The sequence below is a fragment of the Coffea eugenioides genome, chromosome 6, assembly GCF_003713205.1.
Source record: "Coffea eugenioides isolate CCC68of chromosome 6, Ceug_1.0, whole genome shotgun sequence".
Lineage (NCBI taxonomy): Eukaryota > Viridiplantae > Streptophyta > Magnoliopsida > Gentianales > Rubiaceae > Coffea > Coffea eugenioides.
The window spans coordinates 41,153,161-41,225,249 of record NC_040040.1 but is presented as its reverse complement, the minus strand read 5'-3'; the positions used below and the strand labels follow the sequence as shown (position 1 = coordinate 41,225,249).

At 36.0% G+C, this 72,089-nt stretch overlaps 4 protein-coding genes and 1 non-coding gene across 5 annotated transcripts; 2 read left to right on the top strand and 3 right to left on the bottom strand.

Annotated features, from left to right (window-relative positions):
* Positions 1–22,067: 22,067 nt before the first annotated feature.
* On the bottom strand, positions 22,068–23,645 carry LOC113774174 (peroxidase 57-like). Its single transcript, XM_027318741.1, has 2 exons — positions 23,448–23,645; positions 22,068–22,850 (listed from the first exon to the last, which is right to left on the bottom strand). Exons 1-2 carry the CDS (start codon positions 23,643–23,645, stop codon positions 22,068–22,070), a joined length of 981 nt encoding a protein of 326 aa, XP_027174542.1.
* Positions 23,646–38,069: 14,424 nt separating this feature from the next.
* On the bottom strand, positions 38,070–38,714 carry LOC113774173. The gene has a single exon (XM_027318740.1). It carries the CDS (start codon positions 38,712–38,714, stop codon positions 38,070–38,072), a length of 645 nt encoding a protein of 214 aa, XP_027174541.1.
* Positions 38,715–55,675: 16,961 nt separating this feature from the next.
* On the top strand, positions 55,676–56,950 carry LOC113774172. The gene has a single exon (XM_027318739.1). It carries the CDS (start codon positions 55,676–55,678, stop codon positions 56,948–56,950), a length of 1,275 nt encoding a protein of 424 aa, XP_027174540.1.
* A 497-nt stretch (positions 56,951–57,447) lies between these two features.
* On the top strand, positions 57,448–58,815 carry LOC113774171 (ATP-dependent DNA helicase PIF1-like). Its single transcript, XM_027318738.1, has one exon. It carries the CDS (start codon positions 57,448–57,450, stop codon positions 58,813–58,815), a length of 1,368 nt encoding a protein of 455 aa, XP_027174539.1.
* Positions 58,816–63,501: 4,686 nt separating this feature from the next.
* Positions 63,502–63,608, bottom strand: LOC113776613. The gene has a single exon (XR_003469100.1). It is a non-coding gene; the product is annotated as a small nucleolar RNA R71 (small nucleolar RNA).
* Positions 63,609–72,089: the final 8,481 nt, after the last annotated feature.

The window sequence follows — 72,089 nt, the reverse complement described above, 5'->3', positions numbered from 1 at the left end:
ACGTTGTGCGGTACGCCCATAGTGCATCATCCAATCGGGTACTTCAATCCTTACGACTTGGGTTGACCGTTTTCTCCAGGATACTCTTGATCTCTCGGTTAGAGACCTCAGCTTGCCCGTTAGTTTGCGGGTGGTAGGTCGTACTAATTCGATGATGAACTCCATACTTACACATTAGTGGTTCAATGGTGCGATTGCATAAAATGAGTTCCCTGGTCACTGATGATTGCTCTTGGCACACCATAACTACTAAAATTATGGGACTTAAGAAATCCTGCAACAACTAGTGAATCATTAGTCCGGGTAGCTTTGGCTTCTACCCATTTTGACACATAATTGACAGCTAAAAAGATATAAAGAAAGCCAAAAGAACTAGGAAACGGTCCCATGAAATCCATACCCCAAACATAAAAAATTTCACAGAATAACATAGGAACCTGAGGCATTTCATCCCGGCGAGATAAACTCCCATACTTTTGACATTTAACACATGTTTTACAAAACATGTAAGCATCTCGAAACAAGGTTTGCCAATAAAAGCAATAGTCAAGTATTTTCCTAGCAGTTCTCTTAGGACCAAAGTGCCCCCCACAAGCATAACTATGGCAATGAGTAAGTATAGAGGGAATTTCCTCATGTGAAACACATCGCCGAATAATTTGTTAGAGCTTATTTTCCACAAATAAGGCTCATCCAAATATAATGTCGAGAGTCCTGGATAATTTTATCCTTCTTATTCTTACTCATACTACTAGGAAATTTATGACTGACCAAAAAGTTAACAATATTAGCATACCAGGGCTCCTTACCTCTAAGTTGAAACAAGTGTTCATCTGGAAATACCTCCGATATGGGCACCACTTCTTCTTCTCTAATCAAACGACTCAAATGGTCTGCCACTGAGTTATCCACCCCCTTTCGGTTTTTGATCTCCCAATCAAACTCTTGCAGCAAGAGTACCCAACGAATGAGTCTTGGTTTGGACTCTTTCTTTGCCAAAAGGTATTTCAAAGCTGCATGGTCAGAGAAAATCGTCACTTTTGATCCTAACAAATACGATCTAAATTTCTCAAAAGCAAAAACAATGGCTAAAAGCTCCTTCTCAGTGGTGGTGTAGTTATATTTAGCTGGCGACAACGTCTTTGAAGCATAGTAAATGACATGACTACACTTCCCACTTCTCTGACCGAGTACAGCTCTCACCGCATATTGACTGGCATCACACATAAGCTCGAAAGGTAAGCTCCATGTCTGGAGGTTGAATGATCGGTGTTGTGGTCAACATATTCTTTAGTGTATCAAAAGACAGTCTACAAGCTTCCCCAAAATCGAATGTTACTTCCTTTTGAAGTAGTTGAGATAATGGTTGCGCGATTCGTGAAAAGTCCTTTATGAAACGTCTGTAGAACCCTGCATGACTAAGAAAATTATGAATCTCTTTGACATTAGTAGGGTAAGGCAAGCTAGTAATCAAATCAATTTTTGCCTTGTCAACTTCAATACCCCTAGATGAAACAACATGCCCCAAAACAATACCTTCCTTAATCATAAAATGGCACTTTTCATAATTAAGGACTAAATTCGTGTCAATGCACCGCTATAAAACTTTGGTTAAATGATGCAAGCATTGGTCAAAAGAATCACCATAAATTGTGAAGTCATCCATGAATATTTCAATGCAATTTTCAATCATATCAGAGAAAATACTCATCATGCATCTTTGAAATGTTCCTGGAGCATTATACAACCCAAAAGGCATACGACGGTAGGCAAAAATGCCAAAAGGGTAAGTGAGTCATTTTGTATTGGTCCTCTTGAGCAACCGTGATCTGATAATACCCAGAGTAGCCATCTAAAAAGCAAAAGAAACACTTACCTGCCAACCTTTCAAGCATCTCATCTATGAATGGTAATAAGAAATGATCTTTCCTTGTTGCTGTGTTCAACTTCCTGAAGTCTATGCACATTCGTCACCTATTCTGGAGTCTCATAGGTACCAATTCGTTCTTCTCATTCCGCACAAAGGTGATGTCGGTTTTTTTATGGCCGACATGCACTGGACTTACCCACTCACTATCGGAGATAGGAAAAATAATCCCTAACTCCAAAAGCTTGAGAATCTCCTTCATCACCACCTCCTTCATGGCTGGGTTGAGCTTTCTCTGTCGTTCTCTCATTGGTTTTGCTTCTGGCTCAAGGAGAATATGGTGCATGCAAACAGATGGATTTATACCTTTAATATCTATCAACGTCCATCCAATTGCTGGTTTAAACTCCCGCAAAATCCTTAGGAGTTTTTTCTCTTGTACCGCGGTCAGATCATTTGAGATGATGAGCGGTAGGGTGTTGTGATCTCCAAGGTAGGCATACTTCAAATGTTTTGGCAATTCCTTCAATTCTAACTCGGGTGCCTGTTCCACAGAAGGTAAAATTCTCTCATTAGAAGTAGGCAATGATAGGAACGAATCTACTGACCTGTTGGGAAGCTCAGGAAGCGAGTGTAGTGACATAATGGCTTCTATAGTGTCCTCCTCATCCTCACTTTCCACGTCTGCATTCGTCTTGCTTTGTTGTAGCACGAATTCCAGCTTGTCCTCCATAAGATTCTGCTCAAGGCGATGTTGGACAATGGAATTAGTGACATCAACATAGTTAACAGACTCAGTATCATTCGAGTATTTCATTGCATCGAAAATATTAAATGTAATCGTTTCCTCGTCAAACTCTACAGACAAGGTACTTTCATGCACATCTATCTTGGTTCTCGCCGTACTCATGAATGATCTATCCAGAAGGAATACAGCCGAGTTAACTGAGGTTTCATCATTCAAATCAACAATGTAAAAATCAGCAGGGAAGATAAACTCATTAACTTTTATCAAGACATCTTCAACTACACCCTCAAGGTAAACATTGGACCTATCCGCTAGTTGAATTACTACTCTTGTATCTTTTAGAGGCCCTAAGTTCAAAGCTTTAAATATAGACAAGGGCATAACATTAATAGATGCACCTAGATCAAGCATACCCTTCTCTATCCTTTTTTGGCCTATGATACATGGTATCGTGAACATACCTGGATCCTTACATTTTTGTGGCAACTTCCTTTGGAGGACTGCCGACACATTCTCACCTACCCTTACCTTGTCTTGGAGATTCAACTTGTTCCGGCTAGTGCACAACCCTTTCAGAAACCTTGCATACTTCGGTAATTACTTAATCGCCTCTAGCAATGGGATGTTGATTTCCACTTTCCTGAAGGTGTCCAAAATCTCCTTCTCCGACTCCTCTTTCTTTGCCTTAGCAAATCTGCTAGGAAAAGGAGGATTTATGTCAAAGGCCTTAGGAATGGGTGTCGGACTGCTTACCTTTCCTGTCTCAAGTTTCTAGGACATTTGTTCATCTCCATCTCCTGTTGCTTTCGATTTGGATGATTGCACCTCCCTTCTATTTCGTAAAAGCATTGCACTTGCATTCTCCTTTGGGTTGGGGATTACTTGAGATGGTAGCTTCCCTTTACCATTCTTGAAGCTGCTCAATGAAGATGCCAATTGTGACATTTGTGCCTCCAAGGTCCTAATGCTTGCGTTTGTCTCTTGTTGAAATCTCTGTTGGTCCTGTTGCATTCTTTGTTGATCCTGCCGCATTTGACAAGTGCTGTCAGCCAATGATTTAACCATGTCCTCAGGGACATACCCGAATCAGATGTGGGTGGTTGTTGAACAGGTTGTCTTTGCTGGAATGGTTATTGGAAACTTGAAGGTTTCTGAGCATAGCTAAAATTGGGGTGGTTCCGCCACCTTGGGTTGTATGTGGGCGCATAGGGATCATTTCTCCTTTGAGGAGGTCCAGACATACCCCCCATGGCACTAGCTTGCTCGTATGGGTCTTCTTGAAGGGTCGGGTACATGTCGGTCACATGTTCGGAAGTAGTACATATCCCACATGTTTTCACTGCCTGTACTTGCCCTACTGCCATCTGACAAATCAGAGTCGTTAGTTCAGTCAACTTATTTGCCAAGTTAGAATAATTCACCTCATTGACTCTCCTAGTCATGCCCTCAGATCGGACTCCAAACTGTTGAGAATTTTCAGCCATGTTCGATATCAGTAGTTTCGCTTCATCTGTCGTCTTATTCATTAGAGCTCCTCCACTATCTGCATCGACCATGCTCCTATCCATAAGTAGAAGTCCCTCGTAGAAATATTGGATCAACAGTTGGTCAGGAATTTGATGGTGTGGGCAACTGGCACACAGTTGTTTGAACCGCTCCCAATATTCGTAAAGAGTTTCTCTATTTGCTTGCCTAACCCCACAAATCTCCTTCCTGATGTTGGCGGCCCTGGAGGTTGGAAAGAACTTCTCAAGAAATTGTCATTTTAATGATTCCCACGTAGTGATGGACCCCTATGGCAAGTAGAACAACCAGTCCTTAGCCTTATCTGCTAAAGAAAACGGAAAGGCACGCAACTTGATTTGTTCCTCAGTGACTCCCTGAGGTCTCATAGTTGAACACACCACATGGAATTCCTTCAAGTGCTTGTGTGGGTTCTCACCTGCAATACCACGAAAAGTAGGTAATTAGTGAATCAGCCCAGATTTTAGTTCAAATGTCTCCTCAGTGTTAGGATACGTTATGCATAGAGGCTGCTGGTTAACATTCGGGATTGCAAGCTCCCTCAAGGTCCTTTGGGCTGCCATCGTCTCGTTGGGCCCAGGCAAATTTGTTTCCAGTTGGACTGATGGATCACCAAAGTCAAAGTCCCGTTCAACTCCGGAGGGTAAGGCTGCTGAAGTTTGTTGTTTTAGCAACTTAGTCTTCTTCGTTAGCCTCCTTGCTGTTTTCTCAATCTCTGGGTTAAACTCGAGTCTTCCTGTACGGGAAGATCGAGGCATAAAATAAGGCTACACTAGCCTATGCAATAAATCACTTCAAGCACCAGTTCCCCGGCAACGGCGCCAAAATTTGGTGGCTGTCAAACTACCAAAAATAAAATTTATATTAGACCTACTACCAAAACTGAATGAGTATAGCGGTGAGTAAGGTCGTCTCCTCAGGGAACTGGTAGACTTATAACACACAGATAATTGGGGGATTTTTGGAAGAGAAATAAAAGATGTAAGGTCACTAACTAAACAATTGCAAGAAGTGTAATAACTGAAGAATGAAATAAACAATTAATTGACACAACCTAGTCAAGGAGATAATCTCGGCACCGGTTTACACAATTGATCATAGATACCTGAATTGTTTTACACGTTCGCAAATAAATTGGTTCTAGTAATTTAGCAACCGCCAAACTCCCAATCACTCCTTAATTTTATAGTAGTTCAGAGACGCTCATAAACTACCCTCTTGTAAAATAGATAACTCCAGAGACGCTCGAAGGATTTAATCTAATTACAGCTTTAGGAATTAGAGATACCCAATTCTAGTTAACAAACACACATGCGGGTTCATTTAAACTAGATTAATTATCCCTACGACTCAGATTAGACTGCTTGCGAGGCAATGAAATTGGTACCGTTCGCCACTAGTTTAAGACATTCAAGTGATACGCACCCCTATCCTAATTGGCAATATATTATTTAGACAATTGAACAACTGGCTATATTGATCCAATAAATCCAAACAATAATAGGCTATTTAAACAAAGAATAATTAAATACTCACAAACGCGGAATTTAGAATAAACAAAACAATCTCACAATTATTCGTGCTCCGAGCCTGGATTACTCCTCAACTAGATAAACGATTTAGCCTTGCCGCATAGTCATGAAAACAAAGCAATTCCAAGTTTCCATGGAGTTTAAACGATGAAAAGTAAAAGATGTAGCCGCTAGCCTAAAAGCTTGCATTCAGAAGTAAAAGACAAAGACCAAAAGATCCCAAAAAAAAAACCTAATCTATTACAGTCCTCCTATTTATAGTGTTGCCGCCGCCTCTCTTTCCTTGTCGAATTGGAATTCGTTTCTCAAAAAATTGCTTCCTTATTTCTCTCCTCAAATGGTTGCCAAAAGTCTCCTTTGACTCTATTTTCTAATCCCACGCAGGTTCAGACTTTGTCTCTAAAGAATAGCGAAAACTCCAGGGATAGGACCTGCGGTCCGTCTTTTTCACGCAGCTCTGCGTTGTCTGGCATGGGCACGGTAGAGAAGGCCTAGTCTTCTGGAATTTGCCTCCTTTTGTCACTTTTAACACCACTCTCCTGTAAATAACACAAATACCAAATATGGGCAGAAATCTAGTGTCTTGCACACTAAATGACCAAATTAGGACCAAATAATAGTGAATAAAACGCACAATTATCTCCCTATCAAATGCACTAGATTCACACGCTGAAACATGTAACAACCCATAAAATATGCACATACATTCACAAAGTCAAAAACACACTAGTTTCATATTCTATACTACTCAAAACTGCTCAACTTATTCAAAGATTCGAGAGTTTGAGTCTTTACAATTCCAATTCTTCCATTGTGAAAGTCTCCATTGCAACTCTTTTGGCCATTGAAAGCTCATTTCAATAAATTTATTAAGATTTGTGATCTATATTTCGAGTTCATGTTGATTTTGAACTCCAATGGAGAAATTAATCAGGGAAACTTTTTTAGTCAACTTGGATGAGGTATTAATTTGCCTGATCAAAATGAGTGTGGAGTTGAGGCTACCCTAAAGCTTGCCAAGTTTCAAAATTTGAGTTTAATCCATTAGATGAATATAAGGTAACTTAGATTAAGTTGGGTTTATGACCCATTTGCAAGCAGTTTCATTTTTGTGTATCATGGTAATAGTGGAAAAGGAGCTCTCAGCGATGGTTGAAAATATGGAACTAGATGGCAAGTAAAATCATAGCCAAACATGTAAAAATTGAAAATTTGATAAGAGTTTAATTTGTCCAAACAAGGTCCCTCGGGTCAAGCTAATGTTAGTCATAAGACCTATAACACCTACAACACAATAAAATGGAGGTCGGGGGTTCCTCCTTCGGAATCACTTTGATGCTTAAATCAGAGGAAGATCTAAGAAACCAGTTCGGAAGGTTGAAAAGGCATATATTAGGGAGAGGAAAATGGGAGGTATTTATACTAGAGGGATATAGGTATGAAATGATTAGGGTTATCGTTGTAGACTGACCTTTTAGCCTAGGATAGATAGGTAGTGTTAGAACTAGGCATCAACCATAGAGTACTGGGTTGTGCTTTTCACATCAATCATGTGTTATACAACTTGGATTTGTACCTCATTCTTAGACTCGACTAACCAGGGTTTCAATAAGCCAGTTGGGTTTATTATGATGTCAACTAGGGGAAGGCGAATTGAGATTATTTCGTTGAGAATTGAGTTGGCCGAGGTGCCCACAATAAGCCCCCCGTCTCGGGTGGGATGAAATATCTATGTGATCATTATCTCTCCAGATTACTGGTGGGAGAGTTAAAACATAGTAAAACGGGTTAAAATTCCATGTGGCAGTACCTCATCAATTGATAGGACACCGTGTCAATCAGAGGTGATTGATGGATTGAACTCTTTCAAAATGTTAGACTAATCGTCGGACATGAATAAAAAGAGAAATTGTAGATTTTTTGAAATTCTAAAAGTCCGCATTTCCTTCTTCATTAATCATCTGTAAATAGGGGTAGATTAGTAAATTATTCGTAGTAGTCGATAATCTTGTGAAGGCATTCCTGAAGAGCATTTGTCTTCTCGAGGTTATTTTGGAGGCAGTCTTAAGACCAACAACTAAGAATTCATAAACAATAAATGTCTCTATCCCATTTTTGCGACAATGGCCAGGACAACAAGAACTCATAAGGAAATGGAAAGACCAAGTTTTTTTGAAGTGGAGAGGCCTAACCCTACAGAAGAGGAGATGACAAAAATAGAGGAAGAAGCAAGTTCAAAGGAGGAAACCTCTGAGGAAAAGTCAAGAATAGGGAAATCAAGAAGATCCAAGAAGAATTCGAGGAACTAGAGGCCCTATACAATGATGCTCTTGGTTCCGAAGTTCCCCAAGATGTTAGGATGGAAGAGCCTACAACTCTCGGGAACCTTTCTTCCATTGACTTCAGGGAGAATCCTTTATTTTGGAGTACTATTAGGGGGATAGGTGCTATGACCTTATTGCAAAAATATCCTTTCCACCGAGAGTTTGATATTCACTAGGCCGAGTTAGAGCAATTGACGGCTCTTTTTTCCAGAAGGATTAGTAGCTGTCTACTGACATTGCGATTTTTTTGAGATAATCTATGATATTGGAGAACCCAAATGACACAATCAAAAACAAAGAATTAGCAAGTTGATGATGTTCAAAAGCATAAAATTGGCAAGAGGAATAGATCATCGTCATGAGTTGAGATTCCTAGTGGAGAGTAGGCTAGAAATATTTGAGGACCAAATCTTGGCTAACATTCTGGAGCTGGCATGAGCATCACAAAGGCTCTCATGTATGTCTCAGAGAACTTGTCTCATTCTTTTGGAGAAATACATCTGAGGCAAGGACCAAGATAAGATTTCTTATACAACAAACCATCCCAAAGGGAGTTTCGTGCTGATTGACACTAAATTTTTCTTACTTCAGTTCGATTGTTAGGAAGGATTCCTTGGTCAAGAAATTTGATAATTGGGTCCATCCAAGTTTCTTTTTTCTCTACTGGACAGATAGGTTTTTTTTATAACGTGGTTCGGCTAGTATCTCCACCAGAACAGTCTTATTTAATTAAGAGAATTAAGTGAAGGCTAACTTGAAAAGAGTATCGGCACGCTTGTTTGGGAACGAGGAATTTTTCAAATTTCAAATGTTTCAAATTCCTCAACCTGTCGACAGACCCTGGGCAAGTACTTCTACATGCTCTCCTATTTAGCCTCATACTGTCCTACTACCAGTCAGACCACTAATTGAGAATCATTATGCACTTGCAAATAGCAAATACCTAATTGCTAAAAAAATGGATCAAATGCTCTCGAATTGAGAGAGAAGGTGCTCTACCGATGCGAACAGTCCTTTCAGGTCACTCCAGATCTATGACAACTTCTTCCACTTCATCTCTAGTCTTAAGTCTCTCAAGTTTCCCAGTCTCTTGAGGTTCTATCACATTGAGAGTCAATACATTAAGAGTTCTTGATCCCGAACTTGAAGGTTTAGAGGAGCTTCTAGAGATGGCCGCTTGCAGAGCTGCTAAATAGCATTCTCGAGCTATTTGCACATCAGTACATACCTCAGAAGCCCCTCCAGGAGTAGAGAATTTAAATCTTAAGTGATAAATAGAAATATAGCCCTTAGAGCATTCAAAGTAGGACGATGAAGGAGTATGTTGTAAGAGAAGTCAACTTTCGCCATGGAAGAGTGCAGTAAAGAGGGAATTTACAAATTGTTACTATCAATGTGATCATTCCGTCGAGATAGATGATGTGCCCCCCAAACCCAATCATAGAGAACTAGACTGAGGTCAACTGCTTGTCTTTCAGGCCAGGTTTGTCCAAGGATCGATAATACATGAAGTCAAATGATGTTCCTGCATCTACATACACCTATTTCACTAAGATGCTATTGACATAAATTTTGGTAACTAGAGCTTTATGATTACTAGAGGCCAAAGGTAAGGGATCATCCAGATTGTATATGACTACCTGAGTTTGTTAGGAGCTCAGTTCCATGAAATCGAAATCAGCTTGTCTTTACGTTTTCTTGCAAAAATTCTGGCTATCGCCTCCTATTGTCCCCCAGAGATGGTATTGATTACTCCTACCAAGTTGGGATTGTAACTTGAGAATTTGTCTTGGAGAAGTCTATCCTCCTTAGGATCTCGGGGTAGTGTGTAGTAACTTCGTTGATCACGCCGATTTTCTTTCCATTCATCTCAACAATTATCTTGGCTACTTTCTCTATGATCACCACCTCGGTCACTTGGACCATATTGCTTGAAGTATCATTGAATCAAGAGACTTTCAATCTCTTTATTTAAATTGTTAGAATTCTTAGTTTTTTTTATCAATGTCTTGATGATATGCATAATATAAATTGGCATTTATTTTTTCTCTTTTTTCCATCATCTTGGGAGCAAGCCTTCTAAGGTTTTGTTGCTCCATTATAATCAGGATGTGAGACCAGGTGGTGGTGAGCGGAGTCAAATCACATTTTGAAATAGGTTATCCCATGGCAATCCTATCAAAGACCCTGTGTTGATCTCGATTCGATCCTTCACTCGGTCCAGCCAAAATTCCCAAGTCACCCCTCCCTTGATCTCGCCTTCTTTGATCGGGGATGGCTTTTGCAGCTAAGGCCTCTCTTTTTTTATTTAATTCGCATTTTCTCCTTGGACACCTTGATCCACATGCCTCCAAAGATCATCTAGCGTTTATGGGTAATCCTTGTGAAGTTCTATGTTTAAAGTTCTTGGTTTTAGTCCATTTGTGAAGGCAACTATGGTGACCGGTTCATCAGGGTCAGGAATTTCCACACTTTCTTTGATAAAATGATAGAGATAAGACCTCAAAGGACTCTTCAAGAGTTTGTTGAATATTTATTAAATATGTTGAGGTCTTTGTGATAGATCAGGAGGACACAAATCGATAAACAAACTTGTCCACTAATTCTTTAAGAGAAGATATGCTTCTCAGCTCTAATTTTTAGAACCATTTTTTAGCATTCCCTGTAAGAAGATAGAAAATGATCGACACATTATAGAGTCAAGTATGCAATATAGTTAAAATGCTGAGATGAAAGCACGGATATGATCATCGAAATCTACCTTTCCATCATAAAGAGGGGGAGATTTGGCAACTTGAAGTTACGGAGGACAAATTCATCATTTATGTCATCTGTAAAAGGTGGATCTCTCATATAATCAGCAACGAGATTAGCTTCTCATCTTGGTTGCTCCTCGGCCTCTCTATTTCTAAACAAGCCACGAGATAATTCCTTAGAAATTATTGCTATTTTAGAAGTTTGTTTAGAATAGGACGTTCTAGAATCACTTTGTTTTGGGTGGCGATCATTGGATTCCACTTTGAAGGATATCTCAGGGAAAGCCTCAGGCTGATAGTTCAGAGATTCGGCCTTTTCCTTTCCTTTCCTCTTAAAATATCTTCCAATTCTTCAAAAATATTGGTGTTCTTGGCTACGAACTCGGCCATCTTAATAAGGACATTTTTGTTCATAAAAGGCCAAGGATCTCGTGCTTGTTCATTGTCATCTTCCTCGTCATCCATGTGTTGTTCATTAGAGATAGGAGGAGCACATCAGCTTCTTGAGCAAGTAGGAATCACTATTGGGGAAATGCAAGGAAATGTTGTTTCTCATAGATGACACCAATTGTGCAAGCGAGGTCCTTCGGGCTGAGCTGATGTTAGCCATAAGACCTATAACACCAGTAATACAATAACATGAACATTGAGGCTTCCTCTCCGAGATCACTCTGATGCTTAACTAAGAGGTGGATTTAAAGAAACCAGTTTGAAAAGTTGAAAGGGCATACTCTAGGGAGAGGGAAATGAAAGGTATTTATACTGGAGGGACTTAAGAATGAAATAGTAAGAGCTATCATTGTAGCCTGACTTTTTAGCCCAGGGTAGATTGGCGGCATCAGAAATAGGCATGAACCATAGAGTGCCAGGTTGTACTTTTCATATCAATCATGTCTTTATTAAAGTTGGATCTGCACCTCAGTCTTAGACTCAGCTAGTTAGGGTTTCGATAAGCCGGTTGGGTTCATTACTAAGTTTTCATTATGAGGTCAGCTAGGGTTTCGCTAAGCCGGTTGAGGACCGAGTTGGTCGAGGTGCCCGCAAGCTTAATTGTGATGACTGGAAGATGAGAGTTAGTTGAGTTTGACTTGGTGAAAGAAGAAGTACAAAGCTGAATTGGCAAAATAAAGGCTAGAGTTTGTTGGCACACAAATTGGGAGAGTATGATACTTGTGTCGGGTTTGAATCATTGGATCCAAACTTGACCCGAGACTAAAACAGAAGCTGCAAGTGGAGCACAAGTTGGGAGAGTATAACACTTGGGTCAAATTTTGCATCATTGGATGTGAACTACAGAAGCTGCAAGTGAAAATTCTATGGATCGCTTAACTTAATAGAAGTATGTAGACATGTATAGCTGGAGGAGGATGAACAATTATATTTATAAGAAAATAAATGGTTAATTGAATGGACAATGGTTTTACAATATATATTTAAAACCTATTGATCTAGATCTATTTTTAAATAGTTTTAATTGGTTGTAATTGGATTAGATAAATTTCATCCATTATCCATTTAAGTAAACCATTACGTAGCCATTTAACCATTCTGTAACTTCTAATAAGGTTCCGTCTCTTTAATTGCACATATAGACGAACCATTCGATTGATCACTTTTACGAGTTTAATAGGTCAAATAACCCAAAAAATGGTATTGTTAGACACATGAGATTTCGAAAATGTTTAATGACTAGAGATATACTTTACTCCGAATCAATTTATTTGAATGCTAACCGTCACAATTTTGGTGAAAATGTAGTAGGTATATAGAATTCATATACCAAATAAATTAAGTAAAAATAGAAGGAATTATTAAGCAAATGAGAACAATAACTTATTTTAATATTTTTGATATTTTTTCATTTCAACACTTATCATCCACTCAATAATTACATTTATGTAAAAATAAAAGAAATTATGTTATCTTTCATCTATTTTTGATAAATTTTGTTCTAAATTTGTTTTTATCTTTTCTCTTTTGATTAGATTTTAAGTGAATGATTATAATTGGAAATGATGATTGTAATGATGATAAGTAAACTCAACAAATTTTGTATTGCAGCTTGAATAATTTCTTTAAAAAGTTTAATATAAAGCATAAATCTTTTATCTAATCTAAAAAAAAAAGAATAGAAGTAAAATATACCATCATAAAATCATTCATTCTCCAGCCAATATACTTGTGCAAGTATGTCCCTACACAATAGATTATGCCAGATGGAAATTTTTAATACAAAGATAGAGAGACCATCGAATAATGATGTGCGACGTAAAGAAACACAGCAAGAAAGATCAATGCTTTATTGTAAGATATTTCATTCCTCTTTTCTCTTTCTTGTGTTCAAAAGAATTAATTAGTGTGAGAACCCGAAAATTTCTTTATTTCTAGTCAATATTTCAGTTTCTTGCATACAATTTATATACCTTTCTTTATTATATTAATTTTTGAGAGATTTTTATAAGGGAATTAAGTTGTTAAGACATTTTTCCAGTACAAGTTAGTCTATATGACGTTAGTAGTGTATATTGGACATGGGGCCCACTAGTGCGATAAAATTTTGACAATTAGGTGACGTTGTATTAGGGAATATTATTTTTTCAAGGTGTTTGGGGATAATTAGAGGTTAGCTAGGTAAATTAACCATTGGTAGCCAAAATGATGAGAATAAACCCTAGTGCGCCATTTGTCGCGAAACCAATGGATGGTGGATTTTGACCAAGACTTTCTTACTTCTACTAAATACAAAAATTTGACTAAAATTTCCTTTTATTTTGACTCAATTACCTTATGATAGTTTTACTACTCATTTACTCCCTCAATAGTTGTAATGAATAAGAGATTTAAGAGTTTTACCCTTAGTTTTATAGTTCGGGTAAATTAGGATTTTCGCGTATTTTGGTAATGTGATTAATTGTAGAAGTGTGTGTACTAAATTTGGTGGTTAAGAGTGAGTTTTAGATAAGAAAAAGTATGTGATTAGAAGTAATAATAATAAGTTAGTGAATTATAAGTGAAAACCCTAGTACGCGCGAGATAAGGAAAAACGGTGTGAACCGACGTATACCGTTTGTTACCGAGTGAGTACACCACTTGAACACTACTTTATTACCTTAATATCCTTGTTTTATTTCAGCTAATTAACCCTAAAATATCTCTTGAACCAGCCACAATATTTGACCAAAGAAAAAGGAAAAAAAAGAAAATTTAAGCTTTGATCCTACGGCGACACTTGTCGGAAATCTACCCAATTTTGACCCAAGTTTCTTACCTTTACTAAAACTCAAAATTTGACCAAAATTTCCTTCACTTTCTTGTCTTCTTGGCCGAAATTAGGGAGAGGAAAAAAGAGAGAAAACTTCATCTTGCATCTTCAATTTCTTCCTCAAATCTTGAGTTCCAACCGTTAAAATTGCAAACTACTCCATAAAAGTTACTCACTAAGAAAGTTTAGAGCTTTTGGTGGAGTGATTTTGGAAGAAGAAACCCTAAACTACCATCTTTTTTAAGGTTCTAAGGTAATTTGTCTAGAAATCCCTCTTTGCTCTTAATAATTGTAAATTGGTGGATTAGAGTTGTTAAATATGTAGTTTTGTGAGAAATTTCATGGGTTGAAGTAGTGTTATGATAAATTTCAGTTTTTATGGTGAATTTTCTGCCCTCATGTGATGATTAATGATTGGCCATGATTTGATAGTTTTGTTATGTGATAAATTAGTGTATTATGTGCTAGATGGACTTGCCTAAAGAAAATTTCCAGCTTTAAGGTTGAAACTGCCCTGTTCTGACCTGTTTAATTCGTCCATGTTAGAGGCCGAATCAGGCTTAGGTCAAAACATGAAAGTTGTAGGAAATGGTGTTAACTACCCGCTTGCAAAATTTCAGCTCAATTGGAGCATGGTAGCATGTGAAATGATAAAAATACCCTTGACTGCCAAATATACTATTTTGTGGATAGTGTTCTATTTTCTCTGAGATTGCATATTTTGATCTTGAAAATGAACGAATTGGGTGTTGATGTCTTCATAGGAAATATATTTCTCTGTCTTAATTCCGAAATGGTATAAAGTGTACCCCAATCCAATAAGCGTAGCTTAGGTTGTGACCGAAACGCCAAGAGATATCAAACCTGTTATTTTGTTATTTGTCTTGAACATTAGTTCCGGTCGCATTGCTAACATTATTTTGTAATTGAATGACATTGAGCCTAGTGAAAGGCTATTGTGGCAAGATTATTTTTGTGTGATTTTGGGGCTGAATTGAGAAAATTAATGAAGCCATAAATGACTGGAAAATAGGTAAATACTAAGGACGTGCTGCCCAAATTTTCACTCGAGGGCTAGTTGGATGTACTCGCGACTTGAGCGAAAGGTTTTAGGGTTGTTCATGTTTTTAAGACCAACTGCTGCCTTTTTACTCCAACGCCACATTGTTATCTCTTTGCCCTAGTAGTTAATTTGACTAAGCACATGCCTTGTAGTCGAGCCTCATTTATACATTCTGTTTCCTGGGTTTGTGGATGGGGGAAACCATAATTATTTTACCTTGGTTGTTGTTAGGACGTGACGGTGATCAAAGCCATCCTTTGGAAGAAAACTTTTGAAGTTATCTTTGCTTGAACTGGTGAGTGTATCACTCCTCTGATTTGTTGCTTAACTGGTTTATTTGTACTTGAAATCTGTGACTTGAATGACTATGAACTCTGTTTATTCTGAATGAGACGAGGGTGTACTTTATCACACTCGTTCTCTTGCCTGTGTGATTATTTACTGTGTGAATTTGAATCTGTTATCTGTGTCTGTTCTGACGTCATTTGGAGGCTTGTATCCAACGACCCTTCTATGACCTCTGAGCTCAAATCCTGTGGCTAGTTACTCAAGTAGAGCCGGCAAAGGCCTGGTCGATTAGATAACGAACCACGGTAGTCTGTTTCTGGGAAATCTTTGGGTATTGGAGACTCTAGATTTCCGGTATCCTCGAGTATTACCACCTTTGTTCTGTGTGTGGTGTTCGGGCCAGCAAGGGGTATGTTTAGTGGACAGAATTTGATGTCAAGTAGGCTCTACGGTCATGTTTGTTTCCTTGAATGTTGACGGAGCGTCAACGAGTTGTGATCAAGTACTGCAACGGTAATTTGACTCTTGAGAGCCACCTGTATCCTTTCTATCTGAGGTGTTTGTTCATTTCCTTATATGATGTGTATATGTGCCTTAAAAGTGAAATGCCATGATTCTTGACTACTTGTACTTGTGGTACCTCATTGAGCGTAAGCTCACCCCGTTCCTGTTATCTTTGTTTTCCTTACAGGGTTCAATATTTTGAGAGCTATGATTTTTGAAGAAAGAGTCGAGCTAGTATAGACATTCTTTTGATCATGCTCCTTCGTAACTGAAACCCTAATTGTATTTTGTATACGTATGGTTACTATGGCTTGTATTTCAAGTTAACTTGTTGAAGACTCTGATGTATATATGTATATATGTGTGTAATCAAGTGTTTCGAGCGTATTCGTTTGAGATTGTACGTTTCTATGGTTATGTGAACTTTCTTGTATCCATTGGGGAAATCGAGCGAGTGTGAAGCTTGAACGAGGAAGAAAAAATTTAGTCGAATTTTGACGTGGCTGCGGTCCTTTGCGCTTTCCGATGATTCATTTTACCAAAGTTCTTTGGACCGTTTGGTAAGGTTTATGAATGATTTGATCCGTAGTCCTGGCGAGAGTTGGGTAGGCGGTTCGCCGACCCTTTGGTTCGCCTTAGGGGAAGGTGGGGCCGTCACAATTAGTACTTAACAATCAAATATCATGCTTGTCAACCTATGGAGAGCAATAATATATGCGGAAAAGAGTTACAAAAAGAATCCAATAAGCCTAACTTTAGCGAACTTGGGACTATTATAAGGCTTGACCGCGGGGTTTGTTAAAAATCGCAATTTTTTCAAATTTCTCCAGCATTTCCAACAAGAACTTCTACGCTTCCCATTTTTATCATAGCATTGAGATAACTCTGCCGAAGGAGGTTATTATTGGTAGCCAATCTTGAGGCTAGAGGAGCTCTCAAGCTGTCCAAAGCTAGTTCCTAATCGATTTGCAAGATCCCTTATTTAGATCTTACCTAATTGTATAACCGGTTATCAACTGATCCAAAAATACTGTTGGGTCTCTACTCAATGGCTTGGATTTAATGGACACGAGTCAAATGAATTTTAATTAATGAACATCAAGAGCAAAGAACCTTCCACTTCTCCTTCTTAGGCGCGGTTAATGAATCTTGTGAAGTATGCTAGAATTTTTAATTGTGTTTTTGCTTAATGATGGACTTGTGTTTTCAAACTATGGGAAAAATAAAATAAAAACAGTTGTCAAATCTCTTGCTGTAGAATAATATATATAGTTCCTTAGTTGTAGTTATATACGAAGTTCTTTGCAGTTTGCGCCATTCAAATGGGGTTTATCACCAAGAAAGAAACAGAAATAAAATCAATTTTGAGTTCGAATACGAGTGCTAGTGAATAGACACAGACAGACACAAATAGAGACAGCCGTATGTATCCTTTTAAGGATTTATAGATGAAAACAAAGCTCTTCGTAAGCTGTTGATTTCTATTGATTCTTACTCCTTTCGATGAATTGATGAATCTTCCACGTACTGATTGCCTTAGAGGTGGACGGTGGAGTCAGCTATTTAAGATGAATCCATGGTCTCTTATGCAAGAATGTGGTTTGTGTTTTATTCTTTTCTTACCTTCTTGAAGTGGGTGTCCAAAACAAGCATATGTAGGATGAAAAAAACCTCAATTTGTAGCATGGTTGGGGTGATTAACACTTTGCCCCCCTCATTCAGTTAAAATCATGTTTGGCTATTAAATCGTGTTTGAGTTTCACAATTACCTTTATTATCAACCTTAAGAAAACATTAAGATTTGCCTTCATGAGCTACCAAATTAATTGCAGTTTGCCTAATAAAGAATTTTAGAGGTCGTCTAATTCCTACTATATAACTATTGTTGTTATTAATTTTTTCTCTCATATTTCACTCTAATTATTACATGAGATAATTTCGGAATCCTCCCTTGAGGTTTTTGATAATTTCATGTGGCTTCCTTAAGATTTTAAAAATTATACCTACCTCGCTTACCTAGTTAAAATGACAATACTAAGTTTAATATTTTAATAAAACTCTCTTATTGTCATGTTTATACTTTTTTTTAAAGCAAATTTTAATTCTTATTCCACAGAGACAATCAATAAGTTCCTCTTACATACGCCGAAATTTCCGTACTAAAGGCATGCCTAATCTATCCAGCCTGACTGCCCCGCGGGCCAACCTCGGGAACATACGAAAGCAGTCATAGACTTTGACGTGGTGCTCAGGATGAGATACACCTACATTGGACAGTGTATCCGCTATTGTGTTAGCCTCCCTGTAGCAGTGTGAGAATCGAGTAGGATCCTCGACTAACTGCCAAATCTGCTGGACCTCCCGTCGGATCTGCCACGGGCACTGAATTCGCCGCTGGAGAACCCCAACTAAGACCAATGAATCCGATTGCACCCATAGATTAGTAAAACCCCTATGAACACACATTTGAAGACCAATCAGAAGGGCCAAAGTCTCTGCGCGAAGACAAGTAGGTATTCCAAAGAAGGCTGAAAATGCAACCAGGGGTAGCCCCATTGAGTCCCGAAGAACCCCACCCCCTCCGCCCACTCCCAGATTACCCTTAGAGCATCCATCCGTATTCAGTATTAACCTCCCCATCTCCTTCGCTTCCCAGCGTACAAATTTAAAGCTTACACTGGCAGGCGAATTTGACCAATCATATAGCTGACAGAATGTTTGCACCCCAATCCGTTGTTTGAACTGAATCTCCACAATGGATTTAATTTCCGAGAAGATGGCTTGACAATAGCAGAAGACCGCATCTGTTCGCCCTCAAACATGGCTTTGTTTCTAGCCTTTCAAATATGCCAACAAGTAAAACTTGGCAGAATAAGGCAAATAAAGCGTCGCGTCTTTGACTTGTGTGATCGCAACCACCAGTCAACTATGCGAGCTCGTAGTGAAGATCCCGAGGAATTAAAACCACACAGACCCCCAAAATAAGTCCAAATCTCCAATGCTATGTGGCCAGTAGAGAACACATGCTCAATTGATTCCTCGGCCCCAACTTGACAACACAAACATTTAGAAGGCAAATGGAACCCAATTTTACATAAAGTATCCGGTAGCGGCAACCTCCCCATCAACAATCGCAACATAAAAAATGACACTTTCAAAGGGATCCGAGAGTGCCAAACCTTAGAGAGGACCACCGACGTGTTACGGGCCTGCCGTACATCCCGGAAAGCAGAGGCTAATGTAAATTTTTCAGATGTCGTTGGCAACTAAATGACTTCATCTGTACATTGCCCGTCACGGACCGGGTGCTGTAAAATGGAGGAAACAATGTCCCGGGGCAAGGATTGAGACAAGATATTTATGTCCCAGTGTCCATTTGAAGTGCAATTCTGAAACGAAAGAGTTGGATCAACTGACGCTCGAAGAAATAAGGCACCACTGCCCAACCAGTTGTCGTACCAAAAGTGACACGACCTGTCATTGACTAACCAAACCATGGACGGTTCCACGTGTCGGCTCACGTTCAACATCCGCCTCCAGACTGCCGAATCTGTCAACCTCATTTCTGCTTGACAAGGGTGGATCCTTCTGCAGTACTTTGCTTGCATGAAAGCAACCCACAATGACGATCCCGTTCGGAAACTCCACCAAAGCTTACAGGAGAAAGCTGAATAAACGTCCCTAAGCCTCCGAAATCCCACTCCACCCTCCTTAACCGGGTAGCACAATTGAGACCACCGTATCCAATGGAACTTCGACTCTTCGGGTGATGATCCCCACTGGAAGTTCGAGCAAACCTTCTCTATAGAGTTAAACACCTTGCCAGGGATCACAGCCGCAAACAGCAAGTGAACTGGCATCGATGACAACACGTGCCTGATTAACACCATCTTGCCTCCCGCAGAAAGGAACTTTGATTTCCATGACAAGACCCTTCCTAGAATCGACTGATACACTTCACCATAATATGAAGATTTACCCTTCCTAGTCATGTTTATACAAAGGATGGATTTTATAATTTTTTTTCCTTTTTCCTTCTTATTCATTTCTCTTATATTTCATTAGAAGTATAAAAGAACTATTAATGTTGTCGCTAATATCTATCCAGATCAAATGTTAAATTAGTAATTTTTTTGATGACTTTTAATATCATCCAATTTTTTTGTAACTCTTTCTTTTGTATCGAAATCAACAATAATTAAAAACATATGGCCCAAATCACTACTAAACTATGGCAGTTCCACCACTAAACTAGCCCATAAACTTTTATTAAAAAAAAATAGTCCATAAACTTAAAAAACACAAGGTAACACTTTCTTCTCTATCTTAAAAAGAATCTATATTCCCAATAAAGCGCTATAAAAAATAGATTAATCTTATAGACACTGTTAGTGTATACACTATCACCATTAGATATATGACACGTGTAAATTTGAAATTCAAAATTTGCTCATGTGTCATCCATTCAATCGTGATAGTGTATACATTGACAGTATATATAAAATTTACTCATAAAAAATAGCTTATCGTAGCAAAATATTTATTGTTATAGTTGATTATTAAATAACAAATATTGGCATGAAAAACTTGAGACTCCTTTTTTTTTAATAATTGTGTCAAATTACTTTACAATTGTTTAGAAGAATGAATTGAACTTTATAAGATAACGGCATTTTAGGGTATTCATTAAATTTTTGACCTTATTTTAAGATTTGGTTACCAAAGTGTCAAATCAAGGGAAGTAGATGTAATTTTTAAAACTTCAAGAGAACTAAATGAAATAGTCAAAAACCTTAGGGGAGGTTTCTGAAATTATCTCTTATTACATTCTAGCACATACGAATGATGACTAATATTTACACCATCAAATTGTTAAATCAATGCTTGAATTACTTATAATATACATACATAGATACATACATACTACATACACCATATGTTTTTGTTTTTTTTTCTAATAACCTTTATTAGAAGCAAACCAAAAATGTTAAGTAAATAAGGGTTACAACAAACAAAATTATATAGACATATACATACATAGAGATATATATGTGTGTGCGCGCGCACGTGTGTATGTAAATATATGTATGTATGTATGCATCTATGTATATATCTATATAATTTTGTTTTTTGTAACCCTTATTTACTTAAATTTTTGTTTTGCTTCTAATAAAGGTTGTTAGAAACAAAACAAAAACATATGGTGTTTGGCTAGATTCCATCATAAAAAGGATAAATGATTATTTAACCCTGTGATTTTGCATTTTACCACTTCATCCCCTTATTTTTCACTATTATCTACTAAATCACCCTATAATAGATGAAAAGCACAACCAATTACATTGTTAGTTGATATGCTAGTTATGCTTTCTTTAGTACTAAATAGAACAAAAATCTAAATACTTTACATGCACTATAAATAGATTATATAGTCAAAAGCAAAATTACAATGAAGGTAAGTAGATATTACGATTTTAACATATGCTACATTTCATAATGCAACATATTTTCACCATATTTATAACTTATTTATACCATATTCTAACTTATATTCTAACTCATTTATACCCAAGAGTAAACTTGTTTAAAACGGAACTTGTGAGGAGGTGCCATGCACCTCTTTACCAGTTTCCATGTGCTCCTGTCTGATGACTACTTTTGCACAAGTGGAGTGTCCGTTGGATACTTCAATTTTAGCACTAGGGTATGTTCGTTCAAACCCATTATTTACTATAAGCGGATGTTTTTCACTCCAAAATATTAACACTCAAAGCAAAGTGACCTTGGCAATATATTAACATGCATGGATAGCAATAAAATTCAATTTACATATTGACTTTCAGAAAGCAAAGTACTTCCTTCTATTTATTCATTTCTTTTTGCCCCATTAACCCCTGACTCGCGTAAGACGTATATAATTTCTGCAAAATGATTGTCGTAGGTTATGTATGAGATCGATAATTTTCTGGAACAGAGGCAGGATGATAACCATATTCAATTAGGCAATGAAATTACACAGCAAGGAAGATGAACTTTTTATTGCAAAAATTAAATTTGCATTTTTTTTTTGTACACAAAAGAATTAATAATTATTCATCATTCAAACATCAAGTTTGTCAAAATCTATGGAAGAGCAAGAATTTAAGAGAAAAAGGGTAAATATATTCCAATATACCCTACTTTAGGGAGATTGGAACTATTAGGCTCGACCAACAGGTTTGCTAAAGACTCTACAATTTTTCCTAATTTCTCCAGCATTTCCGACAAGAACTTCCACGCTTCCCATTTTCATCATAGCATTGACAAAACTCTGCTGAAAGAGGTTATTGTTGGCAGCCAATCTTGAGGCTAGAGGAGCACTCAAGCTGTCCAAAGCTAGTTCCTGATCAATCTGCAAGATCCCTCTTTTAGACCTTATCTGATTGTAGAACTGATTATCAAGTATGAAGGATGTGTTTTGATCCAAAAACACAGTTGGGTCTCTACTCAACGGCCTGGATTGTGTACCACAGGTTTTCAAGAGTGTAGCAGCCAATGCTGGGTCCATTGTGGGATCAGGCTTCCCGGTGCCCTGAAAGTTAGAAAGCCGATCCTGGAAGAAACCACAATGTGCAACTCCAACAGTGTGTGCACCCAAAAGGACCACCATGTCATTCAGTGTTAGCCCTTTGGCAGTGAAGAATCGAGCTGCATCCGATATGGAAAGACTTGGTCCTGGCAAATTTACTTCGGAAGAGTCCGAAACCAGCCCATCTCGCCTACCTGTCGATACATTATATCCGGGTCCTCCGGCTAATGCTACCGCATCACGGGTTGCCAATGTTATTATATCAGCACAGGAGACAGTAGATGGGCAAGCAGCCTCAAGATTTCTCTTGGTTTCATCAATTAGCTCAAATCCTCTTACTGTTAAGTTTGGTCCGGCATCTTTCTCCGATGACTTGGACTTGGTGGAGTCTATCAATATTGATGCATCACAACCCTGAAAATTTTTGCCATGTATGTCAAATTTTGTTAACAGAACTTCATAAATCCCTCCCAAGTATATAATAAATCGAGATTTTGTATTTTTTTTAATGTACTTCTCAATATATTGGACCATATGTACTGCATGCATCTGATATAATTTTTTAGATATCTTCATGGTACTATATTCTTGTTGCAAGTAATTTGATGCAATTAATAAATTTGTAACCAGTCGTGTAGCTCAAAACAAATACAAACCACAAAAGTGACATGCCATTATATTATATTATAGGTCCCATTTAATATGTTTAGCCCGTCAACCTTACATCATCCAAGAATTTTTTGGATCATTAACGTCACAAGTTTCATTTTAGACTAGTTGAGGTTTGAATGATCATTTTCAATTTCTACAATACATTCTCACTCCTTTACACCTTACCTCCACTTATTTATACTGGACCTACACTTATCTACGTGCTAGCGATCAACTAGATTAAATTGGAACTTGTGAGACTCTGCTCCAATTTATTGATACCATAAGTCTTATAGTTTCTTTAACTGCTTAACCACTTAAACAAGTATAAATTAGTTAAGAACAAGATTAATTACTTACTCGGACAAAGCAGTCGTGAAAATGCATTCGAAGCAAAGCAGCTGTTATTGAACGATCAGTGCTGAATTTCTTTTGTACAACTTGTTGAACAATTGATTCAGCTTGTGGACATGAATTGCTGTAAAACCCATTCCGAAGTTGAGCTGAGGCAAGGTGTAGGATGCAACATAGGAAAATGACTTTTAGCTTCACTTCCATTTTGCTTAAGCTTTTCTAGGCTTTCGGGTAATCGAGGTTAAGTATGTGAATAGTTGAGCTTCTTATGTTATGAAGAATCACAATCCAATTGTGGGTATATATAGGTGAAAAAAGTCGTGCAGGAAAGGATGGAAATTTGCATGGTCAAAATTTGTTGACCAAAACGTGTTTATTGACAAATCTTTTGGCGGCTTTCCCTTATAATAGTATGACAAACACATGGACGCGTTAGGGCACTCAGGACGTGAATACAAGTCCTTTCAGACCGAATTCTTTAAGCAATGAAATCAATTTTAATCATTTTGAAGCTGTGGCATATAAGATAGTCACTATCAATCGTAGTTGGTAGGAGACCAAAAACAAAAATCGTAGTTGGTAGGAAAGAGTATTATTTTATTGGGTACTAGTCATAGGAATTTTAATTAATGAACCGTCCAAACCAAAGAACCATCCACTTTTCCTTACTGGGCGGGGTTAATAAATCATGTGAAGTATGCTACCATTTTTAATTGTGTGTTTTTGCTTAGAGCGCAACTTGTGTTTGCAAATTATGGAAAAAAAAATGGAAAACAGTTGTTAAATCTCTGGTTGTAAAATTATATATATAGTTACTTTTTTGTAAAAAATTATATATATATATATACACACATATATATATAGTTACGTAGTTGTGGTTATATACAAAGTACTGTGCACTTTAAGCTGAATCCTTACCAAAGGAACTAATATTCTTGCTTAGGACATGTAGTAGATAATGCAAAACAAATGAAGTGACAGAGAGAGTATGAAGAGAGAAATTAAGCAAAATAGTGGTTGAGAACTCACTTATGACATATAGTAGAAATGAACTAATTTTCTTTTCTGCTGTTAGGTCTACGACTCTAATCCTATGCTTGAAAGTTGAGGGTGGGAAGAGTGTGAGGAGTGATAGGAGGATTAAAAAAAATGTGGTTTATCTCCAAGAAAGAAAAAGAAAGAAAATCAATTTGAAATTGAGAATGAGCGCTAGTGAATTTTTTACGCAATACATAGACATATATATATTTGTGTGTGTGCTGAAGTTGATCAAAATCTCTCAGAATTTTTCCTTAAGGATTTATATATGAAAAGTAGATCTCTAAGTATTCAAACTTTCAAATGCTTGTCTTTGTTTGTTTCTTTTTCTTTTTCAGTGTTCAATGTTGTGCTTGAAAAGAAGTGGCAAGAGTTATTAGGATGCCATTCCATTTATTTTGTATAATTCGTTCATCTTTTAGCCCAAAGTGCTATCCTGGCTTCAACCGCTCTTCATTTCAAACTAAGGCCTTGTTTGGAAGACAAGTTTTTTGCCAAGTTTGTCTGTTACAAGTTTTTTAAACTATAGTAACTTCAAAAAACTTTTCAAAAATTTTAAACTATACACTTCAAAATATTAAAAAAAAAACACACTTCAAAATTTTTTTTAAAACTTCTACAGTAAGTTACAGTAAAGTTTTAGACAAACACCCAAAAAACTCACTTGCCAAACGGGACGTTTCACAAACAAGTACGGTAGGGACACTTGGGACACTTGGGATCCTCGGTGACACGAATTCAATGCCAATTCAATGCCACCTATAGTATTGCGCCACTTGGCCTATTGTTATTTGCACTTTAATTTTTTAATAATTCAACTTGGTTTGATTTAACATAAATTTTCTCTATCCTCTGAAACTTTAAACCAAATTAACCAACCGGTCTAATTCCATTACCGATACTTTCATCATTGATTACCTTCAACATCTCCAATCCACTCTGATGAGGTCCACATCTTCAGAGTCGTCGTCCTTTATTTTCACCACCGGCTCCGCCATTCCACGTGGCATCATCTTCACTGCCGATTGCCTCACCGTCAAAGGCACCAAGGACGTCCTTAACAAGCCCTTCTCTTTCGAGCTCTCCACTGGCAGAAAACTAGCGCTGCTCCATCATTTCTCTGTCTCCTTACCCACACCACCAAAACGTAACAAAAATATTCACATTTCTTCATCAAAGCACGTAATGTCAATCGATTCGACGCCGCCATTAGAACAGCTCTCCCTAAGCGGCACTGTCGAGGAGGCCCAGTTTTCCCGCCGGGTCCTGATCCACTCTATTCTAAGCCGGCCTGATGGTGGGGCGGGACTAGCAGGTCAAGTTGTGAAAATCGGAGGATGGGTGAAAACTGGCCGAGAACAGGGGAAAAGTGCCTTCGCGTTTCTGGAACTCAACGACGGCTCTTGTCCGGCGAATCTGCAGGTCATAGTGGAGTCCAGCGTGCACAAGCTCGGCGATTTGGTGCCCACCGGCACGTCCGTGTACGTGGAAGGTGAGCTTAAGAAGCCTCCCGAGGGGACTAAGCAGAAAATTGAGCTCAAGGTTCTTTTTTTATCAATTGTAACACCCTTTCTGTTGCAACGTATAGAATGATCCTAGTTAAATCCATGACTAGAATTAGTTGAATGGTGATGTTAAGTTTGTGATGTCTTTGTTTAATCTATTTGTAATTAACCTTAATGTCTTTGGTTTACTTTTCATAATTCAGAGGTGGTTGTTGCATGAATTTCAAAGTTTTCCTTGACGTATTCTAAACATTGTGGAATCCTTTGTTTTTCACCCTTTCATTTTTCTTCTGTGGTCTTTGCCCTGCTGGAAGGAACTTGATTTTTGGTGATCTCACTGTAGGTAAAACAAATGGTAGTCGCAACACTTGCTGGAATAGTTTAGAAAATATAACAGCAAAGTTTTGATATTTTGCAATGCAGAAAAATTGTTATTATCTATAGTTGTTTCTATAGGGAATTGGTTCATGATGCTCTGTTAACGATTGCAGTAACTCATGCCTTTTGTTCTTGATAAGACAAGCATTTACCTTTTATGCATCCGCTTCCAGGAAATTCTTAGAAGTTATTTGGAACACTTTCTTGGAGCAAGAAGCTAATATATTAATCCATTTTCTGATTTCAGACCTTTGAGGAAGCTGATACCAAGCATGATGGAAAGATTGACAAAGAAGAGTGGTGTAGCCTTGTTCCAAGACATCCTTCTCTTTTGAAGAATATGACTCTTCAATATCTTAAGTGAGTTATGTTTGTGTTATCTTTTGTTCTTTAAATCATTTTAGGCCCCGTCGATTTTTATTTTGGACAGCTTTCAAGATCTATGAAGCAGGAACATGATATGTGAATAATAGATGACTTCTTGCCCTTAATTGATGATAGCTTTGATAACCTATCTGCAATTTCTAAGATTTTTTATTTGTTCTTTCACATGAATTATATTCAGTTCTTGCATAGATCTTTGAGACAACTTAATAGTTTGTGAACTGTGTACCTTCACCATTCTGCAAATAGACCTGTTGATTCTGGAGTTTGGGAAAAAGTCAGAAAGTTGGTTTGCCAACATTTTAAAATATTGTATGCTGTATGGTCTTCATTTTCTAGACATATGTTTCTTTTCGAATGCAATTAACTTGCTACTCGACAAGTAATGTATTAATCTGAGGAATGAGTTCCCTCACAGGAGATGCTGCACTAATTTTCCACGAGGAAAGATCTAAAGCACCATGAAGCAAATGTTGGAGACCTCTTATTATGTCTTGCAAAACCTATTTCTCTAACTCTCTGATAAAAAATCAATCCAAGCACAAAAGATCAGTTCCCAAATCTAGATAGCAAAGCTGCCTCAAAGTAATATGAAACAGAGGAAACGATGGAGAAGTGTCAGTCTTCCTTCTGCTCCTTCTCCTTTGATTTACTCTTTCTGGACTTTATGAAGCAGAAACATGAGCAGCAGGGAAATTGCAGCAAGAACTTTGTCCTGTTGATTCTTTGTCAGAGCATAGCATCTAAGTCAATTATGTTTTATGACACAAGATATGTAAGAGTAGACTGCATTTTCTCGGCGTGAAGTTTTTATCCCTTTGTTTACTGTATGCACTCCATATTCGCTATTTGCATGCAAAATGAACAATGTCAGCTTTTGTTTCAGTTAAATTGAAGTTCATGCTAAATAATTAATGTTTTACAGGGATTATTATGCTTGTGTTGTGTCCATTATCAGAATTGAAAATATAAACTTATGTCAAGAGGGGCGATAGTCGATGATACTATGGTTTCCAAGCCTCTTCACATTGCACAGTATCCAAATGTCTTATTGAATTTTGGAATGGTAACAAAGTGTTCAAATGAAAGATCTAAAAACTCAGTACTAGTGTCAATTGAAACATATATTCTACATAGAAGAATGTGCATTAATTTTGGGAAGCACGAAAAGTTCCATTGTCAATTTCTGTCAAATTTTCAGGTCTCTTGTCCACTTGAACACTTGCACGAAATATCATTGATGCATGGAACTGGACAACCACACCTATCATTGCAATCAACTCCAACTTGTTGTCCCATAGTGCAAGAGTTGTCATGCAATTCGAACTGATTTATTTTCACTCCTTCGAAACCATGTAATTCTTGTGCCTATGGTTAGAATTATATCACCAAAAAATTGAACACATAAATAAATGGATGAATAAAAAAAGACAATAAACAGGCAAGACAGGATGATGCCTCAGTTTCCATAGAAGCCTTAGCATCCATATCCTGCAACCTTTCAAGAGTCGTGACACAGGCAAGACTTGCTCTAACGCTTGACCCACTGGAAGCTCTTTCTTGTTTTTGCTTTTCCGGGCTTTTTCCTTTCAACAACCCTCGAATCCCGTGTCAACAAAAACCACCTAAAAATGACAACTAAACCACCTAAAAATGACAACTAAGGTCAAAAGCTCCAAATTTGACATATAACGAAACGTGAAATGCAAGAAGGCAATGTTTCAGGTCACAATAGAACACACATTTGACGTACAACTATACAAACAAAATAATAGATTACTTTTGATTTAATCATCATGTTTTCACGATCAGTACATGCATGCTTGTACTCCTTAAAAAAATTCAGATTTGGTGAAGAAAGAAACAAAAATCTAGTCTTTCCCTATTGTAAGGTGGAAGAAGCAGCAAGGTGAAGAAACCAATTAATAAAGATAACATTACTCCAAGGAAATGTACCTTCTCTCAAATGAGGACGTAAATCTGGTGCCCAGTTTTGCAGTGCCCCGCTGATGCCCAATTGAATAGCACCAACCTGACCTGTTCCGAGGAGTGAACAATAACAATTAGCTGATAACATAAGAAAATTGCTAAAGTTGAATTGAATAATCAAATAACTCGTCCTAGGCAGGTAGAATGATTCCACACACAGCTTGCATGATTAAGGAACCACGGGTTTTAAATTTGGTGAAAAAATTAATCCCATGGTAAGGACTAAAACCTCAAACACCGCCAAAGAATAGGGTCAAAAGAGGAACCAGGTCCAGATGTATTTTACTATTTTGAATCTCAACAAGTCTTCTTACTGAAACCTGACTGAATTAACCCTAAATTAACAAAAGAATTTCATGCAAGTTAATTGCAATACAATAAGGAAAAAACGTAAGCAAATTTTTTCCCTCAATAATTTATTAAAATAGTTGAATTTCCAATTCTACTTGTTCACTACTACTACTTGCAACTAGTCAGAAAAGCTATTGTTACTTCTTGTATCTTTTTTTTTTAATTTGGTACATTAGTAAAATTTATAACAATTCTTGAAATAATAAATAATTTTTTAATCCCACAAAGTAACTTATTTTCCAGGTATATTACAATTAGCGTGTAAGTAGTCAATTTGACCACTCAATTAATATTTAATCTTTCCAAACTCACAATTCAATGTAAATTTCACTTTAATGGAAATTGAAAATGAAGATATAAAATTGCATAACATAAGGTAGGGTGATATTGCTTATGAGTTGTTAAAATACTTACGAGTTGTTGTCTCTTTCCTAACTTTCTTAATATTAAAAAAATTGAAATTCGAAACCAAGATCACGGAGCAAATAGTGATATTGATTTAATAAATCAAAGCTGAAAAAACTCAAGACTTAAACCGGATGCAAGGTTGGATAATTACCTGAATGATGTGAAACGTTTTGGTTTGTTCTTTGCTGGAGAAAGCTAGGGATGGTTGGGCTTTAATTTGAGTACTTCCTGAATCTTTGTAGTCAATTTGCTTCAATAGTCGGCGGCTGCAGTTTTAGCTTATTAGGCTACGGTTGATTGTTCTAAGCAATCAACGATAAAAAGGCTTGGACTTTGGAGGCAATTGTTTAGGGTTATCTTTTTCTTTTTCCCAAGGCAACCGATCTTGAGTGGTTGCTGTACAAAAATATTGGTAATGGAATTAGACCGGTTGGTTAATTTGGTTCAAAGTTTTAGAGGATAGAGAAAATTTGTGTTAAACCAAATCAAGTTCAATTATTAAAAAATTAAAGTGCAAATAATAATAGGCCAAGTGGCGCAATACTATAGGTGGCATTGGATTGGCATTGGATTCATGTCACCGAGGATCCCAAGTGTCAACCCAATGCCACCACTAGAATTGCGTCAAGTGTCTTGTTGTCATTAACACATTAGTTTTTTATTAACTCAAATTGGTTCAAGGTTAACACAAGTTTTCTTATTCTCTAAAACTCTGAACCAAAAGGCACCCAGCTGGTCTAGCTCCTGCATCAATAATTTTGTACGGCTACCGCTTTGGGGAATCTGCTGCTTTGGCGAAGAAGAATAAGAAAACCCTCTGTTTCCGATGATTGCATTCAAACTCTTTCGTGCTTGATTGCTTTTAAAAAAGCCAAATCCTCTGTTTCTGCCAAACTTCAATGACGATGTCCTTCTCTTGTCGACGTACCTGAATGTATGAAGCTTGCCCTTATTCTCCTTGGTCAGATGTATCCTATTTAGTCCTTTATCCTCTCCTTTTATTTTTAGATTTTTTCCCAATATTTATTGTTTACTTTGTTTATAAACCCAATTTGTGCTGGATTTCTATAATTTATTGTGTGTAAAAATGACTTTGTAAAGAGTTCTGTTTAGTATAGTTTATAAGAAAAAATTTAATTGCAATACAATAAGAAAAAAAATGTAAGCAAATTTTTTTCCTTAATAATTTCATTGAAATGGCTGAATTCTCAATTCTACTCATTCACTACTACTACATGCAACTAGCCAGAAAAGCTATTGTTATTTCTTGTACCTCTTTTTCAATTTGGTACATTAGTAAAATTTATAACAATTCTTGAAATAACCGAGGATCCCAATTTCACGAATCGTGTACACGAAAACCACCGACAAAGCAGCTGGAAGCCAAGCAATAAGAAGAATAAGAGACTTGGAATCATTCCCATAAACAGCCAAGTATATTTGTGTCAAGATAGCTGCACCGAGTCCAGTGAAACCTTTTCAATAGGCCAATCATGATTCCCCTGCTTTCGGGGAAATTTTTAACACAAGTAACAAGAGCACTAGTTCAAATTAATATAAAACCACTATTCTATTAATTTATAGGTTGCAGGGAAACCATAAAAATTCAACTATCAAGATTCCTAGGATTGGGCACCCACAATCTCCTATTGAATTTAACTCTACCAAGTTCATTTAGTTATCCACAGGAGAATAAGACAAAATCAATATAAAAAGCTTATAAACTATACTGAACAGAACTCTTTACAAAGTCATTTTTACACATAATAAATTATAGAAATCCAGCACAAATTGGCTTAATAAACAAAGTAAACAATGAATATTGGGAAAAAATCTAAAAATAAAAGGAGAGGATAAAAGATTAAATAGGATACATCTGACCAAGGAGAATAAGAGCAAGCTTCATACATTCAGGTACGTCGGCAAGAGAAGGACATCGTCATTGAAGTTTGGCGGAAACAGAGGATTTGGCTTTTTTAAAAGCAATCAAGCACGAAAGAGTTTGAAGGCAATCATCGGAAACTGAGGGTTTTCTTATTCTTTTTCCCCAAAGCAGCAGATTCCCCAAAGCAGCAGCCGTACAAAATTATTGATGTAGGAGTTAGACCGGCCGGGTGCCTTTTGGTTCAGAGTTTTAGAGAATAAGAAAACTTGTGTTAACCTTGAACCAATTTGAGTTAATAAAAAACTAAAGTGCTAATGACAACAAGACATTTGGCGCAATTTTAGTGGTGGCATTGGATTGGCACTAGAAAAATGTAACTGAGGATTCCAAGTGACTGTAGGCACTTGTTAAGACATTTAAATTACTCATAATCTGCTATATAAATACACATTCTCATATTTATTATTTCCTCCATATTTAGATACTCTTCCGAATTAATTTCACTCTTATCGAAAAATTAATACATGAAACCCATCTTAAAGAGTGTTTCGAGGCACTTGTTTGCCAAACCCTGAAAAGGATAATTGAAAAAGAAGTATCGTTTGTCCAACTGGTTTGTGACTAAAAAAGAAAAATCCTCAAGCAATGATATCAAATTCAATCATTTTGAAGTCATGGCATATAGGACAGTGATTATGAACGTGTTTCCGAAAGTAGTGGGATTGTTTGGATAGAGTATTATTTGATATATTAGCACTTTTCATGATGTGATGCATGTGAAATAAAAAGGTGATTGAAAATATAAAAAAATGAATTAGAAAATGTGTTTATGATACAAGCGAAATATTATATGAAAAAAATTTGATATCCAAAAACCCAGTATTATTTAAATGGCCATGAGCCATATAAGTTTTAGACTTTTAATCAATGAACCATCAATTGCAAAGAACCTTCCACTTCTTCTCACTGGGCAAAAGCAATTCACACAATTTTATGTGGCACACTTATCCTAATTCCTAAATGAAACTCCTAAGTCGACAAGGGATGATATCTGTATAAGTGAAAAATCCCTTGTCATCCATTCAGCTAATTACAAATAAGTACAACCGTAATTTCTGGCACCACAGGAGCAAGAATATCTAGACTTATTGGGTTAGTTATTCTCAACAAACCCTACCCTATGTTTTCAGAACCGGACCGGGTATCGACTCGGTCGAGTTCAGGAATCAGGGGTCAATGGGTTCAACCGGATTCGATAGGGGGTCGAACCGGATGACGTCATAAATAAAAATTATTTAAACATTAAAATATTATATATAAAATACCTCATAACATGTTGATATTAATAAAGGTATATTCATATATATTTGATATTTCAAATATATTTAATAAGAAAATACAAAGAAATTAGAGCAATCAAGTAGCAATTTATATTATTTAATAAACATTAACAAGTTTAGAATTAAAATTATGAATTTAACTGAAAATAACATCAAATTTTGGGATAATATTTATAAAGTATGAAATATTTGAGGTATATTAATAAGTTTTAACCATTTAGGTGGTTAAAACATAATATTGAAAAAATTTGAACTTTTTTTTACAACATCCGAAACAGAGGCCGTGTTTTTATTTCACCAGCTGCTCCTGTATTCCAACGGCTATCTTTTTCGTGTGGGCCCAGATATAGCTGCTTTTTAAACTAGCTTAGTTTAGGATCAGGATGGTCACACCATTAACACTTGTCCTTGGCGAGTGATTGACCAAACACCCCATCTCGATTGACCAATATCTGAGTGCACTGTTGAACTGATTTTCCGGTTTTTCTCTGGTCAAATCCGGTCAAATTCGGTTTTTTACCGGAGTTGACCGGATTTTTAATCTCCCGGTTTTGATGAACAATTCAGACCGAACACTTGGTCGGTTTCCGGTTCAACCGGTCGGACCGACCGATCCGATCCGAATTTAAAAACACAGACCCTACCATTTTTCCTTTTTTGACCGAAACACTTGGCATCAAACATGCAAGACTGGGAAACTATTTCGCGTTTTATCGAAGGCAAAGATTTGACTTCAAGGTAAAGAAGCCTGTTTCCAGCTGAGCAAAATAGTCTTTCGAAGAATAACAAAAGAAATGTAAATCCACTTGCAGGTTGACTCATATCGCCCACACGGGTCATTACCTACTTTCGAAATACTTATAAATTACATGCAAATACAATTCTCATGTAAGTAGCAAAATTTGAATACACGTGACTATTTATAAGTAAGTGTCTATTCTTATCAATTAAATCAAGATTTTATTATATAGAAAGAGAGAGAAGCATGGGCTAAACTTTTTTTAATCACTTTTTGCTTTTCTTTATTTATCTACCTACTAAAAAGCTAAATAGTATAAATCTCCAATAACTGCCAATAACTTCTTTTTCTTTATTTTTAACAACATAAAAAAAATCACATTACATAATCTAATAAAACTCTTTAATTCTTGCATATTATTTTTTTAATAATTTGTTTTTAATTTACACACACGTAAGGTGTACATTTTCCACTAGTGTGCTGTAATGCTTCGTATGTACTCAGATAAAATAAATAAATCTCCGGATACTGAATGGCTCACAAGTGGACGGTGGACCCCGCTTGCAAAGCTGAATCCACAGTTTCTCGTGCAAGTACGCGGTTTATGTTGTATTCCCTGCTTACCTACATCGCGTGGGTGTCCGAAACAAACATACAGGTTTTTTTTTCGATGATAAACAAGCAGGTTCAAGAAAACCTCAAGTTGTAGCATTAAGAGCCTCGTAACGTTTGAGGTGATTAACACTTTGCCACCCTCATTCAGTCCAAACCATTTTCGACTATTATAAATTATGTCTGAGTTTCTAAAATTCTATTTTAGTGTCAACCTTAAGAAAACGTTAATCTGCAATTTACTCTGATGAGCTACGATTTTAGTTGCACTTTGCCTAATGTATAATTTTAAAGGCAGTCCAACTGTTGCTGTTTTAAATATTATTGCTTTCCTTTTTCTTCCTCTATTCTTCTCTATTATTATTTTCTCTATTTATTTTTACTATAATTTTTATTTTTCCCGTTGCCTCTTGTCACTTCGCAGCTACTACATCACTATTTAATCATTCATTAATCAAATTAAAAGCTCTAAATTTAATCTCTGTGTCTACATTTTTTTTAATTTCTAAATTGCATATACGTTCTGAAATAGAAGTAATAAACTAACTACAACCAACAACAAAATTATGCTTGGAGTTTGCAACCAATTATCAATAAGGAAATATGAAACAACAACCTTCAACACAATAAAAGAATGAGGCGTCGAAAATTAAAACAACCAAACGTCATATAATAATAAAAAAAATATGTTCCTAGTGTTAGAAATCATACTTAAATTATTTGGACAGATATATATAAACTAAAATTAGTGATTAATCAACTATTCATGGCAATATATTGCTCAGCCGCAAGAGGGAGTGGAAGAAAAATTAAGAGATATACTAAGAAAAGGAAAGAGAAATGAAATAAAAGGAAACAAATAAAAAATGAAAATTATTAAAATATCAAGGACAAAGTTATCCTTAAACATAGTTTAGAAGATAAATTGAGTATAAAATTCTTTGGGAGACAATGTGCAACTAAAGTCATTGTTGATGAGGTATACAATAACCTCTAACCTAGGAGAGGGGAGGGATGGATTAGGTAGTTTGGCAGGAGAAAGTGTAAGTAAAAGGTCTCAAGTCGAATCCTCCTACTTACATTAAAAAAAAAATTCTCTAGCCTAAGGATATTAATGTTCTCTTACCAATTAGTTAACTTTGAGTATTAATTCAAAGGGCAAAGTGTTGAAAAAAAAAAGGAAATTCAAAGGGTAAAATGCTTCAAACATGCTATTAGGCAAAGTGCAAATCACCCCAAACATCAAACGGGTTTACTAGAAATTAATCCGAAAATAAATTGGAGGGTTATTAAGTTTTGCATCCGAACTGCACATGATAAAATGCGTTAGATGTTATCCTTCGTACAAAACTTCAGATTTTTACACTAGGTATTTGCAATTCAAGCTATGAATGATACTATAAGGGTTTATAATATGCTCGCCTTCTCATTCTAGTTTACATAGGGGAACCATAGTTGAACACCCACAAGCTTAAAATTTAGGTATGCAGAGCAGTATTTTGTGTGCCATTCAGGAAAAATACTGAAGAAAGGGGTGGATCCGTTTGCATCCGTTTGCAGAAAAAGTGATATTGAACGCAATTTTATCTTATCCCTTCCAGAAAATAAAGTACCCAATAAAAAATAATGAGATTCTTGCCCTGGAATTGTACATCTTCAAATATATAATCAACACGCCATAGGTAGGATAACTTACAACTTCAAATTTGTTAAGCTAGTTTTTTCTTTGAAAGTCTACGTGTTTGCAAGGGTAAACGATGTATAAATTCAAAACTTTGTCGGGTAAGACAAATCTAATTTTCTATCATGTATTTATGTGTTTGAAAATCTTATACTTTTGTATTGTACAAATAAATATTGACAGAAAATAAACCTAAAGAAAACTTTTGTTAAAAAAAAAAAAGAATCAACTACTTATGAAAAAAAAACTTTTGGAAGCACAAGATATTAAGGATAAAGGAATGCAAGAGTCCATGAGCTTTTACTAAACTCCCTATTTGGTACCCCAGGTTAGAAAAGTGTCTGTGAGATCCTTGAGTTACTCAATTTGGTTTTGATGGTCCCTAAGGCCAAATCCAAGTAGGATATTTTCATTTTGTCCCTCTTAAGTTTAGCATAATGTTAGTTTACGCCATCCCAAATTTTAAAAATTGAGGTATCTCTCACTGTACCACTTCTAGGTAAATAACTACAGACTAGATTAATTTAGAAAATCTAATTTAAATACCCTTTCAACAAATTCTATTCAAGCATATATTATGTTCTAATATTTTGATGGAGAGATGGGTTGGATGGTAGGAAGAAAAGAAGTGTAAGTGAGAGGTCCCGAATTCGAGACCTCCTACTTATACTAAAATAAAAAAGTTATGATATTATAAGTTCATCAAATTATATGGATTCAGTTTATCAAAATTTAGTGAAAAAGAAGTGCCTATGTTTATTTCAATAGCCAAATAAAAATAAACAAAGAAAAGGAAATTTGAAAAATGAGATTAACAACTTATTTCTATCTTTTTTCATCTTTTATTTCAAAGTTTATCATCTTCTCAATAAAGTTAAATATGCAACAACAAAAAGAGATAACATTATATTTTAATTATTTTTCTTTTAGTTTTGAATTAATCACATTGGATTTAGTGTTTATCTTTTTTTGATATTTTTCTTTTGCTCTTTTCATTAACTTTAAAGGCAATGACTGTGAGAGGAACGGGTGCTAGTATTCAGCAAATTTTTCTGTTGGGGCTTCAAAGTTGAATGCTATATGGTTATGCTAATGGAAACTAAAGAAGAATACATAAGAAAGCTGAGAATAAAAGGTTAACGTGAAAAGGAATTTTTTTTGTACGTGCTCTATGGCATACACGAAAATGCTTTAAGAATAGTTTTATTAGGATTGAATGGAAGGAAATTTTGGTTCATAAAAAAAAAAAGAGCTAACATCACTTCACATCTTCAAATTTTTACCACTTTTTCATTTGCACCATAAATTTTAACTTTAAATAGTTTATACCGTGAACTCTCAATTTTAAATACTTTGCATCCTAAACTCCAAGTTTATCATATTTAAACCCAATCAATGACAACATTAGCAAAATTAGTGGCACAAGAGACCCCCAAATTAATGATAGTATACTAAAAATGGTCAAAATGAGCCAAGATATTGTAGTTAGAATAAAATTATATATTGTCATTTATCTTGTTAATTTTGCTAATAAAATTAGTAATTGGGACTATAAAAATTAATGATAATATACTAAAAGTGATAAAAAAGAGTCAAAGGATCGCAACTAGAATAAAACGCTACTTATCATTAATTTTTATCTCATTAATTTTACTAATGTTCTCATTGATCAAGCTTGAGAGTTTAGGATGTAAAATATCCAAAATTTGATGTTCAATCTCGTGTTCAAGTGTTAAAAACTCGAATAATTTTAACCTCGAAGTCTAATTCAATTATGCCAATCATAAATGTCATCCGCAGCAATCGAGTTTTCACATTCATCTTTCTTCGTGGAGAAAAACTGACATAGGGAAATTATATTCAGATACTTCTATCTACGCAAATATGGAATACAAGGTTTGTTAATTCCATGTGTGTCCACCAGTTCTTGCAACTTTAAAAGTTGGACATCCATTTTTAAGGAAAAATACTTTATATATGCACGTAATAAGCAGTTATGTTTTCCTAATTTTAGATGTTCTTAAAATCTTTTTTCTTGTAATAAGCACGAAGTTAGGTTTTTGTCCCCTCCTTATATTGTTTTCTTATATCAATAAAATTCGGAAATTTCTCCCCTATATACGAGGTTTGCCTTTCAAAAAGAAAAGAAAAAATACCATGCACATAAAAGTATCACAATTTAATGTACCCTGCAGGCTGCAGATAGACAATTAGTCCATACGTTGTTACTGATTATTTTATTATTATTATTTTTTAATCAAAATTTATTTATTCAAAAAGAACGAACGCCGAAGAATACAAGGCTTTGTTCACACCATTTAATGCCTAACATAAGGAACTGCTAGCCTATCTAATCTCAGAAGAGCTTTAATCCTACGTGGCATCGCTTCTTCCCCGTTGTACACCACTTCGTGTCCCAATTGAGCCGAAGCCATTGCATCAGCAACCATATTCGCCTCGCGATAAACATGACTAACCGTTGCCCCCAGGTTTGCTAGTAGACACCGTAGCTTCCGCAGCACATTGCATAGTGGCCAGTTTGCCAAAGCCCCCGAGGAGATCATTCGAACGAGCGTATCCGAATCGCTCTCTGCCCTTACCCCTGTGAAGTGCCTTTCCTGGCAGTAGTTGAGACCCGCGAGTAGAGCAAGCGCCTCCGCATGTACCACACTCACCTCCCCAAACTCCTTGTAGAAGGCAAAGATCACCTTCCCTTCGCTGGACCGGACCACGCCTCCTCCGAAAGCCCCCGCTGAAGTGACACTGGCATTCGTGTTCAGTTTCAGATACTGCGTAGGGGGTTTGACCCATGCCACCAGCGACGGCCTCCGCCCTGCTACCACCTGCCTTCCTTTAGCCCAGACACAATCCCCGTCTCCCCGAAATGCGCGCCCTAATTTCTGCGCGTCCCCCAATTGCTCAATGAGGTTTCCCACCTGCCCAATAATACGCTCCGCGCTCATTCGCGATCTCTCGAAGCGCGCATGATTCCTAGCTCGCCAGATAAACCACAGGGACGCCACAGGAACGATCACCCGTATATGATTCGCTGTCACCAACTGGTGAGATAAGAACCATGACAATAGCAGCGAGGGAACCGCGTGGAACCCCCTCTGCATAACACCAAATTGTTTGCCAAAATGCCCCCAGACAACTGATGCCACTGGTCCCGATCCAAATAGATGCCCCACTGTTTCCGAGCCCTTTCACAGCAAGAGCACCTGGACCCTAGAAGAACACCTTTTCGCTGCAGTTGGTCATCCAAAGGAACCCAATTTTTTACCAAACGCCAGACGAAGAAAGAGAGTTTTTTTGGGAGAGCAGAACTCCAAATGAACTTGCACAACAGTGACCCATTCCTCTTATGCCGGAGCTCCTCCCAAGCCGTTGATACCGAAAACTCTCCAGAGGGTGACCCCTTCCAAACCAATTGATCCCTCTCCGCTGGGAAGATTTGCAGCTCCAAAATCATCGACACCAGCGGCTCCGGCAGCCATTGCCGAAGACGTGCCACATCCCAACCGTTCTGCAAATAGAGCTCACCAACGAGCACACACGGCAAATCCGACTGATAAGAGTTTATTGTACGTATTTTTAAGTGTGTTTTATTAGTTAATTTTGGCTAGATTATTTAGTTTTATAATTAAAATAACTAAGGTTTTGGTAAAAGTGGCTAATATTGCATTTATATTGATTTTAATAGTAAAAAATTCATTTTTATGCAGGAATGATGATTCAACCACCAAAGGATGCCAATTGAAGTGAAAAATAGAGATTTGGTGATGAATTCAAAGTGGTAAAAAGAAAAATGAAGTGAAAAACGTTTAGGTAAGGAAATGCAAGTCAAGACAGTTTTGACACTCTTCAGTATTTCGACTATATCTGGAGTTACATTGATCAGATTGAGGTGATCTTTATACCATTTTAAAGCTAAGAAAGAGACCTACAATTGGTATGAAGACATCGAAATCCAATTCTGCTGTTTTCATAGACAAAATGTCGAAATACAGAAGCTGCATTCTGTGGTCGAAAATTGAAACAGGGGTTTGACCAGAGGATGGTATTTTGACCATATCTCAGCCTACAAAAGTCCAAATGGGATGATTCTTGATGCTATGGAAAGATAATTCAAAGAGGTACGACTTTCAAGACTAGCACAAGAGCAGATTCTGCCGTTTTCATGGAGAAATAATTCATGCAATCTGTCAAAAAGAAATTCCAGCAGCAAATCCTGACTTTGATACATGTGCAACTTTTCTTGAAAACTTTTTGTGTATTTTAGTTGAATTTGCAGCTGCGATTTTTGGAGATTCTTGACAATAATCAAGCAATGAGGTCATGGATGATAATTTAAGTTTTGTCTTAAACTCATCCAAACACCTATAAATACCCCTCACAATTCAAGGGATCATAGGTGAGAAGCTTGGAAGAGCAGAAATGTAGCTCTTCCATTTCCTTAGTGTAGGATAGTGTAGTAAGTGTAGTTAATCCATTCTGGTATAATAGCTAGATTAGGATGAAGATGGAGATGAAGAAGGAGGAGTTGAAGCTCAAGTGACATGGGTTATCTCTACTCCAATTCTTTATCTTTTGTATTGGATTCTTAACTATGGTTATTATGCAAGTTCTGGGATTTATGTTTATTATTTGTTTCTAAAGTCTATGCCTTGGGTTTGGTTGAATTTTCTATGATTGTTAGTGCTTATTATTTGGCTATTTTGACTGCTATGATTTGAGCAAGTTATTTAGCACTTTAACTCTTTAAATCATGATTAATATGGTACCATTGATTGTGATTATTTAAGGTGTTATTTCTGCAATGAAAATTGAGATTTAACATTAGTTCAATAAGTGCTAGACATGGGGAGTACACTCACGAAAGTAGAGGTGCACCTATGTGGTTTTTGGTGATTAATTTCATGTAATTTCACTGAAGAAATGAACTTGTAACTAATTTCATAACCATGAGAATAGGTATGAATAGTTATAAGTATAATTGATTCACTACGAAAGTAGGATTCAAATGCATAAGGAAATTACACCATAACTAGCTTAGATGTAGTATTCAATGATCCAAAAATAGCACTTGCATGAGTAGTTAGGGATACCACAACCTAAGGAGCTTTCATTTGTTATTTTCTTTCATAAGTCAGTAGGTTTTACTTGTTATAATTCATTGATAGTCTAAATAATAGAGAAGTTTTAGTAATACCGGTAATTGTTCACTCTTCCCTGTGGGATCGACCCGATATATACCCTAAACTACTAGTTGACCTGTATACTTGCAGTGAACGGGTGTAATTCGATTTTTTAACTTGCACGTATGTAAAATACCCGTCAAGTTTTTGGCGCCGTTGCCGGGGAAGATTTGGCAATATCGGTGTGAAGAGCAACTTTATTAATTTAGACAATTTTTCTTATTTTTGTTATTTTTGTTGTATCTTGTGTGTTTTATGTGTCATTTTTTTTTTAGTCAACTTTTATTATTATTATTATTATTATTTTTTTTCTGTTTTAGTTTGTGTCTTGGAATCTATCCTTCTTAACTAATCTTACTTTTGAGATTGTTTAAAAGTAATTTTAAATAATGAGGTAGGGTAGGTGAACTGGGAGGACAAAGCTTGAGAAATGAAAGATTGGCAATGGATGGTTACCTAGTGCAAAGCTCCTTCAACAGAGGTAACCAAGAAATTACTGAAGGTATGTTTTTTGAAGATGGTATAAGGTGCTTAAAGGCTAACTTTGATGTTATGATGCTACAAGTTCAAATGGACAAAATTGTGCAGGAAATTGAACAAAGGAGGAATGCAAATGTTTTTAATTCTTATCATGTGATTTGTGACTTGTGTGGAGATTATCATGCTTCTAATACATGTAGACAAGCACAAAATATGGATTATTATGATGAATTAGAGCATTACAATCCTTGTTTTGATCGATATAGTGCTAATTTGAGCAATTCTCCTGCTTATGGTTGGACTAATCAATGTACTTATAGTAATTCTTCATATTTTTATGATTACCAACCTGAATGTGTCCAATATGAATCAAAACCATCTTGGGAGTTGGCAATTGAAATGGTAGCTAATGATTCTAAGCCATCTTGGGAGTTAGCTTTAGAAAAATTAGCTAATGCAACTTCCAACCGTTTTGATAGGATTGAGGAAAGAATAGATGAATTAACTTCTCACTTTGGCAGAATAAATGAGCAATTGAATGCATTGTGTGAGGTTATTTCTTCTAATAAATTGCAAAATGATCCTAGCATGAATGGTAAGAATGTTGTATGTGAAAATGGATTGCATGTTGATGAAAATGATGAATCTCAATTGTGTTTCAATGAGCAAATGTCCATTTCACAAGATAATATCTTTGGAACTAACTTTGAGGCTCAAGAGGTGAGTTTTAATGACTCATTTTTCACCCCTCTTGAGGAGTGCATTGAAAGTGTAGGTTCTAAGGGTATTGCTGCCCAAGATACTCTCATGGCATTCCCATTGGTAAGTTCTCAAGTGGTGCATATTCAAGGTAATATTTATGAAACACTTGGAATAGGTAAGCCACTTCCATTTCTCACATCATTAGATTATGTGGCTTTCGCGATAAAGCCACCTTTTAATGATCCACCACGGCCTAAAATGGTGGATTATTCGCTAACAAAGCCTCCTTGAAAAAATGAGGTGAAATAGTCAAGCTATTGACTATAAAGAAGCGCTTATTGGGAGGCAACCCAATGTTTGTTTAAGTTTATGTTATTTTGGGGTGATTTTATGTTTAAAGTATATGTTTGAGTTATTTTGTTATTTTTCATTTGTAGGTATTGGAAATGGAAGCAAAAGTGACCAAATGAGGTGAACAAGGCGAAATTTGATCAAGGAACTCAACCCCTCGATTTGAGTAATTGTTGTTTTTGATCCGTTAAAAGGGACTAAAATGCATGTTCTTAATGTTTTACATGTGTGCACATTGATAAATTTTACAAACAAATGATTTATGATGCATTTTGAGTGATTGGGGTATCATTTGTAATTTTTCAAAGTTGGCTTTCTGCAAAAATTTCGCAGAAGAAAACGCATTTGGGCTGAAAACGCGCCTTAGAATCGCGTTTTCCATAATCTGCGCCAATATTGAAGAAAACGCGCCTCAAAACGCGACAGGAAGTCGCGTGTTCTACCAAGTCGCGTTTTCCAGCCTGATCAAAAAATTAAAACGCGACTTCAAATATGCGACTTCAAGTCGCGTTTTTAAGCATAGCCGCGTTTTCGATCCTGCAAGATATGTGAAGAAACGCGACTTCACAAAACGCGGCTTGGTGGCGCGTTTTGATGAGTCACGTTTTCTGAGCGAAAATGCAGCTTCCTTGATTCTCTTTTTATTCTTTTCCTCATATATTTTCTTGTACCTTGAGTTGCTTATTGTGTATTTTTTATAGGTACATCACGAAAACAAGGGCTTGAAGTTACGGATCCCCATTTTGTTTTCTTAAGCCTTTGTTATTACTTTTGTTTTTCATTTTCCATTTTTAGGTTTATATCACTAATGGTTATCAAATGGAATTCATGAAGCGATGAAGACAGGTGAACAACGTACCTTGAAGCTTCATATTCAATCACATCATAGGGGAGTATTACTTTTCTTTATCTTGATTTTCCTTTTTACACATTGAGGACAATGTGTATGTTAAGTGTGGGGGGAGAATTGAGATTATATACATTGTATGCGATTGACTTATTAGTTGCAAATATTGGACTTGTGTTAGAATTCAAAATTTTTCTACAATCTTGTCCAAAATTGCAAACTTGCCCAAAAAAAAAAACAGTTTCAAATTTTTTCGATTTTATCCAAGGGGTAACAAGTTCCATACCATTAGTAGTTCAAATTCCTTCTACATTTGAGATAAATATATGTGATTTGGAAACTTCTTTTCTCATTTAACTTGGAAATGACTATTATGTTATTATAATTTTTGCATTTGTAGGAAAATATATCTTGTGAAGTAGAGAAAATTATACCTATTTTTTTTTGCATATTTAATGAAATTTCTTTTCTTTACTTGATTTTATATAGTTAAGTGATAAATATGGTCAATAAGTGCAATACTCTTCTCATGATTATTTTTTTAGAAAATTATTATTCTCTTTGCTATTAAAAAAAAAACAAAAAAAAAAGAGAAAATGAAGAAAAAAAAGAAAAAGACAAAAATAGAATAAGATTTGTTCTACTCCAATGATTCTTGTACTTAGTAACCGGGTGTCTTCATCTAAAAATGTCGACTTTCGCGTAAAACGGTACTTGAATTAAGAGTATGCAAAGCAACTTGAGTATGTGAAGTGTTGAGTAACCGGTGATCTTCATCTAAAAATGTCGATCCTCGCGTAAAAAGATACTTTCACAACTTAAGTAATATTTAGCTATATTATATAAATAAATCCCTTTTTAAATTTGAATAAAAAAGATCACGAGTTTAGGAAGCATATTATTGACCATATGAGTTACTTGCGTATGAAATTAAGTAAGAATGAGAAATTGAATTAAACTTGTTATAATTACGGTATAATTGGCTCTCCTTTACTTGATATTATGAGTACTTGAACTTAATTGAAAAATTGCATAATAGTTATTTACTTTGTTTTGAGGAAATGAAGTTGAAATGCTACATATGTTTATTTTCAAATTTTGGATCATTGTTGGTTTGTATTTCTTATTGCTTGAGGACAAGCAATGATTCAAGTGTGGGGGTATTTGATAAGAGTTTATTGTACGTATTTTTAAGTGTGTTTTATTAGTTAATTTTGGCTAGATTATTTAGTTTTATAATTAAAATAACTAAGGTTTTGGTAAAAGTGGCTAATATTGCATTTATATTGATTTTAATAGTAAAAAATTCATTTTTATGCAGGAATGATGATTCAACCACCAAAGGATGCCAATTGAAGTGAAAAATAGAGATTTGGTGATGAATTCAAAGTGGTAAAAGAAAAATGAAGTGAAAAACGTTTAGGTAAGGAAATGCAAGTCAAGACAGTTTTGACACTCTTCAGTATTTCGACTATATCTGGAGTTACATTGATCAGATTGAGGTGATCTTTATACCATTTTAAAGCTAAGAAAGAGACCTACAATTGGTATGAAGACATCGAAATCCAATTCTGCTGTTTTCATAGACAAAATGTCGAAATACAGAAGCTGCATTCTGTGGTCGGAAATTGAAACAGGGGTTTGACCAGAGGATGGTATTTTGACCATATCTCAGCCTACAAAAGTCCAAATGGGATGATTCTTGATGCTATGGAAAGATAATTCAACGAGGTACGACTTTCAAGACTAGCACAAGAGCAGATTCTGCCGTTTTCATGGAGAAATAATTCATGCAATCTGTCAAAAAGAAATTCCAGCAGCAAATCCTGACTTTGATACATGTGCAACTTTTCTTGAAAACTTTTTGTGTATTTTAGTTGAATTTGCAGCTGCGATTTTGGAGATTCTTGACAATAATCAAGCAATGAGGTCATGGATGATAATTTAAGTTTTGTCTTAAACTCATCCAAACACCTATAAATACCCCTCACAATTCAAGGGATCATAGGTGAGAAGCTTGGAAGAGCAGAAATGTAGCTCTTCCATTTCCTTAGTGTAGGATAGTGTAGTAAGTGTAGTTAATCCATTCTGGTATAATAGCTAGATTAGGATGAAGATGGAGATGAAGAAGGAGGAGTTGAAGCTCAAGTGACATGGGTTATCTCTACTCCAATTCTTTATCTTTTGTATTGGATTCTTAACTATGGTTATTATGCAAGTTCTGGAATTTATGTTTATTATTTGTTTCTAAAGTCTATGCCTTGGGTTTGGTTGAATTTTCTATGATTGTTAGTGCTTATTATTTGGCTATTTGACTGCTATGATTTGAGCAAGTTATTTAGCACTTTAACTCTTTAAATCATGATTAATATGGTACCATTGATTGTGATTATTTAAGGTGTTATTTCTGCAATGAAAATTGAGATTTAACATTAGTTCAATAAGTGCTAGACATGGGGAGTACACTCACGAAAGTAGAGGTGCACCTATGTGGTTTTTGGTGATTAATTTCATGTAATTTCACTGAAGAAATGAACTTGTAACTAATTTCATAACCATGAGAATAGGTATGAATAGTTATAAGTATAATTGATTCACTACGAAAGTAGGATTCAAATGCATAAGGAAATTACACCATAACTAGCTTAGATGTAGTATTCAATGATCCAAAAATAGCACTTGCATGAGTAGTTAGGGATACCACAACCTAAGGAGCTTTCATTTGTTATTTTCTTTCATAAGTCAGTAGGTTTTACTTGTTATAATTCATTGATAGTCTAAATAATAGAGAAGTTTTAGTAATACCGGTAATTGTTCACTCTTCCCTGTGGGATCGACCCGATATATACCCTAAACTACTAGTTGACCTGTATACTTGCAGTGAACGGGTGTAATTCGATTTTTTAACTTGCACGTATGTAAAATACCCGTCACCGACCCCCCCAGGAGTTGGGCCAGTGGTACCTCCGTGCACCAACGATCCTGCCAAAAATCAACCAAGCCTTCACCCAAACACCAGCGGATCCTTTTCTCCGCAAACTCGCGAATTTCAAGCAAACGCCGCCACGACGCCGGCGGCCGGTCGACCCTAGCAATGACCGGGTGAACCCCCTTCACATATTTGCAGTGCATAAACTCTGCCCAGGCAGAATCCTTTCTCCGTAGCTTCCACCATAGCTTGCACGAAAAGGCCCTCATCCTATCCTCAAAAGAGCAGAAGCCCAATCCCTCTTCCTCCTCTGGAGTGCAAACTCTCTCCCAGGCTGCCCAGTGCACCCTCTTTTCCGTTGTGGAGTGGTCCCAGAGGAAGGCGTTGCAGATTCTTCCCAACGCGACAAACACCGCTTTGGGAGGTTAAGTAATAATGATACTAGTTTTTTTAAAAAAAAAATTATTTGATGTTCGATCCCTGTGGAATGGATCTAATTTGGCTAAAATTTATTTGGAAATGGTTTTGGAATTCTATTTAGGAACTGAACCAAAACTTTCTTGGTATTGCTTTAAATCAAACAAAAGTAGGGCAAAAAAGGGACGTTTACAAGAATAATTCTTATTATTTTAGTTTTTTAATCTTTATGAAATCGCTTAGGTGGGAATGGTTAGCATAACTTTCTAGTAGTTTGTAGCAATATAATTGACTAAATACCAAAAATTCCCTTGTGGTTTGGCAAACATTTAACTTACCTACCTATAATTTAGAAACCTACAATCTAGCATGTGATCGCTTAAAGTATTCTATAATTTGGATGGAAAATGTCAAAACTAATCATGTTTATGAGTAAGCACGTCTCTTGCATATTGTGCTAGTAAAAACTAATATTTAATACCAATTATGGCTTGGTATGTCCGTTTTACCCCTTATACCAAAAATCTCTATGATTTAGTGAATGTTCAACTAACTCCTTTATATTTTCAAAACATACAATATTACCCCTCATTATTTTGAATTCATAATATTACCCCCTTATGGTTTCAAAACTAATTTGGCTTGTAGGTTAAGAGCGCCTGGTGAGTCTTTGTCTAGTAAAAGTTATTTTTAAAACAGAAGTATAACTTAATTTGTCCATTAGATTCATCTACATAAAATAAAAATATTGAAGCATAGCCCATAATTGTCAAAACTTGAAGAAGAGGAAGCAATGAATTTGGAGAGAGATAGATTTTTTGGAATAACTCATTTATTGGCTAATATTTTTCATTTGCATCATAGGCATGTTTTTTAATTACCTTTTTATCTTATATAATTAAATGACAAAAACTGCTACCATAGTATTCCAAAAAAAATTTCAAATAAATTTCTTTTCCAATCATACTAGTTTTGCTTGTTCACTTTGGGTGAGTGTGTGAATTGGAAAAAGACATAAAAGCCGTATAGTTCACATTTGAATATTGTTTGTTAGTTTACAATGACTTAATATAAATCATCTATTTTGTTGTTGTAGTAAAGGGGGAAATACAAAGTGTTTCCTTATGTCTTGTGATTATTTTCTTCAAGTTATCGATGAGCTGGCAAAACTAGGAATTCGAAATATCATTACAAAATTTGTGATTGCATGTCGAAGGAAGTCTATATTGAAGATTGTTGATTTGAAAAAGCCATCAGTGTTAATTTCAAAAACTTATAAACTATGTGGGGCTAAACTGTGTAGGTTTCTAAACCATAGGAAAGTAACCTAAACATTGACTAAACTACAGGACAATTTTTGGTCTCTTACTCATTTATTTGTATGGCGCAATAATGATATTTTGCTCGCCGGCAATTTCCATCACCATCTCAAAAACTTTCAAACAATGAGGGGCTAAATTATAAATTTGCAAACTAGAGAAAAATAAGTTGACTATTCACTAAACCACAAGGAGATTTTTTGTATTTAACCCTAATATAATACACTCTAAATTATTGGTAGCACCTGTGTAACTACTCATTCAACATTAGGATTACTGTTTCCAACATTGTAGTGACAGGTAGCACCTTACGTTTTAGGGTTTTGGCGCGAGTAAGTTGTATTATAAGTTTAATAGGCATGAAGAAATCTATTCAATATTACAGAAAAAAAAATGTCTATAGCTTGTTGTTTATTACGTGCACTAGTAAATTAAAAAAAGTATACTTTATTCTTACACGAGACTCTCAACGAAGAATTTCAAATTTTGGATTCAAATTTCACTATCTTTGAATTTTTCGAACTATATGTTAGTCTTCATTCCATCTTTTATGGATTAATTTATGGTATTATTGAGTTATAATTTGTATTACTCTTACTATAGTTAGTTCCTAGCAAAAGACTTATTCAGGAAAAAATAGCATTCTTATTAGAAAGCATGCCTAACTTTTAATCCGTTATCTTAATTAAGATTGGAACCGTATCCCGCCATTGTGGTATTGTTCCAGAAGAATCAAAATCTAGGCCTACCAACTATCTCAACTTTTACGTACTGGAAACAAACCTTTTTTTTTTAAACCCAAACAGCAAAACTTATACCAATGTTGTAAACTTCAATTCAAACTTCCTGGTCGAACTGGTTGAATCGTTAATCTAGTTGTCTTTCAAGCTGGATTAAGGTTCAAACCCAAAGTGATTTAAAAGCAGGTATGAATTATGAAAACTAGTTGGCTCATCTAAGTTGGACCGGCAAATTGCCAAACCGGAACGGTTCTTGCTAAATAGGTTAGGTCCCGCTTTTCATTAAAAACTAGTGAGACGGGTGAGACGGTCTGCGCTTAGGAAATTATCATTTTTGTTAAAGGTTAAGAATTATGAAATATATAGAATGCATGAGAACAATAACATATAGAATGCATAAGGGTAAATTAGAAAATTGTATAAGGTTATTTTGCATTTGAATCAGGATAATTAGAAAATTGTAAAGTGAATCATACCCAAAAGAGCATTAATCATTGTTGACACAAAAAAGAGGGACCCTGCAAGTCAATTAAGCACTTAAACCATAGAACTTGACATTGTTAAATATTAATCACCACATGTCACAATAATAAAACCCAATTTTTAAATTTACTAAAGCCAACAATAGTTTATTAATTGTTTCCTCAATTATTGTGCATTTACAGAACACTTAAAAATTTTATTCATGTCAAGCCAACAATAATTTATTAATTGTTTCCTCAATAATTGTGCATTTACAGAACATTTAACAATTTTATTTCATGTCATAGTAATAAAGGCAATTTTTAAAGTCACTAAAGCCAACAATAATTTATCAATTCTTTTTTAGGTAATTTTGCATTTACAGAACACCTCAAAAATAAATAATTAACCACAAAAAACCAACTTTCATAAGCTTCACTTTTTATATCATCAATTACCAATTCGGTCAACATGTCCAGTAAATGCACCAAAAATATACCAGCTGCTAAAAAACAAAACAGGCAATTGACGACAATATCTCGGACATCTAATAACAATTGCAGGATAACCTTTTGACAAAAAAGCTTTGTTCATAGGGCAACTCTCTCTTTTACAGTATTAGATATAGAACGAAAAATATAATAATAAAAATAAGGGCATTAAAAATTTTCTAATAATTATATAGACTAAATATTGGATATATAGAATAATATATATCCTTATAATTGTACGTTTTAAAAAGCAGTAGGATTAAAAACCATTTTTTGGCGGAACCTATGACACCTCAACCGGTTTTGCTTACTTGTGATGACAATGTTGGATTTGATATATTTTCCCTCTGCCTCAATTTTTGGGAATGGTGCAGTCAGAAGGTATCACTGAACATGCTAGACAACCACTGCATCCACTTATGTGTCGATTTTTTTTGGCCAACAAAACAGGTTAATTGACGAAAATAACCCAAATATTCATTAAGAATTATAGAGTAACCTTGACAAAAAATTAACTATTGATTGGGCAACTTTTCCTTTTATATTGTTAGATATTAGATTTTTTTACCCATGAATTAGTGTGCATTATTAACTTATTTTGTCATACAATTTTTTCTTCAAGACAATCCAAGGATTAAATGCCACAGGAAGCACGTGGCTTGGTGTTGGAGATGATCCCACGGCAAGGTGGTGACGGTTGTCCAATCGGGAAAGTAAATTTGCTTTGAGCCATTTTGTCTATGGCTAAAGAGGTAAAGCAAAGAATTTATGATTTTAGTTGACGAAAATAGTCTCCACATCCAACAATAATTGCAGCATAACCACTTAACCAAAAAGCACTATTCATAAGCCAACTCTCCCTCTCGTATATTGTTAGATTTGTAAGTCGCGACATCACCTGACTAACAGATGCAACACATACTATACTTTTGGACCATTAACTATTTAACTCTTATGCTTTCTTTTAAGTTTCAAAGCTACACAATATTTCTGCAATATTAGTTGTGCGTTATTTCTTCTTTTAAAAGTTATAGTTTATCATTAAATTGCTTTAGAAATTCCAAAACTTCTTAATTACTGAATTTCATAATTTTTGTCGACTAATCTATTCCCAAAATTGTATTCTTCTTGACTCCAAAAAATTACTATTTTCTTAAGGTTGACAATGATAGAATTTTAGAAACTTTTTTTTCAATAAGTGTGAGATTTTGAATCTAGAACCTCCTATTTACAATTTCTCTTACCTTATCACCCAACCCAATCCTCCCTCATCAAACTTAATTTTAATTTAATAGCTGATTTTGACTAAATGAGGGTGGCAAATTGTTAATCACTCCAAACTTCAAGAGGGTTCGATGCTACAAGTTGAGGTTTATTTGAATTGAAAATTGCATAATAGTTCCTCACATATCACATTTGTACCTTTTCCGTTCATCACTTCCAAATTGAAGCAAATTTGTCCTTCACATTACAAAAATGCATGTTTTTTTGTCCGTACACCCATTTCAAGCACTTTTTTCTAGAAAAAAAAGTCACATGCCAACACACACACACACACACACACACACATATATTTTTATTTTTATTTATATTTCATGCTTTTTGTTATTACAACGTTTAGTTTTCCAAATATTGTTTCTTTCTTTGTTAGATTTCTTCTTTGGAATTTAGGATTTTCCCATTTCAAAAGTACTCTAGATATTTTAAAATAGCTGTTAAACCCTTTTTCTAGTTATTAGTTTTTTTTAGAACTGGTGTATCTGGATGAGAATTGGGTACTTTTGATGCTCATTTTACACCTAAAACTATTATCACATGGCGGCATGTGACTTTTTCAGTCTCCTAAAATGGATATGGGGACCAAAATAACATGTTTTATACACTTGAAGGACAAATTTGCATCAATTTAAAAGTCAAGAACCAGAAAAGATACAAATTTGATATGTGATGGACTATTTGCAACATTTTCCCATTCTTCACTGTTTTGGACGCCCACTTGAAGAAGGTAAGAAAAGAATAAAACATATACCGTGTTATTTAGATAAGAAACGAATGCATCAGCTTGAAAAGCGGAGTCCATTGTCCACTTGCGAGCCAGTGAGTTTGTTGGGAGACTTGTCATTTTATCCAGCGGGATAAGAGGCAATAGAAATCAACAGCTTGCAAGTGGATTACCATTTCTTCTGCTGTCATTCTTCAAAATACTATTTTGCTTAACTGGAAACAGGCTTGCAAGTTGAACTTGAAAGAGAAACGGCTATTTTTATTCTGAAGTCAATCTTTGGCTACAAAGGGGGAAAAAAGAGTGAAAAGATAGTTGCCTAGTCTTACACATTTGACACGTCACATTTTGGTCAAAGAAATTTCGTAGGGTTTGTTGAATCTCTAACTACATAAGGCGCCGAAGGCCTTGCTACAGTGATTTCTGCCGGTTATTTTGTAATTTGAGTGTATATTTTGTCTTGCTTTGTCCTCTGTTGCAATTCTACTATGCTCCTATCACATGCTATCAGATCTTACGTGGTTCTTCCCTGTTGCTTAGACATTACGTGGCTCAATTCTCCTTTCACTGTGTCAAATTTTACCTTACATGTTACGGGCTTACAGATTACAGCTTACAGATTACACTGTGTCAAATTTCATCTTATGTGCTTGCAGCTTACACATTACAGATATGTTTGATTCATTCGGTGATTAGAGATATGCTTGCTTCGTTCAGTTCTTTTATCATAGTGGACTTGCAATCATTACGTGGATTTAATGCATGCATGTGCTTGCTTTTACCAAAGCACAAGCTCTTTGTATAGTTAAGCACTCTCTGTGCTATATCTATATTAGCCTTTCCACTGTCGGTTTCTTTGCTTTGACTTTCTCTAGGTGCATACTAGCAACTATTATAATGTTTTAGAGATGTTTCTCTTTTGTCCTATGTCTTTCTCTTAAGCCTTCATTTTGTGCCAGCTTTTCGTGATTTCTGTTTCCAGTTTTCTCGTTTTCGCTCGCTTCAATCAGGTGCATGCTTGTTTTCCTTTACTCTATTTCTCCAGTTTTGCACCTAATATACCTGTTTATTACGTTGTTCCTTCGGTTAACTTTTTGCTCTTTCGTTGTGTTTGCTTATTTTTGTTTCTTATGATTCAAGTTATGCTTTTTATCATTTTCTCTTCCCTATCATTTTCATTTGTTTGTTGCAAGTTTTTAGTTTGCATGGACTCTGAATTTTCTTATGTTAGCTCCTTCCATGCTATATTTATCTTTTCTGTGATCTTATCAGTTTATTGCATGCAGCTCAGCTCAACCATCCTATTCGAAGCTTATTGTTCAGGTAAAGCAATCTCTTCTTTACTTATTTGTTCCTCATCTGCTTAGTGCTTAGTCTGTTCTACTTTGTTATGTTTTATTTTGCAAGCTATGTTTGTTATCCTTTTGCTTATTAAATGGTAATCATCTCTTTCATTCACGCTTGTTTTGCCTGCTTCAACAAACTTCAAATGATTTGTGATTGTTATTGTTGGACTTCATGGATAACAGAATTTTCTTAATTTTAGCTACAATTGCATATGGGTCGGAAACGTAAATTTTCCTCAGAAGATGAATACCGTTTAGAAAAAAGCCGTCGTGATCGTGAAAGATATATTAGGAAAATAGTTCGGCATAAAAAGGCAGCTCTTTTGCCTATTGAACCCCAGAGTGCAGAAATGCAGGTTTTACCTATGACCGCTGTTCCTCAGACAACTGAGCACAATCTTTTTGATGTTCCTATTCTTGATAATTTGCCAGCTAAACATATAGTCGGCTGTTTCTGTTTGGATTTGCCTGTGTTTCCACTTCCAGATAACACAGATATTCCATCTACTTCAACTGTCTCTACCATTGATCCATGTATCATTCTTCTCTTATTCTTATGTGCTCTTACTTTTGTGTCGTTTTTCTCCTGACCTATAGCAATCTTGATCATCTTGTTAATCTTTTATTCATATAGTTTGTCCAGCTATAAACGATGATTCAGTTTCACAGAGTCTCTTTAATCCAGCTTCGTCACATGTTCATGTGCACCAATTTCTTCTTCCTCCTCATTCAGGTAGTAGTGATATCGCTCTTTAAATCATCCACTGACTATCAATATGAAATCAGAGAAACATGCTAGCTTGCTCAATCACTTCATTTCTCCATAAAATATTCAGCTTGCATTTCAAACTTTGAATTTTCAGCCTCAAACTCAACCATGAACGAAGGATCTAATATAGCAACATCTTCAAACCTTCGACCGGGTATCTTATCAAATTTTCAATCTGGCTCTATATCCTATATCCCATTTATACTGGTCAATACACTTTTATTTCTTACATAACCAAATACTGGCCATGCTGTATACTTTTAGGTAATCATCGACGTCGAACAAATATACCGCTCATAGAGCAGATACAATCAGAGCCAAGTATATTACCATTTGTTCCAGATTGTATCCACTACCATGCTAAATGATATTACATGGAGCCGCCTCGATTTTGCTGTGCTTTTGGAGAGATTAAATTAGCACCAACCAAAATGCCTGATAGATTAGTACAGCTTTATAAAGCAAACACTCTTGAATCAAAAAAATTTAGACAATGTGTTAGGAGTTATAATAACATGTTTGCTTTCACATCTCTAGGGGTCCATTATGATAAAGATCTCAGCAAAAGGAATGATGGTATCTATACTTTTAGGGTGCAAGGACAGATATACCATTTTATGAACTCATTACTTCCTTCTGATGATGACAAGGCATCAAAGTTGCAGCTGTATTTTTATGATATAGAACATGAGTTAGCAATTAGAATGGCTATCACAGGCAAATTCAAGGAGTCTATTGTACAACAGCTCAGGTCTATACTTGATGAAAATCCATATTCTGCTTTTATTCGAAGCTTGACAGAACTTTAGGACCTAGACAGATATCGGATATTTCTAAAGTTTGACTCAGGATTGGACCAACGTGTGTACAATACACCTACAGTATCTCAAGTTGCAGCCATTTGGTCTGAAAGTGATCTGAATAGCACTCAAACTTCCAGAAACATTGAAATCTCTACAAAAATAGGCAACAAGAAAATAGTTAAGCAATACTATGGATGTTATGATGCACTGCAGTATCCTCTTATATATGCTCGAGGGGAAACAAGTTGGCATCTAGGAATTCTTCAAAAAATCAAAGCTGATATATTAGAGCGACCTGATCAGACTTACAGTCAAGAAAATTTACTGTCTCTTCATCAATGTACCAACATGGATCACATTATCGATGCAGAAGAGCAAGGTATAGTCATACGTCTTTGTTGAATCATTAGAGATTTTAAATTTCTTCTTGCTAAATCACAGCTTTAATCTTTAAATTTACTATTGCAGCTGTCAAACAAAAAAAAAGAGAAGGCCAACTGTTTCGTGTCAAGAGTACTATGCATACAAGTTTCAAATTAGAAATACGGATCAATCAAATCTTCTGCATATCAGTTGCCTTCTACAGCAATACTCTGTTGATACTTATGTAAAGCTGGAGACTTTAAGATTGAAATTTTACAGAGGTAGACAAAACAAATTAAGAACAGAAGCATATCAAGGATTAGTAGACGTCATTGCAAATGGTGAAAGGAATGGCGCAAATGTTGGCAAGCGCATCATTTTACCAAAAAGCTTTATAGGTGGCCCAAGAGACATGCGTCGCAGGTACATGGATGCAATGGCATTAGTGCAACGGTATGGAAAACCTGATATTTTCCTTACTATGACTTGCAGTCCGTCGTGGCCGGAGATCAAACAGTATTTGGACGAAAGAGATGAAAATCAGAATCGACCTGACTTAATTGCTCGCATCTTCCGTGCAAAAATGGAACAATTGAAAAAAAAAACCTTTTTGGACAAGTAGCAGCATATACATATGTGGTTGAGTTCCAAAAATGGGGTCTACCGCATACTCACTTTTTGATCATCCTTAAAGACAAGTGAAAAATGTACTCTCCAGAAGAATATGACAGAATTGTCTCTGCAGAGTTGCCAGATAAAATCAAATCTCCATATCTGTTCTCTCTTGTTATAAAATGCATGCTTCATGGTCCATGTGGATCTCTGAATCTAAAGAGCCCTTGTATGCGACAAAATCACAAATGCAAAAACAACTATCCGAAAGATTTTTCTGAGTTCACAAAGCATGGAAAGAACTCATATCCATTGTATAGGAGCCGTGATGATGGAAACAGTGTCATGATTAGAGATCACAAGTTGGACAATCGTTGGGTTATTCCTTATAATGCATATCTTCTAGCAAAATATGATTGTCACATCAACGTTGAAATTTGTTCTGCTATCGAAGCTGTAAAATACATATATAAATATATATACAAGGGTCATGACCGAGTTATATACCAGCTGAATGCAGAAGAGGCAGAAAAAATTGTTGATGAACTAAAAAATTTCCAGTCTGGTCGATGGATCTGTGCCCCAAAAGCTATGTGGAGAATCTTTGCTTTTGATCTCAGTGTCATTAATCCAGCTGTTATTGTTCTACATTTACACCTACAAGATTATCAGTCAATGCCCTTCCATGAAGATAGACCACTGCAGGATATCATTCAAGATGAAAGACTTCAACGAACAATGCTTACAGAATTCTTTGTTCTCAATCGAACAAATAAGCAAACTCAAGATCTCAATTTATTATATAAGGAATTTCCCCAATACTTTGTTTGGGATGAAGATGATAGAATCTGGTATCCTCGAAAACGTGGACAGGTCATCGGCCGTATCACCACAGCACATCCAATAGAAGGTGAAAGATACTATCTTAGAATGCTGCTAATGCATGTTCGAAGGCCAAAATCTTTTACTGATTTAAAGACAGTAAATGGATTCATTGCTTGTTCATTTAAAAAAGTTACAGAAATTCGGGGATTGTTCCAGATTGATAATGGAGCAGAGCAATGTCTATCAGAGGCTGCACTGTACAAAATGCCATCATCTCTGAGACAACTATTTGCTACCATTTTGATATATTCTCTGCCAAGCAGTCCAAAAGAACTTTGGGACAAATTTTATCACTCATTATCAGAAGACATAGCAAATCAGTCCTTCCTATTAGAGGAACAAACAAGAGCAAAAGTCCTTCATCTTATTGATGAACATTTACAAATAATGGGAAAGAGTATAGCAGATTTTGGCTTCTCACAATCAATTCCAACAATGCCTTTCGTTGCTATCACAAATAAAGCTGTTAAACTTCACGAGTAACTCGAAAGCTCATTAGAGCTCGGCTCGATAAGGCTCGAGCTCGGCTCATTAGTTGCGGTAAACGAACCGAGCTCGAGCTAGAAATGTGCTCGTTTAGTTAACGAGTCGAGCTTACTCGGCTCGTTTGATATCCGAGTAGCTCGTTAGACCTCGTTAATAAAGGGCATATTTGTCATTTTAGAAGTCAAAAGTATAAAAATTGAAAATTATAGATTTTATTAAAGTTAATTTGCACGAGGTCGAGCTCGTACAAGCTCGACTCGTTTGTGATAAACGAGTCGAGCTCGAGCTCGAACCACATATACATTTGACGAGCCGAGTTCGAACACATTTTAAAACTCGTTTGCCTAACGAGCTCGGTAGCCAAATATTCGGCTCGATTAACAACTCTAATCACAAAAGAAATTGAAGCAGAATATGCAATTTCCATTTCTAAACAAGATCTAGCAGCTGTATCTGTGCTCAATCATGCTCAAAGAGATGCATTTGATAGAATAATGGAAAAAGTCAATGCCAATGTTCCAGCTGCATTCTTCATTGATGGACCTGGTGGTACTGGAAAATCCTTTCTATATAAGGCTTTGCTTGCAACTGTTAGATCAAGAGGAGACATTGCCCTGGCAATAGCAACATCTGGAGCCGCAGCATCATTACTTCCTGGAGGCCGCACTGCCCACTCTCGCTTTAAGATACCTCTTCAGCAGGAAATTAATAGTACCTGCAACATTTCCAAACAAAGTGCCATCGGTCAGTTAGTTCAAGTTGCAAGACTAATCATCTGGGATGAAGCAGCAATGGCCAAAAAATACGCCATTGAATCTCTTGACAGATTATTGAGAGACTTGCTGAACTCTGACTGTATCTTTGGTGGAAAAGTTCTTGTTTTTGGTGGAGACTTCCAACAAACTTTGCCGGTGGTGAGAAAAGGTCAACGAGAATATTATGTCTCTGCATCGCTTGTCAATTCTTACCTATGGCCTCACCTGCAAAAGATCCGACTCACTGAAAATATGAGAGCACGGTCAGATCCTTCATTTTCTGACTTTTTACTGAAAATAGGAAATGGAACAGAGCCAACAATTTTAGATAACAAAATCAAGCTTCAATCTTCAATGCTCATACCTTTTATCGATGATAAAACCTCATTAGACCTTCTGATAAATACTGTATATCCATCCTTGCCTGACTTTTTAAACAACAGTTCTGTAGTTACTAACAGAGCCATTTTGAGTACAACAAATGATACTGTTCATGACGTCAATCAAATTTTGATTGAAAGATTTCCAGGGCAAGAAACAAAATATATCAGCTTTGATCAAACACTTGATTCAACAAAACAAGCTAATCATGGAGATTTTCTAAATTCCATTCAACCTCCTGGATTGCCCCCACATGAACTAATTTTAAAACCAATGTGCCCAGTTATACTTCTTAGAAATCTTAACCCTACACAAGGTTTATACAATGGAACATGTCTCATTTGTTTAAATTTTGATAAGAATGTCATACATGCTGAGATTTCGGTTGGTATTCATGCTGGTAAACATGTTTTCATTCCTCGCATTCCATTGCATAGTTCAAATGATGAATCTTACCCAATACCCTTCAAGCGAATTCAATTTCCAATTTCATTATGCTTTGCTATGACAATCAATAAATCACAGGGACAAACACTTGATTTTGTTGGAATATACTTAAAGGAACCTGTCTTTTCACATGGACAATTATATGTTGCATTGTCAAGAGCAAAAACCTCAACAAATGTGAAGATCTTGCTAAGACCTGTTACTGTCCATTCTACAGAAACCAGTTATACTCGAAATATTGTTTATCATGAAATCCTAGCTGCTGCAGCTGATATTTGAGTAATAATTATCGGCATAGTTACATTATACAATTATGTGTATGCCTCTTATCCGCTTCTATAACTTAATCTATTGAATATCTATAAAGCCTCTTATCCTATACTGCAGATATGGATGACAAATGCACAGCCATTAGTAATCTAACAGAAAAATCTCAAGATTGGATGATCAAGATCATTGTCATTGAAAAATCAAATATTTTTCCTGCAAAAGACCAAGGCTCTTTCTTCCAGTGCTTCATGTTTGCAAATGAAAAAGTAAAACTCTTATATTATTTTTTTTTCTCTTACAAACTGCTTAGATTCTGTACTATGCACTTGCTTATGTTTTTCATCATCTAGCAGTTATATAGCATTTCTGAGATCCATAATCTTTGCTTCTGCTAATTAACTACTTCATATATATATAACTCACTGCTCTTTTTTTCCAGAATGAAACAATTCAGGCAATTGCATTCAATAGGGATGTAAGCCATGCAGACAACAAACTTCATATGTATCATATATATTATATCGGCAATGCTGGTATATCCCTTATAACAGATGCAAGAATCAAGCTGCATCCCTGGCATATCAGCTCATTGTAACAAAAGCTACCTTCATTAAAGCAGCAACCACTGCAAAAGAAATACAATTTGAAAAGCACTTCCCCATTACTTCATTCTGGCAGCTTGATAGATACAAAAACAGTGATGTTGACAGATTCAGTACTGCTTCACTTCCTCAATTTACAATTAGATACAAATAGACCATATATTTTCACATTAACTATCTTGCACAAATTATATTGCATTTACTAAACATTTCACTGCAGATATCCTCTGCACTATTATACAAGGATTCCCAGAAGCAGTCATACCAACAGCTAAAGGACCTCGAACAATTCGAAGATTTGTTACTGTCAACCCAGAGTATGACTTCTACTTAACTTTTTTCCTAATTTTATACTCATCTAAATAGATAGCATGTATTAAAAATGCATATATTTCTGTATATATATGTACCTTGATTGAGATTATCATATATATTCTTCGTACAGATGTAGACCAATGATTTTCACCATGTGGGAGCCATTCGTTTATATTGAAGGAATCCAACTAATGAACATGATTCATACATACCCAATCATACTGATTATCAGGCCAAAGATCACAGCATATCATGGTAATTCCTCCTTAAAACAAACAAACATATATTTTTCTTACTACATGTTCATCTATATACATCAACTGAATACATTAGTATTTTGTACTTTTCACCTGCTCATTTACCTGAATTATTGAAGCAATTGATATCACTACAAGACCAAATACTACCATAGTTCTTGATCCCCCCCTCTAACAAGCAGCTGCAATGAAAATCTAGTATGAATAATTGCACCAGCCTCTATGACTCACATTCATCTTACCATAAGAAAAATATCTATATGAGTCAATATTCTAACTCTCAGCCTATATTACAGGATTAAGGAGAATAGATCATATATCGACAAAGTTATCAACGAAAAATTATATGAAAAGGACAAGCAACAGCCAGTTGCACCGCTGCAAACTCAGCTACGCCCAATCTCACAGATCATTTCTTCAACACCACAGGTACATCTCATTCACAATCAAGTTCCACCTTAACATCTGATCTGCATTATTCGTATAACTTCACAATATCCTTCATCCATCATTACATCTATTGTTCTTAGACTCATTACATCTTCAGTATACCAAGATATCATATAATACATATTTGTATTCCTTTTTTACATTCCCAAATATTTCGCTTGCTCTTTGGAAACTTACACATTATGATTTTAAACTCCTGCTACAACAGATCAAACACTTCTGGATCAAAGGAACACCATCAATAGTCAATCTGAATCAACGATTTTTCTCTCTGTCGGGATTTTGATATACGTACAAGTTAAAATCCGATTTACACCCGTTTGACTACAAGTATACAGGTCAAATTAGTAGTTTAGGACGTGTATCGGGTCGATCCCACGAGGAAGATTGAACAATTACCGGCACTATAAAGTTTCTCTCTTATTTAGACTATCAATAAATTATAACAAGTAAAACCTATTGAACTTATACAAGAAAATAACAAATGAATGCTCCTTAGGTTATGGTATCCCTAACTACTCATGCAAGTGCTATATTTGGATCATTGAAAACTACTATCTTGATTAGTTATGGTGTAATTTCCTTATACATATGATTCCTACTTTCGTAGTGAATCAATTATACTCATAACTAATCCATACCTATTCTCATAGTTATGAAATTAGCTACAAGTTCATTTCTTCTGTGAAATTACATGAAATGAATCACTTAAAACCATATAGGTGCACTTCTACTGATAAGTGAATATTTAACGTATATTTTGTACAAATTTGGTATGAACTTTTGGTATGTTTTGAGAAGATTAAAGCCATATTTGAACTCTTTTGGTGATAATTGATTAAATATTGTCTAGGTGTTCAAAATTTGATAAATGAGTGGATTAATGTGTTAAATTTTATGAAATTACGAAGGATATTGATATATAGAATTAATGCACGGGATGAAAGACAGGTAAGGATCATCCGGAGTACAAAGTACAAAAGAAATTGGGAGAAAAAATGTAGAAAAAGGAAAGAAGTGAAAAACTGGAAATTTGGTCAACACGGATCCGTGTGAGTAAAGGGCATCCGAGCCCTTGTCTGTACTTCTGGAGCAGTGTATCCGAGGACAAACGATCCGAGCTCGGATTCATCAGAAAAAGGCCTCGAATCCATTTTCATCCCTCGGATTCGAGCCTCAGATCTATCTCTCTCTTTAGCAAGTGGTACAGCCATTTTTCTTTACCTTTCTCACAACTTTTTCAGCTATTTTGAGGGATAGAAATCAGTGGCACATGCTTCTACAACAAAAGAGAAGACCAAATGAGTTGTAGACAAAAGGAAACATCATATCTTTGACTTCTTTTTACAAAATCTGAGTGGAGGAAATTATGAAGGGAGAGAAAAGGACTTTTTACCACCTTTTATGCAGAGACACAAGGAAGAAGAAAATATAACCATACATAGCTAGTTTTCCTTCTTGTAGCCATTTTCTCTCTAGTTAGGAGTTCTTGGAAAAGCAGTTGGAGTTTTCAATTGAAATCATTTTGTACAAGAATATAGCAGAAATTGGAGGTTTTCACCATCAATTGGCTAAACTTTCTTTTATCTTTCTTGTATATGTACTTTATGATGTTTTGCATTAATAAACTTGTGAGTTTAATCTTTATTTCATTCATGAGTAGCTAATTTTCTTTATCTAGGGAGTAGATGAAACTTATGGCTAAATAATACTAATTGAATGTGATTTACACTTGTTATATCTTGTATTAACTTGTCTATTTGTGCAGTTGAGATTACTTGTTATTGATTGATCACCAATAGCATGCTTATAGTTGTTATTGTTCAATGAGAGTTAGTAGTAACAATGGAAACACATGAGTAGAGCTTAAGTTGTATGTTCATGAAAATAAAGATACACTTAAGTGGATTACTTAGCATTTCATGAAAGAAAACAGAGTAGAGCTAGTATTTCACCATGAAAATAGGGAAAACTGAACTACTTTAGGCCATTTCATCATGAGAATGAGACTTGGTAATTTTGGAAATGAATCTCTGGTTAAACAAGAATAAGAACAAGAGGTAAATCTATTCATTTGTGTTGTTTATGCCATAAGTGGAATCTACATCCCCAGAGTCTTCTTTGAGTGAAATTTCTCCATTTGAATTTAGCATTTGTTAAACTAGATTTGTATATCAGATTTGTAGACCATAGCAATATACTTTCTCAACTCAAATTTATTGTAAGTCTAAATAATAGAGAAAAATAAGGACTTAGTACTTGTGTAAATTGCTACTCGTGGGATTGACCCGATACATACCCTACATTACGATTTCAGCCTGTATACTTGCAGCTAATGGGTATAAAAATCGGATTTAAACTTGCATTGATATAAAAAATCCCGTCAAATTTTTGGTGCCGCTGCCGGGGAGCGGCAATATTAGGGCCTAATCATCTCTATTAATTTAGATATTTTTATTATTTTTATTCAAGTTGTTTATAGTTGATTTTAATAATTAAAACTGCAAAATTTCTCTTGTTTTTGTTTGTAGTGTATGCATCGATCAAATCGAGAAGTTGCACTTTTCGATCTTGAAATTGAGAGGACACTACGGAGACAAAGGAGGAATACACCGCATCAAGAGCAACAAGAGGTTTGGCAGCCGATAGAAAAAATTTTGATAGAATTACCATTTGAGAAAGAAATGACGAAAAATGAACCAAATAGGCGAATTTTGCTAGATTTTGCAGTACCGGGAGCACAAGGTTCTCAACCTAGCATTGTAAGGCCAACGGTAAACGCTAATAATTTTGAGATTAAACCATCACTGATTCAAATGGTACAACAATCTCAATATGGAGGTAATGCTACCAAAGATCCAAATTCTCACTTGTCAATATTTCTTGAAATTTGTGATACAATTAATTTTCATGGTGTTAGTGATGATGCAATTAAATTTCAATTGTTTCCATTTTCGCTAAGGGACAAGGCCAAGGTTTGGTTACAATCTCATCTTCCAAATACTTTTACTACTTGAGCTGAATTAGCTAAAGTTTTTCTCAATAAATTCTTTCCACCTGAAAAAACTTCCAAACTCAGAATGGACATAACTAGTTTCTCTCAACAGGAAGGAGAGACATTGTACGAAACTTGGGAGCGCTATCGGGAATTGCAACGAAGATGTCCTTATCATGGTTTACCAGATTGACTAGTAGTCCAAACATTTTACAATGGTCTCACCTATCCAACAAAAACGCATGTAGATGCGGCAGCAGGAGGAGCTTTGATGGGAAAGATAGCTGAGGAAGCTCAACAATTAATTGAAGAAATGGCTGCTAACAACTACCAATGGGCAAACGAATAAGGTAATACAAGGAGAACCGCAGGTATGCTTGAAGTAGATACCTTGAATATGTTAAGTGCAAAGATGGATAATGTGGTTAAGATGCTTAATAGGCAAGTTGGTTCTAGTTCTAATCAAGGAGTAGTTGTTGCATGTTATACTACTTGCGGCGGAGATCATGATGATTTTATGTGTGCTAGCAGCGAACATGTTCAATATCTCAACAATTACAACCGTCCACCCCAAAACAATCCATATTCCAGCACCTATAATCCAGGATGGCGTAATCACCCGAATTTTGAATGGAAGGATCAAGGGAACCAACAAAGACCAGTTAATCCACCGGGTTTTCAACCGAAGCAACCATTTTCGAAGTCCAAACCAACTTGGAAATTGGCAATTGAAAAGCTGGCAAATGTATCAAATGATAAAATTAAAAAGTTAGCCAATGCCACAACTCAACGGTTTGAAAGAATTGAAGGAATGATGGACCAACTCACCAATATGTACAGGAATGTTGAGTCCAACTAGGCCAAATCGCAAATGCGGTTAACAATCGCAACCAAGGGGACTTACCTAACAAGACTGAGGTGAACCCAAAAGAGCATGTGAAGGCTATAACTCTCCGTAGTGGTAAGGAAGTAAGTGAGCCACCTATAGTTGAACATGAGAGAAAACATGAAAAAAGAGAAAACAAGCAGTTGAGCAATTTGGGAAATGATAACAAGACAATTGAAGGGAAAGAAAAGGTGAAAGAAAATGAATCACAAATGAGAGATACAACACCAATTCTTCAACCAGTGCCATTCCCTCAAAGATTGAAGCCTTCGAGAAATGATAAAGAATTTGAGAAATTTGTCAACATTTTCAAACAATTACATATTAATATACCTTTTGTTGATGCTATTTTGCAGATTCTTTTATACGCAAAGTTTCTCAAGGAGATAATGACCAAGAAAAGGAAGTTGATAGATAGTGAGACAATTGCGTTAACGGAAGAATGTAGTGCCATCATACAAAATAAATTGCCACAAAATTGAAAGATCCGGGGAGTTTCACAGTTCCTGGCACTATTAGTAATGTAGAATCCTCTAAAGCACTCTGTGATCTTGGTGCAAGTGTGTCATTGATCCTTTTAACTGTAGCTAGGCTATTGGGGTTAAAAGAGTTAAACCGTACTAACATCTCCTTGCAATTGGCTGACAGGTCTATTAGACATCCAATGGACATATTGGAGAATGTGCTCATTAAAGTGTAAAAATTCATTATTCCTGTTAATTTTGTTGTTTTAGATATGGAGGAAGATGCTAATGTGTCTATTATACTTGGCAGACCATCTCTGGCCACTGCAGGTGCAATAATAGATGTCAAACGAGGTAAGTTCAAGTTTCAAATCGGTGAAGAGGAAGTGGAATTTGATTTGAGTAAAGTGGAGAAATATCCCTCTTTTACCAATCATGTTTATTCTGTTGATATATGTGATGAATTGGTATTAGAGATGAGTCAAGTTAATCTTGATAATGATTCTCTTAAACTTTGTCTTAATGGTATAGGTTTACAAGAGAAACAAGTTGAAGAAATGACTGAATTTTTACAGGCACAGGTTCCTTACAAAAGGAGAAATGCATATGAGGAGTTAGGACTGAGCAAAGGGCTACCTCCACCATCATGTGAGCAAGCACCACACCTTGAACTTAAGCCGCTGCTTAAGCACCTCAAATATGCATTTCTTAGAGAAAAAGAGACATTACCGGTGATTGTAAATTCTGCACTAGATGAGGAACAACTAGGCAAACTCTTACGTGTTTTGAGGAAGCATTTAAAGGCTATAGGATGGACGATTTCTGATATCAAAGGAATTAATCCAACTATTTGTATGCACAGGATTTTGTTAGAAGAAAACTCTAAACCGGTGGTTGAGACTCAAAGAAGGTTAAATCCAAACATGAAAGAAGTGGTAAGAGTAGAAATTCTTAAATGGCTGGATGCAGGTATAATTTTTTTAATTTCTGATAGTGTTTGGATTTCTCCTATTCATGTAATGCCAAAGAAAGGGGGGATAACTATAGTACGTGGTAAAAATGATGAAATAATTCCATCTAGAGTAGTGGTTGGGTGGAGAGTTTGTATAGATTATAGAAAATTGAATGCAGCTACTACAAAGGATCATTTCCCTCTTCCTTTTCTTGATCAAATGGTAGAAAGATTGGTCGGATATGAATTTTATTGTTTATTGGATGGATTTTGAGGATACAATCAAATAGTCATTGCACCGGAAGATCAAGAGAAAACAATATTCACTTGTCCTTACGGCACTTTTGCATTTCGAAGAATGCCTTTTGGACTGTTCAATGCACCGGCCACCTTCCAACGATGCATGATGGCAATTTTCTCTGATTTTAATGAAAAAATTATGAAAATCTTCATGGATGATTTTTCTGTATTTAGATCTACTTATGATCATTGTCTTAATAATTTAGATCTAATTTTGCAGAGATGTGAAGAAACAAACCTTGTACTCAATTGAAAAAAATGTCACTTCATGGTTTGTGAGGGTATTGTGTTAGGCCACAAAATTTCTTCAGAAGGTATTGAGATAGATCAAACCAAAATAGAGGTTATTGAGAGAATGCCTCCGCCTATCAATGTGAAAGGCATTCGCAGCTTTCTTGGACACGTGGAATTTTATCGGCGATTTATTAAGGATTTCTCCAAGATTGCTAAACCTTTATGTGAATTACTTGCAAAAGATGTTCTTTTTCACTTTAATGATGAGTGTTTATTTGCTTTTAATAGGTTGAAGAAGGAACTTGTCTCCGCACCCATAATAGCATCACCGGACTGGAACTTGCCATTCGAATTAATGTGTGATGCAAGTGATTTTGCAGTTGAAGCTGTTCTTTGACAAAAACATGATAAACGACTTGATGTCATTTATTATGTAAGTAAAATGTTAAATGAAACCCAAGTTAACTATGCCACAACAGAGAAGGAGTTGCTAGCGGTGATATTTGCATTGGATAAATTTAGGTCGTACTTAGTAGGATCTAAAGTTATCATCTATACCGACCATGCAGCACTCAAATATTTGTTAAATAAGAAAGATGCAAAACCTCGACTAATTCGATAGATTTTATTATTGCAGGAATTTGATTTGGAGATTCAAGATAAAAAAGGATCCGAGAATTTAGTCGCTGATCATCTTTCTAAACTGGAAAACATACCTCAAGAAGACCATTCATCCATTAAAGAAGAATTTCCAGATGAGTTTTTAATGACAATTTATAAGTCACCATGGTATGCTGATCTAGTTAACTTTGTAGTTAGTGGAGTGATACCAAGTGATTTGAATTCTCATCAAAGGAAAAAGTTCTTAAATGATGCAAAACATTACTTTTGGGAGGAACCATTCTTTTACAAATATTGTGCAGATGGAATAATTAGAAAATGTGTTTCGGAAGAAGAGATACATAGTATTTTAATGCATTGTCATACCCTTGAAACGGGAGGTCATTTTAGTACTACTAAGACCGTAGCAAAGATATGGAAATCTGGATTTTATTAACCTACTATGTACCAAAATGCTAGAAATTGGGTTAAAAGTTGTGATCAATGCCAAAGAATCGGTAATATCTCAAAAAAGAATGAAATACCTTTGACTACATATTTGGAAATTGAGTTATTTGATGTTTGGGGCATTGATTTTATGGGACCATTTCCTAACTTATATAATAATAAATACATCCTTTTAGCAGTTGATTATGTCTCTAAATGGGTGGAGGCCATTCCTTCACAAACTAATGATACTAAAGTTGTGCTTAAGTTCCTTAAACGGAATATATTTTGTAGGTTTGGAGTCCCAAAGGCAATAATAAGCGATGAAGGTAAGCATTTTTGTAATAAAATTATTGACACCTTATTGCTTAAATATGGATGCAGGCATAAAAAGTCACTTCCCTATCATCCTCAAGCTAATGGTCAAGCGGAGTTGGCTAACCGAGAAATTAAAATCATTTTGGAGAAAACAGTCAACCGATCGAGAAACGATTGGTCAAACAAATTTGAAAATGCTTTGTGGGCGTATAGAACGGCATTTAAAACGCCGTTGGGAATGTCTCCATATAAGCTTATTTATGTGAAAGCGTGTCATTTACCTGTAGAAATAGAACATAAACTTTATTGGGCCATTAAAGCTATTAATTTTGATTTTAAATCTGCAGGTGAAAAGAGAATGCTCGAGTTAAGCGAATTGGAGGAATCGCGGTTAACTTCGTATGAGAATGCCAAGATTTACAAAGAAAAAGTGAAATTTTGGCATGATAAACACATTTTTCCTAAACATTTTGAAGAAGGGCAAGAGGTGTTATTATTTAATTCAAGGCTTAAATTATTCTCTAGAAAGCTTAAATCTCGATGGTCCGGACCATTTGAAGTGGTTCGCATGTTTCCTTATAGAGCAGTGGAAATAAAAGGAGAAAATGGTGCCCCATTCAAAGTAAATGGTCAAAGATTGAAGCAATATTTGGTTGGAGAAAAGCTTCCTAAAGGAGTAATTTACTCCTTAGAAAATGGAATGGAGAGTTAAAGAAATTATAGGAGAGTCAAGCTAACGACTATAAACAAAAGAGTTTGTTGAGAGGCAACCCAATAATAATAAGTTATTTGTGTGTTTTTATGTGTTTCTTATATTTTGGTGTGATTTAATTGACTAATTTGATGTATTTCACTTGTTTGTAGGAGGTATGGGAGTTTCATCATCCATCTTGGAGGTGCACTTGAAGAACAAGTGTAAAAATGGAGGTTTTCTTACCAAATTGTGCTTTGAGTGTTTAGAATTCCCATGCATATATATAATGTTGCATTTTCAAGTATGTTTAAGTGAATTTTGGTAATAACATGTTTATAAATGCTTATAGACTCATTTGATATGCATTTAATGCCCAAAGGTGCCATTTTGCTGTAAAAGTGTAAAAATGATCAAAGAACCTTACCCCTCGATTTACAATGTAGATGTGTTTGATGTGTTTTGAAAGATTAGATATTATGTTTATGGTATATTACATGTGCGTGGGAGGTTGGAATTGATAAAATGTTTGTCCAATATGTAATTTGGAATTGGCCGGAAAAGGGAGAAAAAATTTGAAAAATTACAGTTTTTGCAATTAGTGCAGAGAAATACGATCCGAGCTCGGATCCTAAAAACCCAGACGGATCCGACCGCGGATCCTTTGATCCGAGATCGGATCCAACAAAACCCAGTTGGATCCGAGGGCTCGGCTGAACTTCTGGAGTGATGGATCCGAGCCCTGTCGGATCCGAGGGCTTCTAGAACCGATCTGAGCTCGGATCGGTTTGCGATATAAATGGAACCGCGGCCCCAGTTCCTCATTTTCCAGCTTCCTTTTCCTTCTTCTCACCGAAACCCTAACCCTCCTTCACCAATCTTCCATTTTGTCCATTAATCCTCTGATCTTTTACCACAAAAACATCCCAAATACTCTTGTGAGGATTAACCCTCAACAATTTCGAATCAAAAACATCAATCCGAGAGAATTTAATCATCACAAAAGAATTCGGGCCGCACTGAATTTCTTCAATTTGGGGGCTAATTTGGGCTGTTTCGGTTTCATTTTGTGCATCATTTCCATCCTCTAGCATCCTTCTACACATTTGAGGTAACAATTTACAACTTCTATTGAGGTTTTATAATTCCAAATTTTACATTTTTAGTTTTTGGCGATATTGTGATAAATGCATATTTGTTGGAAATTCTTGTTATAAATGTGCTACATTGTACTAATATATGTTGTTACAGTTATTTTTATGTGTAGTTTGTATAAAAAAAAAAAATTTGGGAATTTGGTATAACCTTGTAGATTTTTCTTCTCATTTTAGTTGATTGCACATGGATTGCTTGCACTATGAGTATATTTTTACTCGTTTGTGTTAGTAAAAATAGCTTGCATGTTAAAGATTGAGAAAAATTATTATAGTGCTATACTTGCATTCCTTTTCTCAAGTTCTAAATTTAAGTGTGTTCAATTTTTGGCTTGAACATTCCCTGCTCGTATAGGAAATTGGCACTTATTAAGATCAATTGGAGCTCATTAGTGTGTATAGCTAATCGGTGTGTAACTTTTGGATAAAATCATAAGATAGTTGGCATGTACATCAATGAAGCAATAAAATTGATTTCATTTCATAGTTCCTTTTACTTTGAGATTATATTCTATTATTGCAATGTGCTTAAATTCTCAAGAGATTGGACTTTTTAATGACATTCTAATTGAAATATGAGGTTCAAATGTTGAAAATGGAATACTCATGCCATCTGTCGAGAATGTGGATTGGAGTTGTTATTATAAATGTGCATTTGAGTTTGAAATGAGTTACGTAGGATCTTTGGTTGTTTTTTGGTACATGTTGGCAGGGAGTTTAGCCTTTTTATAAGGGGAAACTCTGCCGAAATTTTCTTAAATTTCTATTTATCATTTGCGAGCAAGTTTATATTGTTTCTAATGAATATTCATCTTGTTTGTGTATAGGTACTATGACTTGCACAAGGAGGGCTCGTATTCGTACTCCTACACCATCGTCAAGTGAAGAACATACACCTTCTTTGCATGAGGAGTCGCCTGAGGAAGAATCTCCTTCGTTTGAGCCGCCGCCTCGCTCCAGGCGTAAGACAGCTTCCACTAGCCGTGACGAGCCACTTCCGGACTATGATACCACGCGATTCATTTCGCTTGAAAACCAATAGTGGTATGAAGCCGGATTGGACAAAGAGATCATAATTGAGAAGCATCTGGCACCGGAGGTGGATGACCACTACAAGATCTCCACGGCTTTCAAACGACTTGGATGGGCAAATATTCTAAATTTGCCGAAGCATTATTATCCCAATCTGGTCCGGGAGTTCTACGCCAATGTAGAAAACAAACAGAGCCACAGTGGCAACCTCATCATCTCGTGGGTTCGAGGCAAGAGAGTGGCTCTCAATCGGGATACACTGAGACACTTCGTCAAACTCAAAAACGAAGGAGAAGATGTTAAATTGACCAAGGAGTTCAAGGCACGTGATCCATGGCAAGTGGGAGAGGCCGTGGCACGTCTTAAGCGTCAGTACCGTGAGCGAGGAAGTGTGAAAAAACTCACGGTATACGCCGACTCCTTCGAGCATCGGTACCACCTGATCTTCTATCTTTTTGCCTTTAATGTGTGCCGAAAAGGAGTGAAAAACGAGAGCTCCACAATAGTGACCTATACTTTCTAGATAAGATGATGCATGGAGTGGGTAGTCAGTTGACCGGTATTCCCCTACCCAGCATCATTATCAGCTATATGCGAACCACAGCTCGCATGAGGGCCGGCGAGACCTGCTTCGGGTTTCCTCGACTGCTATCCCTCATTTTTGAGAAGCTCAAGGTTCCTCTTGGAACCGAGCGGGTCATTGTAACTAGGTCCGCCGAGGAGGTCAGTGCCTCGATACTCAAATTTTTGAGTATCTCTACGGATTTTGGAGCTGCTCTGATTCGGGACACTGGAGGAGCATCGACTTCCGCTTAGCCTCCACCTCACACTGAACCACAAGCGGAAACTCAAGAGATGGAGGCACAGCAAACTCTTCCTCCTCCCATTCCGCGACCACCACCTCTGCCGCGATCCAAGTGGCAAGAGCTTCTCAATGCCATTTGCTGTATGGAGGCACGAGTCATCGAGCGTATCGATCAGACGGAGTGACGGATGACAGAGCGACTAGACAGGCATGATTGTCGTCTTCGGGAGATGGAAGATCATTTCAACATCCGCCGGTCACCTACTCCGACTCCTCAGCAGCAGGAGGGGCATATTGGTACCTCACATGGTCCTCATGGAGCCGAGGAGGCCGTAGACCCTCGTTCCGAGCTGCCATGAAGCTCCTTAGAGGATTGGATCTTTTATTTCTTTATTTTTCTTTTCTTTTGTTAAGATAAACTTTGTAGATGTTATTTTTCTTTTATTTTTGGATCATCTTGTGCTACTTATGTTTCTTTGTACCTTTTGTTTCACTTTGGCTAGACTTGGGATGATCGTGAGGATTAAGGGCTTCAAATTGCATCACCACCTATTTGAGGGAAGTTTCAGTTTCTTTTACCTTCCTCTACAATGAGGACATTGTACATTTTAAGTGTGGGGGAGGGATTACTTTATCTTATGGGTGATTGTGTCTTGAAGTGCATGATTTTAGTTGTCTATGGCTTAAAAATGTTGGAATTATATTTGGAAATATTGTCATGAGAATTAATTTTCTTGAAATTGAGGTTGTTAGCAGGGAGTTTTGTCCATTTTTATGGGGA

Coding starts and splice junctions, on each gene's coding strand:
- LOC113774174 (XM_027318741.1), bottom strand. CDS start 23,645: ATGGAAGTGAAGCTAAAAGTCATTTTCCTATGTTGCATCCTACACCTT. Junction 22,851..23,447: donor TTCACGACTGCTTTGTCCGA/GTAAGTAATTAA, acceptor AAAAATTTTCAG/GGTTGTGATGCATCAATATT.
- LOC113774172 (XM_027318739.1), top strand. CDS start 55,676: ATGTACTCTCCAGAAGAATATGACAGAATTGTCTCTGCAGAGTTGCCA.
- LOC113774173 (XM_027318740.1), bottom strand. CDS start 38,714: ATGAGCGCGGAGCGTATTATTGGGCAGGTGGGAAACCTCATTGAGCAA.
- LOC113774171 (XM_027318738.1), top strand. CDS start 57,448: ATGGAAAAAGTCAATGCCAATGTTCCAGCTGCATTCTTCATTGATGGA.